This window comes from Artibeus jamaicensis, unplaced genomic scaffold (assembly GCF_021234435.1).
Source record: "Artibeus jamaicensis isolate MK-2021 breed Jamaican fruit bat unplaced genomic scaffold, CSHL_Jam_final contig_1803, whole genome shotgun sequence".
Lineage (NCBI taxonomy): Eukaryota > Metazoa > Chordata > Mammalia > Chiroptera > Phyllostomidae > Artibeus > Artibeus jamaicensis.
Genome location: NW_026521356.1, coordinates 5292771 through 5364544, shown reverse-complemented (window position 1 = coordinate 5364544; position 71774 = coordinate 5292771). Strand labels below are relative to the sequence as shown.

The 71774-nt window shown below is 43.3% G+C and overlaps 1 protein-coding gene across 3 annotated transcripts; it reads left to right on the top strand.

Annotated features, from left to right (window-relative positions):
• The first annotated feature begins 37336 nt into the window (after positions 1 to 37336).
• Positions 37337 to 71295, top strand: BRPF3 (bromodomain and PHD finger containing 3). 3 transcript variants are annotated; one of them, XM_037146236.2, is made up of 13 exons: positions 37339 to 37617; positions 40601 to 42056; positions 44873 to 45029; positions 47371 to 47502; positions 49842 to 49970; positions 50265 to 50577; positions 51308 to 51595; positions 53216 to 53722; positions 56603 to 56696; positions 60175 to 60272; positions 63249 to 63346; positions 67428 to 67582; positions 68970 to 71295. In XM_037146236.2, the coding sequence occupies exons 2-13, from the start codon at positions 40606 to 40608 to the stop codon at positions 69151 to 69153; spliced, it is 3606 nt and encodes a 1201-aa protein (XP_037002131.2). In that variant the 5' UTR covers positions 37339 to 37617; positions 40601 to 40605; the 3' UTR covers positions 69154 to 71295. The 3 variants fall into 3 exon arrangements, with proteins under 3 accessions (XP_037002132.2, XP_037002131.2, XP_037002130.2); XM_037146235.2 differs by having other exon boundaries at positions 40580 to 42056; XM_037146237.2 differs by lacking the exon at positions 63249 to 63346 and having other exon boundaries at positions 37337 to 37617; positions 40580 to 42056; positions 68970 to 69060.
• Positions 71296 to 71774: the final 479 nt, after the last annotated feature.

Genomic DNA, 71774 nt, shown 5'->3' with positions numbered 1-71774 from the left:
CACTTTATTTGCCCTTCCATTCTAAATGATAGCTTTGCTGGATAGAGTAATCTTGGATGTAGTCCTTGCTTTTCATCACATTGAATACTTCTTGCCAGTCTCTTCTTGCCTGCAAAGTTTCTTTTGAGAAATCAGCTGGTGGTCATATGGGAACTCTCCTGTAGGTAACTCTCTGCTTTTCTTTTGCTGCTTTTAAGATTCTCTTTTTATCTTTAACCTTTCCCATTTTAATTATGATGTGTCTTGGTATGGTCCTCTTTGGGTCCAACTTGTTTGGGATTCTCTGTGCTTCCCGGATTTGTATGTTTATTTCCTTTGCCATATTAGGGAAGTTTTCCTTCATTATTTTTTCAAATAAGTTTTCAATTTCTTGCTCTTCCACCTCTCCTTCTGGCCCTATGATTTGGATGGTAGTGCATTTGAAGATGTCCCAAAGTCTTCTTATATTCTCCTTATTTTGTTAAATTTTTGTTTCTTTATTCTGTTTTGGGTATTTATTTCTGCCTTATGTTACAAATTGTTGATTTGAATCCCAGTGTCCTTCCCTTCACTGTTGGTTGCCTGTGGATTTTCTTTATTTTGCTTAGTGTAGCATTCATTTCTTCCTTTATGCTTTTGCTGGACTCAGTGAGTTCTCTGAGCAGCTTTATCACCAGTATTTTGAAATCTGTACCTGGTAAGTTGTCTATCTCCTTTTCACTTAGGTCTTTTTCTGCGGTTTTGTTCTGTCCTTTCGTTTGGACCATATTTCTTTGTTTCCCCAGCTTGGTAAGCCTCCCTGTGTTTGCTTCTGTGTTTTAGGTAGAGCTGCTTTCACCCCTTATTTTAGCGCACCTGTTACATTATATGGGGGTGGAGCCTTAGGTATTTGCCAGGGTGGGGCAACCCACTTCACCACTTTGTGGCACTGTGTGCAGGGTGTCAGAGAGGGGACAGTGGCACTGCCTGGCTTGTCTGGCACTCACCCAGTTTCTAGCCACTTCACCTACTTTCCGTATGTGACTGGGGCCCTTCTATTGGCTTCCCTGGTGGCGATTCCCAGAGTGGGTGGGTTTGCTATGCCCTTTAAGCAGACTCCCCTGAGAAACCAGCGGTTTATTCTGCTGCCCCACCCCTCCTCCAGTTTTCACAGCCAGAAGTTGTGAGGCTTTATCTTTTGGGTGCTGGAACCCTGAGCTGCACAGTCTGGCCTGGGGCTGGGATCACTTGCTCCTAAGGTATCCTTCCCAATTTTTATTCACTACATGTGAATGTGGGACCACCTGTCCCACCACCATCACGGACACCACTGCCACCTCTGCCTCTCCATACCACACCTCATCCTCTCCACCCTGGCTCCCCATCTCCTACCCTCCTACCTATCTGGGTGAATGTGTCTTCTTTAAATCCTTGGTTGTTGGACGTCCGTACAGTTAGATTTTCTGGAAATTCTGGATGTTTTTTTGTTTTGAGGTTAGCTATGATTCTTTTTGTGATTGTGCAAGGAGAAATGTGTCTGACACCTACATCTCCATCTTGACCAGAAGTCTGTTTTAATGTCTTTTAGCTTGTTTAAAAATAATAGGTTACAGCTTTGTTGTACTGTTTGAGCTTGTCCTGGCATGTGTACATTAGCATAAGGATGTTATTCTATATATTGCTCTTTTTATTACAATAATTTCATATGGGATTAATCTTGATGTTTTTCTGTGGCTCTTCTCTCAGTTTTTCAAATTGTGTTAAAATACACAAAATTTACCATCTTAATCATTTTTAGGTGAACAGTTTAATGGTATTATTGTAAGTACATTACTAATGTTGTATACTATAACTGCTGTCTATCCCCAGAATTCTTTTCCTCTTATAAAACAAACTCTGTAGCCATTAAACACTAATTCCCCATTCCTCCCTGCTCCAGTCTTTGGCAACTTTCTGCATCAATATTTTGGCTACTGTAAGAATCTCATATAAGTGGAATCATATTTGTCTTTTTGTGAATGACTTATTTCACTAAGCATAATGTCCCCATCTGTGTTGTAGTATATTGCAATTTTTTTACAGTTTAGGACTGAATAATATGTATATACTACATTTTTCTTATCTATTCATCTATTGATAGATATTTGAGTTGCTTCCTGTTTCAGCTATTGTAGATAGCATTGCTATCAACATTGATGCACAAATAATTTTTTGAGACCCTGCTTTCAAATAATTTGGGTAAATACCCAGAACTGAAATTGCTGAATCATGGTACTTCTATTTTTAATTTTTTGAAGAACATCCATATAATTTTCTACAATTGCTGTACCATTTTACATTCCTACCAACAGTACACAAAAATGCCAATTTCTCCACATTTTCACCAACAATTGTTGCTTTCTGTTTTTTTAAATAGTAGTTACCTTAATGAGTGTGAAGTGGTTTTGTATTGTAGTTTTGATTTGCATTTTCCTGTTAATGATGTTGAGCATCTTTTCATGTATGTATTAGTGATTTATATATCTTTGAAGAAATGTCTATTCAAGTCATTTGTCCATTTTTAGTTGGGTTGTTTTTGTTATCATTGAGTTTTAGGAGTTTATATATATCCTGGATATTAATCTCACATAAGATATATGATCTGCAAATACTTTCTCCCATTCTGTGGGTTGCCATTTACTCTGTTGATACTGACTTTAAAAAATTTTTTTTACCATCACTCTAGGACATTTTTTTTTCATTTTTTTAGAGAGACAAGGGAGAGAGAGAAATGTTGATGTGAGAGAGAAACATGGACTGGTTGCTTCTTATATACAAGCAGACCAGGTATCAAACCTTCAACCTAGGTAGGTGCTCTGACTGGGAATTGAACCTGCAACCTTATGGTTACAGGACGATGCTACAACCAATTGAGCCACACCAGCCAGGACTATAGTGTCTTTTAATGCACAAATTTTTTAATTTTCATGAAGAGCAATTTGTTTATTTTTTTCGTTACCTGTGCCTGTGGTGTGAAATCCAAGAAATCACTGTCAAATCTAACATTGTGAAATATTTTTTCCCTATGTTTTCACCTAGGAGTTTTATTGTTTCAGGTCTTGTGTTTAGGTCTTTGACCTATGCTGAATTAATTTTTGCATGTGGTAAGGCTCCAACTTCATCCTTTTGCATGTGAATATCTATTTTTCCCAAGCATTGTGTGTTGAACAAGTTGTTCTTTCCCTCATTGAATGCATCCTTGTCAAAAATCATTTGACTATACTTGTCAGGGTTTGTTTATTCCTGGGCTCTCCATTCTATTTGATTGGTTTATATGACCGCCTTTTGGCCTGAGCAATACTGTTTTGATTACTGCAGCTTTGTAGCAAATTTGGAAAAGTGAGTTCTCTAGTTTTGTTCTTTTTAAAAATTGTTTTGGGTAATTGTGGTCCTGTGATATTTCATTTGATTTTTAGAGCAAATTTTTTAATTTCTGCAGAAAAAAGTCATTAGGATTTTCATAGGAATTGCACTGAATTTTTAGATCACTTTGGGTAATATTGACATTTTAACAATATTAAGTTTTCCAATCCTTGAACATAAGATATATTTCTACCTATTTACATCTTCTGTAATTTCTTTCAACAATATATTGTAGTTTTCATTGTCTTTCACTTCCTTGGTTAATTCTAAGCACTTTATTCTTTTTGATGTTATTTTAAATGAATAGTGGGTCTCCCCCCCCTCTTTCTTTTTTGAAGAAGGGCTGGAAGTGAGAATGAGAGGGAGAGAAATAGTGATGCAAGGGAAAAACATGGATCAGTTATCTCTCATACGTGACCAGTCCTGGGACCAAACCTGGAACCTAGGCATGTGTCATGACTGGAAACTAAACCAGCGACTTTTCACTTTGCAGGATGATGCCCAACTGAGTCACATGAGTCAGGGCTGTTTTTAAATTTTTTATAACTGTTTATTTGTGCCAAAGTGATGACATATACTGGGGCGAGTTTTTCAAATGCTCCCATGAAATAGTTTTTATACTTTTCTTTTCAGATTGTTTATTGTTATTGTATAGAAAAGCAACTGGGACTTGCGCCAAGATGGAGGCATAGGTGGAGACGCCGTGCCTTCTCACACAACCAAGTTTAAAGACAACTAAATATTAGCAACAGAAAACATAGCCAGAACACAGAAAATTGAACTTTTCGGAAGTCTGTTAACAACAAATTCTTCAGCCTGACCGGGAGGGGGGGAAACCAGCAGCTGGCAGAGCGGGGTAGCATGGGAAAACTCGGTCAGACAGACTCAGGCACGTGGAGTCCAGGCACAGGGTTGGACCTAGTGAGAGATCCATCGACCTCGGGGAAACAGCCAGGGAGCAGGGCTGCGGGTTGACTGTGGTCGCGCACTCGTGCAGGGATAGACACGCGAGGGAGTGAGTGATTGGACCGGGACAGAGTGGCCCCAATGGCAAGTGGTGGGAGGGCTCCCCCTGCCCACAGCGTCCCCAGCGTTGGGGCCTGGTGAACATCTAAGGCTGCTGTAGGCGAGAAACAGCAAAGGGGGCTGCCATTTCCCCGCTCCGACCACGCCCCCACATACAGCATCACAACCCAGCGACCTGGGAGTCCAAGGCTCCGCTCCTCACACTTAAAGGGCACGAACAGACCAAAAATGGCTCAAGAAGAACTCAAAGCCCCAGAGCCTATAAATCTAAGTGATGAAGAAATAGCAAAACTCTCAGACACACAGTTTAAAACACTGGTGATCAGGATCCTCACAGAACTGGTTGATTATAGCCACAAATTAGACAAACATATGAAGGCAAAACTAATTGAAATGAATGGAATTGCACAGGACACCAATAGCAATGAAAAGGAAACTGGGACTCAAATCAATGGAGTGGACCAGAAGAAAGCAAATAATGGCCAAACAGAAGAGAGTGAAGAAGCAAGAATTCAAAAAAATGAGGAGAGTCTTAGGAACCTCCAGGACATCTTTAAATGCTCCAACATCCGAATTATAGGGGTACCAGAAGGGGGAAAGGAACAGCTACCAGTGGAAAACTTATTTGAACAAATAATAAAGGAGAATTTCCCCAATCTGGCAAAGGAAATAGACTTCCAGGAAATCCAGGAAGCTCAGAGAGTCCCAAAGAATTTGGACCCAAGAAGAAACACACCAAGGCACATCATAATTATATTAGCCAAGATTAAAATGAAGGAGAGAATCCTAGAAGCAGCAAGAGCTAAGGGGACAGTCACCTACAAAGGAGTCCCCATCAGACTGTCAGCTGGTTTCTCAAAAGAGACCTTACAGGCAAGAAGGGGCTGGAAAGAGGTATTCCAAGTCATGAAATCTAAAGACCTACAACCAAGATTGCTCTATCCAGCAAAACTTGCATTTAGAATGGAAGGACAGATAAAGTGCTTCTCAGAAGATAATTCAAGGAGTTCATTATCACCAAGCCCTTATTATATGAAATGTTAAAGGGACTTACCTAAGAAAAAGAAGTTTAAAAAAAAACATGAACAGTGAAAGGACAGCAAACTCACAGTTATTAACAACCACACCTAAAATAAAAGCAAACTAAACGGACAGGTAGATCAGGAGCGGAAGCATAGAAATGAAGATCTCAAGGAGGGTTAGCAACAGGGGAGTGGGAGGAGGAGAAGTGGGGAGAAGGTACAGAAAATAAGTAGCATAGACAGTAGATAGAAAATAGATGGGGGGCAAGAGTTGTATGGGAAATATAGAATCTAAAGAACTTGAGACACGTGGTCATAAACTAAAGGGGGGATAATGGTGGGGACGGGGGGTAGGGTGGAGGGGAATGAAGGGGGAATAGAACAACTGTAATGGCACAATCAATAAAAAAATAAATTAAAAATTAAAAAAAAAAGAAAAGCAACTGATTTTCATCTGTTGACTTTGCATCCCATTACTCTGCTGAATTTATTAGTCTAGTGGAAATTTTGTGGGATCTTTAAAGTTTTCTACATATAAGGCCATATCCTCTGTAAACAGATAATTTTACTTCTTCTTTTCCATTTTGGATGTCTTTTATTTCTTTTTATTGCTTAATTCCTCTGGCTAGAAATTCCAACACTATGTTGAATAAAAGTATTAGAGGTGGACTTCTTTGCTTTGTTCTTTCTGTTCCTCATTTTAAAGTATATTTTATTGATTATTCTATTACATTTGTCCCATTTTTTTCTCCCTTTTATTCACCTCCACCCTGCATGACCTCCACCAGCATTCCCCTGCTTAGTTCATGTCCATGGGTTGTACATATATATTCTTTGACTGCTCCATTTCCTATACTATTTTTAACTTCCCTCTATTTTGTACCTACCATTTATGCTTTTATTCCCTGTACCTTTTCCCCCATTCTCCCCCTCCCTGCTGCTAATCCTCCATGTGATCTTCATTTTTGTGATTCTCTTTCTGTTCTAGTTGTTTGCTTAGTTTGTTTTTGTTTGTTTTAGGTTCAGTTGTTGATAGTTGTGAATGTATTGTCATTTTACTGTTTATGAACAGTTTTATTCTTTCTCTTTTTCTTAGATAAGTCTCTCTAACATTCCTATAATAAGGGTTTGATGATGATAAACTCCTTTAGCTTTACCTTATCTGGGAAGCACTTTATATACCCTTCCATTCTAAAGGATAGCTTTGATGGATAAAGTAATCTTGGATATAGGTCCTTGCCTTTCATGACTTTGAATACTTCTTTACAGCTCCTTCTTGTCTGCAAGCTTTCTTTTGAGAAATCAGCTGATAGTCTTATGAGAACTCCTCTGTAGGTAACTCTATTTCTCTTGCTGCTTTTAAGATTCCCTCCTTCTCTTTAATGCTGGGTAATGTAATTATGATGTGCCTTGGTGTGTGCTTCCTTCGATCCAACTTCTTTGGGACTCTCTTCCTAGACTTCTTGGAAGTCAATATATTTCTTGTGCAGATTGGGGAAGTTCTCCTTCATCATGTTTTCAAATAAGTTTTCAATTTCTCTTTCTCTTCTTCTCGCACCCCTATGATTCAGATGTTGGAATATTTGAAGTTGTTCTGGATGTTCCTAAACCTCTCCTCATTTTTTTGAATTCTTGTTTCTTCATTCTGTTCCACTTGGGTGTTTATTTCTTTCTTCTGGTCCAAATTGTTGATCTGAGTCCCAGTTTCTTTCCCTTCATTGTGAGTTCCCTGTATAATTTTATTTATTGCACTTTGCATAGCCTTCACTTTTTTATTTTGTGACCATATTCAGCCATTTATGTGAGCATCCTGATTACCAGGGTTTTGAACTCTGCATCTGTTAGGTTGGCTATCTCTTCATCCCTTAGTTCTCTTACTGGAATTTTGAGTTGTTTTTTCATTTGAGCCATATTGCTTTGTCTTGGTGCACCTGTTATGCATTAAGGGACAGAGCCTTAGGTATTCACCAGGGTGGGGCAACCCATGTTGCTGCACTATGGTGCTGTATGTGGGGGAGGGGTCAGAGAGGGAACAATGTGGCTTTCTCGGTTCTACGCAAGCTTTCATTCACTTCCCCAGCTACTCACAAGCAAGCTGGGCCCTTCTGGTGCTGATTCCCAGGTGGGTGGGTTTGTATGTTCTAGGACCCTGTGTGTCCCTCCAACAAACTCTCTTGTGACACTTGAGTTTCTACCACTGCTGCAACCCCCACAGGTTTCTACAGCCAAAGGTTTTGAGGCTTTCCTTTTCTGCTCTGGAACCCTGGGTTATATAGTCTGTCTTATTCCCCAGCTGTTCCTCTTGGTTTATCTGCATGCAAATGTAGGACTGCCAGCCACTGCCTTGCTGCACATCCTTTCCACCCAGGCTGCCCATCTCCACCCCTCTTACCAGTTTGGGTGAATGTTTCTGCTTTAACTCCTTGCTTGTTAGACTTCCGTACATTTCAATATTCTGGAAGTTCTGGTTATAAATTTGTTTTTGTCTTTCTATTGATTGTGCATGGAGGCAAAATGTATCTACCTGTGCCTCCATCTTTTTTAAAATATATTTTATTGATTATGCCATTACAGTTGTCCCATTTCCCTCCATTCTCGTCTACCCTGCACACCCCCTCCCCCACCAACCCCCTCCTCTAGTTTATGTCCATGTATCACAAGTTCTTTAGATTCTATATCTCCCATACTATTCTTGCCCTCCCCCCTATTTTCTACTTACCATCTATGCTACTTATTCTCTGTACCTTCTCCCCACTTCTCCTCCTCCCACTCCCCTGTTGCTAACCCTCCATGTGATCTCCATTTCTATGGTTCTGCTCCTGATCTAGCTGACCTCTTAGTTTGCTTTTGTTTTAGGTGTGGTTGTTAATAACTGTGAGTTTGCTGTTCTTTCACTGTTCCTATTTTTCAACTCCTTTTTCTTAGATAAGTCTTTTTAGCATTTCATGTAATAAGAGCTTGGTGATGATGAACTCCTTGAATTTGACCTTATCTGAGAAGCACTTTATCTGCCCTTCCATTCTAAATGAAAGCTTGGCTGGATAGAGCAATCTTGGTTGTAGGTTTTTGGATTTCATGACTTGGAATAGTTATTTCCAGCCCTTTCCTGCCTGTAAGGTCTCTTTTGAGAAATCAGCTGACAGTCTGATGGGAACTCCTTTGTAGGTGACTGTCCCCTTATCCCTTGCTGCTTCTAGGATTCTCTCCTTCAATTTAATCTTGGCTAATATAATTATGATGTTCCTTGGTGTGTTCCTTCTTGGGTCCACCTTCTTGGGGGCTCTCTGAGCTTCCTGGATTTCCTTTAAATCTATTTCCTTTGCCAGAATGGGGAAGTTCTCCTTTATTATTTGTTCAAATAAGTTTTCCACTTGTTGCTGTTCCTCTTCCCCTTCTGGTACCCCTATAATTTAGATGTTGGAATGTTTAAAGATGTCCTGGAGGTTCCTAAGCCTCTCCTCAATTTTTTGAATTCTTGTTTCTTCGTTTTTTTTTTTTTTGTTTGCTATTTTTTTCTTCCTTCTGGTCCACTCCCTTGATTTGAGCCCCAGTCTCCTTCCCATCACTATTGGTTTCCTGTGCATTTCCCTTTATTTCACTTAATTTAGCCTTCATATGTTCCTCTAATTTGTGACTAAAATCAACCAGTTCTGTGAGCATTCTGATCACCAGTGTTTTGAACTGTGCATCTGATAGGTTGTCTATCTCTTGGTTGCTTAGAAGTATTGGCTCTGGAGCTTTGAGCTGTTCTTCTTCTTGAGCCATAGCTTTGGTCTATTCACGCCGGTTATGTATGAGGGGCAGAGCCTTAGGTGTTCCCAGGGTGGGGCAACCCAAGTTGCTGAGTTGTAACGCTGTATGTGGGGGCGGGGTCAGAGAGGGGCAACGGCGTTTGTTACACTCTGTCTCAGATTTCAGTCCCCTCCGCTGCTTCCTGCAAGCAAATTGGGTCCTCCTGGTGTTGGATCCTAGGTGTGTGGGTTTGTGCACCCTCCAGGACCCTGTGGGTCTCTCCAGTGAACTCTCTGTGAGCCTGGCAGCTTCTCCCAGCACCTTGACCCCTAAAAGTTTTTCCAATTGGTGATTTTAGGCTTTAATTCCCATCGCTGGGGCCCTGGTTTGTGAGGTCTGTCTCATTGCTCACTCCTCTGCACGTGAATGTGTGACCACGGTCAGCCAGCCACCCTGCACCCTCACTGTGTCCGTCCATTGCCACCCCACACCTGGGATCCACCAACTGCCACCTGCATGCCTGGGTCAGTCTGGCCACCTTTTCCTGAGTGACCCCACTTGCCAGCCGCTGACTCCGCCCCTCTGACCAGTCTGGATGAATGGTTCATTGTTGTAGGACTTTCGTACGGTTCAATTTCCTGTGTTTTGGTTGCATTTCTGTTACTAAAACTTTGTTGTCTTTAAACTTGGTTGTGCGAGGAGGCACAGTGTTTCCATTTATGCCTCCATCTTGGCTGGAAGTCTCCTTGTTGCTCATTTTTAACATGAAACTATTTTCTCTGAACTTTAGAAGGAAGTGTGGCCAGAAGAGCTTTTCCAATGTCACATAGTTCTCCTTTCCATTTTCTGTAGTGTACATATAATTGGCATTATACTTTCTGGGATTTCTTTTGGTTCTATCTCCCACCTCTCAATTTTACGTTGACTTTATGTTTTATTTGCTCCTGGTATGGTACCTGTTTTGCTCAATTTAGATTCTACTCTCCGGCTTCTCCTCAGTGTGGAGATCCTAGGATGTCAGTCTAAGGAATGAGTAGAACCTGGCCTTCCTGGGGATGGCCTTGACTGGCTGGCTACTGGAGTAAGCAAAGTCCCTCCTGTTTCCTCTCTTCTCAGAATCCCCCACTGCACTTTCCCACAATAATCTGGGGGACTATTTTGGAGTCCTCCTTTCTGTAGGTCTCCCAGACATACCATCCTTTTCTCTGCTTCCTCTTATATGTATGCTGATACTGTGGGGCTGTTTTTTAGTCCTACTTTGTTATTTTGGGATTTGTCACCTAGTTTTGTTACAAGTATCATCCATGAGATATATAACCTACTTGAAATGACATAATTATAGAAATGGAGTGGTTGCCACTGCTTAGGGATGATGGAAGGAGGGACAAGAGAGATCTTTGCGGTGATGGAACAGTTCCATGTCTTGAGTTTAGTGGCAGTTATATAAATCTACATATGTGATCAAATGATGCACACATTGTGTACCAATGTCAGATTCTTGGTTTTGATATAGAACCATAGTTAGGGAAGGTGTTACCATTGGGAGAAACTGGGTGAAGAATGCACAGAGTCTTTCTCTTTGTACTGTCTATGCAACTTCCTATGAATTTATAATTATTTCAGAATAACAATGTTTTTGAAGATTTTATTTATTTATTTTTAGAGAGAGGAGAAGGGAGGGAGAGAGGGAAACATCACGTGTGGTTGCCTCTCAAGCACCCCTTACTTGGGATTTGGCTGCAACTCAGGCATGTGCCCTGACTGGGAATTGAACCAGTGACTCTTTGGTTCACAGGCCAGCACTCAATCCACTGAGCCACACCAGCGAGGGCATAATCAAAAAAAATTTTAAGGGAGCAATGAAGTATTGATACATGCTACAACATGGGTAAACCTTAAAAACATGATAAATAAAAGAAGCCAGCCATGAAACATCACACATTTTACGATTCAATTGAAACAAAATGTCCAGAATAGGCAGGCCTAGAGACAGAAAGTAGATCAGTAGTTGCCTAGAATGGAGAGAAGAGGGATCTTGCTTTATAGTGAATTCCTCAAATTCCAGGTGACTGCTGATGAATACCAGGCTTTTTTCAGGGGAAGGGCTAATGAAAATCCTCTACTATTAGATGGTTGCACAACTTTGTGAATATTCTACAAATAATTGAATTGTGTACCTTAAATGGGTGACTTTTATGATATGAAAGTCACATCTCAATAAAGCTACTTTAAAAATTAAAAAGACTGGCTATAGCAAGTATTGGTGAGGGTGCAGAGTCACTGGAACTCTTAATACACTACAGGTGAAAATGTAGTATAATCACTTTGGAAAACGAGTTGACAGCTTCTTAAAAATTTAAATATCAACCTGCCATATAATCCAGCCATTCCACTCCTAGGAATTTACCCTGGAGAAAGAAAATACAGGCCCACAAAAACTTGTTCATGAATGTTCATAGCAGCTTTATTTGTAATAATCAAAAATGAAAATAATAGCTCTGGCTGGTGTAGCTCAGTGGATTGAGCACGGGCCTGCGAACCACATGATCATGGTTCGATTCCCAGTCAGGGCACACGCCTGGGTTGCAGGCCAATTCCCAGCAGGGGACTCATGAGAGGCAACCATACATTGATATTTCTCTCCTTCTCTCCTTCCCTTCCCCTCTAAAGATAAATAAATAAAATCTTTTAAAAAAAGAAAATAATATAAATATTCATCCACAGGTGAATGGTAAACTGGAATAACCATATATTGGAATTACTACTTAGCAATCAAAAGGAATTATTGATACATGCCACAACATGGATAAATCTTAAAATAATTATGCTAAATGAAAGAAGCCAGACAAATAGGAGTGTATACTGTGTTATCCCATTTACATACCTCAGAGTGCCTTGGAGGGGAGGCAGGAGAATAAGAGAAAGGAATCACAGAGGCCTGACCTAACTTTTGGAGGTGATGGATGTGTTCATTATCTTGAATGTAGTGATGGTTTCACGGATATGCACAGAGGTCAAAACTTATAAATTTACAGTTTGCATATGTGTACTTTATTTTATCTCAATTATACCACAATCTTCAATTTTAAAAACTATGTTGCTATCATTATCTTCCACAAATCAGCCTAGTTATAATTGTCAGGATTTTTCCTGTACTTTGTTTTTTTCTTCATAGTATTATGATTTATTTTCTGTAAAAATCTAGATATTTGAAAATATTAATTATTTGTTGTTATTGTTTCTATTATATTTCTTCAATTGTCTCTGTTGTTAGATTTTTTTCAACTTGGTCTTCCACTTTCATGCTCTAGAGGTCTTTCTCAGTGTCAGGTGATCTTTGATTTTCTGTTCATATTATAAAAATAGACAAGAGGACGTCTCAGTGAGAGCTGTGTGCACAGTGGGCCTGTATTGCTTTGGGTAAGATGCAGGGCTCCTGCTTTACAGGGAAGTCCTCAAATTCCACAGTGAGGACGGCTTTACTTGGGGGGCCCAAATCCAGCCACCCCAGATCCTGCTGGACTTGTGTTCGGTTCCTATTAGAGAATAATTCTGTGCTCTGTGCTAGGACGTGGGTGGAAGGGAATGTCAATTACCCTCCTGTTTTTAACTTCATCATGCACTTCCGCTGTCATTAGCCATTAAAACAATCTCTCCTCCCTTATCTAATAAAGCTGTTTCTCCCTTGCCTGAAAACCCATCTACCCCTTCCCTTACAAGAGAAAGGCAATCCTCAGTAACTAGACTCAGATCTCAGCATGTTCTGGAAGGGAAAAGTTCAAATCAAATCAATTCTTAGACACACAAAAATAATTATAAGGATTTTGCTAATTTATAGCAGTACAGGATTCTGTGTCTATCCACCAAGTTAGGAGGCATATCATTTTAGATTAGAATTAAATTTACCGATGTGAGTGTCCATACTCAAGAATTTGGGCTCACTGTGCTAGCAGCTGAAATTAGTTCTAACAATTTGCTCAGCTGGTTAACCAAAACCAGATCCACTTGGGTCTTCACTTAACAATGGACCACAAGAAGCTGAAGTGACAGAAATGTTTTGAAATAATACAGAAAAAGAAACTTCAACACTTAGGAAGACTTAGAAAGGCTAGAACAATTTACCCTATGTAAACACCACCAGCAACACCATGTTCATACAATTATGGGCCCTCAGTGATCCCAGAAGACATTCCCTTCACCAAAGGCTTAAGATGTCATTAGTAAGGGGATCCCAGCATCTTGAAAAGCACTTTAATGTCTCTCCTGTGGAAACCGCTGATGTTGCTGGAACATGAAAATGAGATGGAATGCCTCAATTTAATGGGGTTGGGAGATTCCAGGGTGGCAAAAGTCATATATAAGAAGGCACTTAACCACCAGAAGCAAAGTACCAGTAAATATGATTACCAAAAAAGGCAGTAGAAATCTTAAAGGTGTTTAGTTTGAGTCCATATTCGCACTGGTTTTGATTCTCCAACATCTTTTCCACCTAAAGTGATTAGTCTCTAAGTCAGTCACAGCGGTATTATTCCGTTTGCCAGTGATTGGTTTAGGACTTGATATGTCATCAATTCTGGCCAAAGAGATATAAATTCTCCTGAAGGCTTCTAGAAAATGTCTCCTCAATTCTGAGACAAGATACCCACACCTACACAGAAGAGGAAGGGAGGGAACCTCTCTTTTTCCTTTGGAGTGTGTATCTGGATGTGACACAGAATTACTGTAGCCACTTTGAGATTTTGAGGGTCGCTAGCCTGAGCAAGCCCACCACCCAGAGGGATGGGAAGTAGAGCAAGGGAAAGAACCCCCGGAACGACAGTACTGAGCACTAATCATAACGAACTCTACTGAATTGCCACCCACAATGAATCACAGCTCACCCTACCACTAGACTCCAACTTATGCAAAAGGATAGCTTTTCTTATTTAAAATAGTTTTAGTGAGGGTTTCTCCTATAGTCAAAAGCATCCTGATAAGTCCCTGGGATGAAAGAAGTTGAGCAATATAGTCAAGACCTGCCTAATGTATATAACTGAAAATCCCCAGTGGAGAGGCAGTGGGTTCTCTCCCTTAGCCTTTATGCCCCGGTGGGCCCAGTGGCGTTCCATGAGTGGGTGGCAGACGAGAATGCCCTACGCAGGCTGTAGGCCCCAGTAGGAATCTGAGCAGAAGCCCCTAGAGTATGGAGCAAAGCTCTGGCCTCTCAAGCAAATGATTATTTTCATTTAGAGAAACTGTTCTAGCCTTGCTCTTATATCCATAGGGAGCCCCAATGCTGAAGTACATACTGAAGCTGCCTGCTATGAGTTATCCGTGCCACCTAGCTGTGAAGGGCATTCTAAGCAATGCTTTTATCACTAGCTGGAAGAGATATAACATGCAGGATTAGGTTCCAGACATTTCTAAAAATATAGTAAGTTTATGAGTGTGTTACTCATACTCCCTCTATGCCTAGACCAGCAGCTTGCTTCACAAAACAGCAGAGTGACCTACTGAAGATCCAGTTGATCCTCCAATGGGAACAACAGCTCATAAGGCTGGGATGCTGGCCTGAGGGATGGACTATATGTTGGGAATCATGAACCAGTGTATTGTATGCATTGCTTCTCTTACATAATTAGAATATGTCGGCATGGGAATTATGAGATAGAAGTGGGATAGTGTCTTTCATGATCAAGTTAAATAGCTTAGCAAATAAGTTATTTGCTCTGCTGACTTGGGATTTGGGAAAATAAGAGATAATTGCTTGCATAAGGGGGAAAAAACAATGTTTCCAATGCTAGTAATTTTGGGCTTTTCTATCACAAATATTAGGCAAAAAGGGGGTCATGGTGTTAACTGGGCAATTGATCCTTAATAATCTTGACTATCAAAGGGAAAAATATTGCCACTTCAAAGTGAGTTTAAGGAAATCTTAACAGATCTGTTGTTCTGGAGCAGGTCTTACACTACCACACCCACTGGAAAAGTTGGTGGAAGACTACAATACTCCTGTAAGGACAGAATTATCAAGGGCCCAGGTCCCTGGGAAGGTAAGTTTGGTAAGGAGCCCCAGGTCACTGAGTGCCTATGTGGAGACAGAGGAAACACGACACAAATTACAGAGGGGGAAAGTCATAAATACCAACTACATCATCATAAACAATTAGAGAATAAAGATTGTCAGCTTGCCCTGACTGGTGTGGTTCAGTTGGTTAGACATCATCCCACAAACCAAAAGGCAAATGGTTCAATTCCCAGTCAGGGCACATACCTTAGTTTCCAGGTTCAGTCCCTGGTTGGGCCATTTACAAGAGACAACCAATCAATCTTTCTCTCTCATATTGATGTTTCCTTCTTTCTCTTCCTCTCTCTCTCTCCAAAATCAATAAACATATCCTCAGTGGGGATAAATCAATCAATCAATCAATCAATCAATTTTTAAAAATGCAATCACACTGTGAATGAACAACAAGAAGCCTAAAAAGGAGCACAGAGAAAAAAGAAGTTGAAAAGCTCCGAAAGAGAGATTAAGCAGGATAGAAAGCAGAGATCTCATGTGATCTAATCAGTCATAGAAGAAGAGAAGAAAGAGACTGGAGAGAAGCAATGTTTGGAAAAGCGGCTACAGGAGAATTTTCCAGGCCAGATAAAAGGCATGAATCCTCAGATCCAAGATGCCTAATATATACAAAGCATGATTAATTTTAAAATAACTCATCTAAACACAATATAGTACAAGTCAGATCATGAAAGACAAAGAGAAGGCTCTAAAAGCAGCTGAGAAGCAGGAAGGCAGATCACTTACAAAGGAACACGAAGCTGGCTGGCAGCAGACTTTGGGATAGCAAGAACAAATTCTAGAATATTGGATCAATTCCCAACAAGAGACAGAAAATGAAATAAAATTATGTGTCATAAAGTTACTTTTCAAGGAAAATGATGAACTAAAGATATTTTTGAGAAAACAAAAAAACAACATGTTTCCTCTGAAGGAATTTCTAAAGGCTGGGAAAATGATCCCAGTAAGGGGGTCTGAGATGCGTGAGAGAAGAGTAGGCCGAAACAATTATGAACTTGTAAGCAAACGTGAACAAACATTTCATAAAAAGATAATAATGGAAATGTATAATATGTAGGTCAATAAAAGGCCAAGGTTTGTTATAGAAGGGAAGTACTAAGAGCAATTTTTCTCTTCTTAAAGACATCCTATAAAGGTGATAGATATACAGGGGATAGAAACAAGTAAACCCCATTTTGGACTGCATGACAGATATAACCTGTGTACTCAAAAATGCATAAGTGCTTCCAAGTGCATCACAGAAGCTGCACGGGCATCAGGTACAATAGATACCGCAGGGGATTAGGTAAACAGAAAGAGGACAGAGGCGGCAGATCTCAGAACATGTTAGCAAATCTACATTTCCTGTGGTTAAAGGGCTCACCCTGAAGTGAACAACCTATATCCTTTACACAACACATGAGCTGAGGGCTGGAGATCATCAGGCAAAAAGCAACTGGTCAGAGGCTGCGTGAGTGGATGTGCAGTAAAGATGAAGGGAGGGAAGAGAAAGAACCAGAGGTGACAGATCTCAGAAAATGCCCACCTAACACACTCACTCAAGGAACCTCCCACAAAAGGTCCAGCCAGAAAAATCCAACTCATTGCATAAAAAAGTAAGAAAAAAGGAACTGGTGTTACAAAGATACAGGATGGGGCAAAAGTAAGTTTATACTTGTTCATATGGAAAAGAATGCAATAGTTAATAAATAATAATACAAGAATAAACTCTGTTTTGCAAATTCACAACTGTAAACCTACTTTTACCACTTTGTACTGTAAGAAAAGAGGTGCAAAAGTTAAGAAATGAAGAACCAGACAAGGGAGAGATTAAAATTTTGACCAAAAGTTAACTATAAGTAAAGTAAAACAAAACAAGCAACTGTCTCAGTGAAGAAAGGCTTCATAGCCGGAGTGCAAGAAATCAGGGAAGAGATGGCAAGAAAACAGGTGGACTATGAGTTGGCCAAACTTAAGAAATAGGTAAAAGAGGAAAAGTAAACCATCTCTGAATGTCACAGTAAGAGACATAAAGGACAGGTATGACAAAACTGAAATGGAAATAAGAAATGATCCAATGAGTGGCCCTGTCCAATAGAGTTTTTACGGTGATGGAAATTACATATGGAAATGTGTATGTTTTCCAACGTGGTAGCCTCTAGCCATGTGCAGCTAGTGAGCACATAAAATGTGGCTAGCACAACTAAAAGACTGAATTCTTAATCTAAGTTTTAACTAATTAAAGGGCCACATACAGCCAGGGGCTACCACACCAGACAGCACAGGATCAGAGGGAGCTGGCAGGGGCAGGGACGGGCAGAGGGACACTGGCCCGCACAAAACTGCAACCCCCAAAGAAGCAAACCAAACCAATGGAACATTTAAGTATTTATGAATTAGTTCAAGATATGGTACAGATATAAATGTTAAAATCTTTCCAGAAATAAAGGAAGACTTGAATCCTCTTTTCAAGTCAAAGGACATAGCATGAGCCAGGGAAAACTGATTCAAACATATCGTAGTAAAATTATTGGACCATAGAAATAAAGAATTGGTTAGGCAACCAGATATCTCACCCCCCAGATAAAGTTATTCATGAAAGAAAAACAACCACACTGCCTTCAAACTTCTTAACAGCAATAATCAGTGCCAGGAGAATATAGGGCACTACCTGAAAGGCACTTAGGAAAGGACAGTGTAAGCCACGTGTTTATCCTCCAGCCAAGCTGGCTTCCAGGTATAAAGACTACAGACACACACAAACCCAGAGAATATGGTTCCCAGGAGCTCTCCCTGAGAAAACGTCTGAGGAAAGAATAAATTGATTGAACTAATAAAAAATGGGAAGAGAAAGAAAAATACATTAAATTGGATAATTCCCTCATTTGTAACATCTGGGGATCAAATATTACCATTCAAAGTTGACAAATCAAGTAATAAAAATAGAACCATATTTAACACTTTAAAGGTGAACACAAAGAAAGATCATTTTATTTATTAATATTGGATTGTAGGAAAAGGAGGGCAATGGGAAGGAAGACAAAACACATTGATTTTAACATTAGTCACAGCAAGAAATTCATGCTGTCTAAAGAAATAGAGAATGAAGGGTGTTATATAAGATTAAAACCATAAAAGGCAGCATTGGAACAAAAATAAAAGCCTTCCTAAATATTAAAAGAGCTACACAACAGAAAGCAAAGCATGGTGAACACACTAAAAGACTTAAACAGCCCTGGACAGTGTTGCTCAGTGGGTTACGGCATCGTCCCGTAAACTGCAAGGTCACGGGTCTCAATTCCTAGTCAGGGCACATTCCTAGTTTGTGGGTTTAGTCCTGGTCAGGGACTGAATCACTAAAAATGCATGCAAGAGGCAACTGATCGGTGTTTCAGAAGGTTAAAAAAAAAGACGAAGAGAAAAATATAATATGAAATATGTGACAACTCAAACCAAATATACCTGTTATATCAGCTAATATAGATGAGCTTAAATCATCCATTAAAAGAAAATGATTTACCCAAACAATAATTTAGAAAGGTAAGATATAAAAGAATATTAAAAGGTAGATGTAAAAAAATAATATAGGTAAACACACATTTTTAGAAAGTGGGGGCCTTGCTCTTAATGTCAAGAAGGTGGAATCCAGGCACCAAAAAATTAAATAAAGCAAAGAAGATTGCTCATAATTTTAAAAGGCATAATTCACAACAAAGATACAATTTTGAATGTCTGTATAAATGAAGTGATACAGTGAAGTGATACTATGTAATACAGTGAAATTAATGAAGCTATGTCAGGAGATATAAGAAGAAATAGAAAGAAATGTACCAGCAGGGTGATACTTGAGTTTACTCTTCAGCACTTGTAAGATCACCGGGATGGAAACAAGACTAAGACACTCACGCACCCAGTACATGCACACACACATATATTTTATATTCTGATTTTGAGAATATACTTTCTCTTCAAGGGGCTATGAATCCTTAACACACCCACACTCACACTCACGGCACCTGACTAAATTCTCAAAAATAAGGAGAACATAGACTACATTCTTTGAATTCAAATATAAGAATTAACAAGAAAATAAGAAACAAAAGCTCTTTCTTCCTGCCAACTTAGAAATGCTCTGACAACCTTTCAAAGAGGAACTCAAAACTGATATTGTAGAATTCCTAAAAAACAATAATATAAAACTCTATGTTAGAACTTGTGGGATATATCTAAAGTACTGCTGAATGCAAAAGTCATAGCTTTAAATACTTCTGTCAGTGAAAAAGAATGAAAATAAACAAATTATGAATCCCATTCAGAGATAGAAAATGAACAAAGTAATAAATTAAGAAATAGAGAAGGGAAAATAAAAGTAAAAACAGGAATTAATAAGTTAGAAAACAAAAACAAAAGAGCCAATAAATAAATTTAAAAGTTGTAGGGAGAGACTTCCACCAAGATGGAGGCATAAGTGGAAGCACTGTGCCTTCTCTCACAACCAAGTTTAAAAACAACAAAGTTTTAGCAACAAAAATGCAGCCAAACCACAGAAAATTGAACTACATGGAAGTCTGATAATAATGAACCCTTCAGCCAAAACGGTAAGAGGGGCAGAGCCAGCAGCAGAGCGAGGTCAGGCAGGAAAGATCCACTGGACCGACCTGGGCGCGCGACCCAGGTGCGCTGGCAGCCATGGGCAGATCCCAGGTGTGGAGTAGCGGGCGAACCCACTTAGGGGACGCAAGATGGTGGACCCACTGAGGGCTGGCCGTGGTCACACATTCACGTGCAGATAAACCGGTGAAGGTGAAGGAATGAGCGGTGAGACAGACTGCGCAGGCCCCAGTGGCGGGAAGCAGCACAGGGGACCACTATTGTCCCTCTCTGACCCCCCCCCGCCACATACAGCGTCACAAAACAGCGGATAGGGTGGCCCCGGCCTGGTGAACACCTCAGGCTCCGCTCCTCATACATAAGAGGCATGAACACATTGAAACATGGCTCAAGAACAACTCAGAGCCCCAGAGCCAATAAATCTAAGCGATGAAGAAATAGCCAAACTTTCAGATGCACAGTTCAAAACACTGGTGATCAGGATGTGCATAGAACTGGTTGATTTTAGTCAAAAATTAGAGGAACATATGAAGGCTAAACTAATGGAAATTAATGGAAATGCACAGGAAACCAATAGTAATGGAAAGGAAACTGGGACTCAAATCAAAGGAGTGGACCAGAAAGAGGAAAAAAATGACCAAACAGAAAAGGATGAAGAAACAAGAATTCAAAAAAACGAGGAGAGGCTCAGGAACCTTCAAGACATCTTTAAACGCTCCAACATCCTAATTATAGGGGTACCAGAAGGGGGAAAGGAACAGCTACCAGTGGAAAACTTATTTGAACAAATAATAAAGGAGAACTTCCCCAATCTGGCAAAGGAAATAGACTTCCAGGAAATCCAGGAAGCTCAGAGAGTCCCAAAGAAGTTGGACCCAAGAAGGAACATACCAAGGCACATCATCATTACATTAGCCAAAATTAAAATGAAGGAGAGAATCCTAGAAGCAGCAAGAGCTAAGGGGACAGTCACCTACAAAGGAGTTCCCATCAGACTGTCAGCAGATTTCTCAAAAGAGACCTTCCAGGCAAGAAGGGGCTGGAAAGAGGTATTCCAAGTCATGAAATCCAAAGACCTACAACCAAGATTGCTCTATCCAGCAAAACTTTCATTTAGAATGGAAGGACAGATAAAGTGCTTCTCAGATAAGGTCAAATTCAAGGAGTTCATCATCACCAAGCCCTTATTATATGAAATGTTAAAGGGACTTATCTAAGAAAAAGAAGGTAAAAAAGATGAACAGTGAAAGGACAGCAAACTTGCAGTTATTAAGAACCACACCTAAAACAAAAGCAAACTAAGAGGACAGCTAGATCAGGAGCAGAACCACAGAAATGAAGATCACATGGAGGGTTAGCAACAGGGGAGTGGGAGAGGGGGAAGGGGGAAGAAGGTACAGAAAATAAGTAGCATAGACAGTAGATAGAAAATAGATAGGGGGAGGACAAGAATAGTAGGGGAAATATAGAATCTAAAGAACTTGAGACATGTGGTCATAAACTAAAGGGGGGGTAATGGTGGGGACAGGGGGGAAGGGTGGAGGGGAATGAAAGGGGGAATAGAACAACTGTAACAGCATAATCAATAAAAAAAAGAAAAAAAAAGAAAATATGGAAGAAAGAACACATACACAATATTTGAAATAACCATGGGGGGGGAGAGGAATCCCTTAAGAATAATTTTAAAAATTACTTTAACTCTGTGTAAGCCATTTTGAAAACCTAAATAAAATACATTACTTTTCAAGAAAACATAATTTATTAAAACAAACTCTCAAATAGTAAGAAAATCAAAACATGACAGTTTTTAAAGAACACTGCTCCCCAGAAAAGCCAGCCCCAGATTTTGCAAGGCAATCCTGCCACACCTTCGAAAAGCAGACAGGTGCCTGGTGCTCCTTTCCCAAATGCTTTTTGAACTATTTCAAGGCACTGAAACATGAAGAAAATGTCCGGGTTATTTCTATAAATCAAGTATAACATTAATACCAAAAGCTGACAAGGAAGGAAGAATATTATAGACCAGTCTCACTTCTCAGAATTGATGCAAAAATGGTATTATTGTCTGTTGCTGTGTGATAAATTACCGTAAACTGCGCCAACTGGCGTGACTCGGTTGGTCATCGTCCCTCAAACCGAAAGGTTGTGGGTTCTGTCCCCTGACATGGCCTGGGGGCGCATATAAGAGACAACCAATGTTTCTCTCCCTTTCTCCCTCTCTTCCCCTCTCTCTGAAAAGAAATAAAATCCTTTTAAAATTTACCATAAACATAGCAGCTTAAAACAATATTCCTTTATTATCTCACAGTTTCTGTCGATCAGGGGCCTTGGGCACAGTTCGGCTGGGCCCTTTTCCCAGAGTCTCACAGGACTACAGTCAAGGTCTCAGCCAGATTACAGTCTCGGCTGAAGCTCATGTCCTCTTTCAGGTTCACATGGTTGTTGGCAAAATTCACTTCTCTGCAGTTGTAAAACTCAGGGCAGTGGGCATCTTCAGAACCAGCAGGTAAACTTCTTTTGAGTTCAGGGATGGTCCTAAACCCTGTTTTAAAGGGCTTGCCTGATGAAATCAGGCTTATCCAAGGTATCTCCCTTTCATTAAATCAAAGTCAACAGATTAGGAATTTTAATTATATCAGCAAAATTCCCTCTCCTTTGCCAGCTAACAGGACTTGCCCATGTGCAATTACCATATGACTCAGAAATTGTGCTCCTGGGCATATATCCCAGAGAAATGAAGACTTGTGTTTACAAAGACCTGTACGTGAATGTTCGAAGCAGCTTAATCCATAAAAGCCCCAAACTACAAAGCAACTCAGGAGCTAGATGTCCTTCAGTAGGTGAATGGTTAACAAACTGTGGTATATCCACAGCATGGATTATTGCTTAGCAATAATAAGGAACAAATTATTGAGGCAAAAATCTGGATGAATCTCCAAAGAATTATGCTTAGTGAAAAAAGCTAACCCCAAAAGGTTATATACTATATGATTCCATTTACATAACTTCCTAGAGATAACGAAACAGCAGACCAGTGGTCGCCAGGACTGAAGAGGACTCCTAGGAAAGGAACTAGGTGTGACTCCAATAGGACCACAGGAGGGGTCCTCACGTGACGGGATTGTTCTTTATCTCCACTGTATCAATGTCAACATGATAGGGGCCACTTCTAAAATGTTGGAGTAAGGACCTTCAAGAATTTGCTCCTCCATAAAAACAATGAGATAACTGGTAAAAGTTGGCAAAATCAGTATCTCCTGAACTCTGGAAATTAACCAAAGGCTCCGAACAGTTAGAGGAGTATTTATCTATAAAGAAAAAAGGCTGATCTCAGTAAATAGCAAACTTTGTGGCATTTTAACCTCTCCTGTTCTCACCCCTCTCTCCTCACCTCCATGGTGCCTGGAGCCAGCACAGTGCAATCATGGCGCCATGGAAACCAGCAGCCTCGCTGTCATTACAGGCAGAGTGGGTTTGCAGCTTCTCAAAGGCCCCATTCTTAAAGATTTGTCATTATCTGAATTGTCTGGCAGTTCCTGGTAAACAACCACTCTCAGGACTTGCGTTTATTTGAACTACCTCCGAGCTCACTCACTGTGCATGCCCTTTCCTGGGAGTGTATATTGAAAACAACCAGTAGCAAATGCTTAACATCACAGGTACCTTAGGTGATAACAACTGCGTGGGGCAAAGAAAAGGGACAAAAAACTGAAAAGGAAAAACTTGGAAATAAGATATCCATAGTCTTTGAAAAATTCTAACATATTCCTTAAAATCTAGAAGGTCATATGCATGTGCAGGCCTGTGGACACATAAGGCCTGAAAAGACTCTGATCTCTCTCACCAGAGACAGAGCTTAAAGATCTGCACAAGCAGGAAGTAAAAACTAAAGCAGAGCTGTGCATAGTGTGCTAGAGTCCCAAAAACATACCCAACACACACACACACCCTTGGCAAAGGCTGGGAGAGTTCATTTAAGGCATGTAAGAGAATATCTGCCCATTCGTTATCTGGGCATTAAGCCAATGAAGCAGAGACTATGGCAGTGACGCATGTCAGTGCAGGCTGCAGAGTGAGTTCAGGAAAGTCACTTAACAAACAGCTGCAGCAGCAATAGCAACAAAGAGCGACATCAACAAACCCTGGAGAAACAATGGAAAAAATAAACAAATAAGACAACATCAGACTAAAAAGGTTTTATACAGCAAAGGAAGCCAACAAAATGATAAAACAACCTATGGATTGGGAGAAGATAAAGAGTTAATATCCAAAATTTATAAAGAACTCTTACAACTTAACACCAAAAGACAAACAACCCAATTTTAAAGAATGACAAAAGGACCTGAATGGACATTTCTCCAAATAGGGCATACATATAGCCAATATTTTGGCATATAAAAAGATGCTTAATGTCATTAACCATCAGAGAGATGCAAATGAAAATCTTGGTGAGATACATCTTACACCTGTCAGGATGGCTACCATTAATAAATCAACAAAGAACGAGTTTTGGTGAGAATGTGGAGAAAAAAAAACCTCGTGCACTTTTGGTGGGAATGCAAAGTGGCGCAGCCACTGTGGAAAGCAGTATGAAATTCCCTCAGAAAATTAAAAATGTAACTGCCTTATGACTAAGCAATTCCACCTCTGGGATTCATCTGAAGAAACCCAAAACACTAATTTGAAAAGATATATTCATGCCTATGTTCACTGCAGCATTATTAACAATAGCCAAGATATGGAAACAACCAAGCGCCAATTGATAGATGATTGGATAAAGAATATGTGATATATCTATATCTATATATATATATATATATATATATATATATGACTGAATATTGCTCTGCCATAAAAGAATGAAGTCACAGATGACATGATAACTGTGTATAGAGAACCCTAAAGATTCCACCAAAAAAACCTATTAGAACTGATGAGTGAATTCAGTTAAGTAGCAGAATACAAAATAAATATCCAGAACTCAGTTGTATTTTTATACACCAATAATGAACTATCAGAAAGGGAAACTAAGAAAACAATCCCATTAAAAATCACATCAAAAGAAAAAACACTTAGGAATAAATTTAACCAATGGTGTAAAAGACCTGTACTCAGAAAATTATAAGACACCAAAAAAAGAATTTGAAGAGGACACAAATAAGTGGAAGCACATGCCGTGTTCATGGACAGGAAGAACCACCGTCATTAAAACGTCCACACAACCCAAAGTAGTCTATAGAGTCAACACGATTCCTGCTGAGATGTCAACAAGGCATTTCACAGAGCTAGACTTAATATTCCAAAAGTTTATATGGAACCACACAAGACCACGCAAACAGCAATCCTAAGAAAGAAGAATAAAGTTGGAGAAAATATGGAACCTGATATCCAACTATACTACAAGGCCATAGCAATCAAAACACCATGGTAGTGACATAAAAACAGACGTACAGAGCAATTGAACTGAATACAGAGCCCAGAAAATCCACATCTTATGGTCAATTAATATTTGACAACAGAGGGTGTTGGGGGAAATTGATAGCCATTTTAAGACACAACACAGTGACTAGAGAGTGATTTGTTTTTGCAGCCTGGTGGCTTGTTGTGGCCGAAAGAGGCCAAAAGCCTCTCTTGGCTTCTCTGGACTGTTTATCATACCAGAGATAATGCTCTGCTCCTTCTGCTTCTGTAAACTGCCTCCTGCTTTTGTGCCAGAAGTAAGGGTCCGAAGGATGGGCCCTCCCTTGCTCTATAAAAATAACCGCTTCCTCGCTGCTGAGTGGCCAGAATTTGGAAATTGACTCCTCTGGGCCCACGTGGGTAAAATAAACTTCCACTCTGTACTCTGGAAAGCAGCTAGTTGTTTTCTGTAGCAAGAGAATAACATACCTTGGGGTAAAGATAGTCTATTCAATAAATGATATTGGGAAAATTGGACAGATACATGCAAAAAAGAAAAACTAGACCACCTTTTTACACCATACACAAGAATTAAAAAATGGATTAAAGACTTAAATGTTAGATTTGAAACCATAAAACCCCTAGAAGATGTCATAGGCAGTAAAATTCCATACATTTCTCACAGCAATATTTTTTCTCATATTTCACCTCAGGGGAGGGGACTAAAAGAAAAAGTAAGCAAATGGGACTACATCAGACTAAAAAGTTTTTGCACAGCAAAGGAAACCATCAAAAAATAAATAAATAAAAAGACAATCTACTGAATGGGGGACCATATTTACCAAGGAAATGTGATAAAGGGTTAATATCCAAAATTTATAAATAACTTATAAAACTCAACACCAAAAAATCCCCCCAAACAAACAGTCCCATTAAAAAATGGGCAAAGAATCTGAACAGACATTTCTCCAAAGAGGATACACAGATGGCCAATGACATATGAAAAGATGCTCAAAGGGACTAATATTCAGGGAAATGCAAATTAAAATCACGATGAGATATCACCTCATACCTGTCAGAATAGCCATCATCAAAAAATCAACAAACAAGCCCTGCCTGGTGTAGCTCAGTGGATTGAGCGTGGATCTGTGAACCAAAGGATTATGGTTTGATTCCCAGTCAGGGCACATGCCTGGGTTGCAGGCCAGTTCCCAGCAGGGGACACATCAGAGGCAACCATACATTGATGTTTCTCTCCCTCTCTCCTTCCCTTCCCCTCTAAAGATAAATAAATAAATAATATTTTAAAAATTCATTGTTAAAAAAAATCAACAAACAAGTATGGTGAGAATGCAGGAAAAAAGAGAACCCTAGTGCACTGTTGGTGAGAATGAATATTAGTGCAGTTGCTGTGGAAAGCAGTATGGAGTTACCTTAAAAAATTAAAAATAGAACTGCCTAATGACCCAGCAATTCCACTTCTGGGAATATATCTGAAGAAATTTAAAAACTAATTTGAAAGACTATCTACACCCCTATGTTCACTGCAGCCTTATTTACAATAGCCAAGATTTAGAACCAGCTCAAGCACCCATCAGTAGATGAGTAGATCTAAAAGCTGTGGTACATTAACACAATGGAATATTAATCTGCTGTAAAAAAGTAGGATGCCTTACCTTTTGCAACCAAATGTACAGCCCTTAAGAATATTGTGCTAAGTGAAATAAGCCAATCAGAGAAAGATAAGTACCGTATGATTTCACTTAGATGCGGAATCTAATGAACAAAATAAACTAACGAACAAAACAGAAACAGATTCATAGATACAGATGACAAACTGATGGTTGCCAAACTAGGGGAAGGGAGCTGGAAGGCTAGGTGAGAAAGCTAAAGGGGTTACGAAGCTCAAATTTCCAGTTACAAAACAGTCACAGAGATGTAAAGCACGGTTTAGGGAATATAGGCAGTAATATTGTATGTAATAACCATGTACTGTATAGAGCCAGGTGGGTATTAGACTTATTGGGGGGATCACTTCATAAGTTATATAAATATTTAACTAACCACTTGCTCTGCACCTAAAACTAATATAAAATAACATCGAATGTCAACTGTTACTGAAAAAAAACAAACCCCTGGGAAAACTTATGAGACATGAAAAAAATAAGAAAATGTGAAGGAAGCAGTTAATAGAAACTGTCTCTCAGGAGCCCAGATGAACAGAGTTTATTAGACAAAGACTTTAAATCAGCTAATACAAATATGTTCAAAGAAATGTTAAAAAGTAACAACTAGCCCAAAATGGAGTCTATGTCCCACACCAGCATTGAAGACTTAATACTTAACCTAATTGCAGTTTCAGCCTCTCCACGAAATGTAACCTTTAACCAGTCAACCTGGAATTACCTGGTCAGCATTGGAGTCTTAATCCCTGATAAGACCCACCTGTTCCCCCAGAGGTAGGTTACCTAAGCCTGAAACAATCTACTTTCTGCTAGTAAACTTCCTTTTCATTCTTCTTCCCTGACTTTAAAAATCTTTCCTTTGCTGCACCCCTTAGGAGCACCTTTCTATTTGCTAGATGAGATGCTGCCTGCTTTATGAATCACTGAATAAAGCCAATTTAATCTTTACTATACTTAGTTGGAGTTTTGTTATTTAAGAGAACTAAAGGGGAATCATGTCTAAATAACTAAAAGATTATTATTATTTCTTTTGTCTCACCAAATAGAGAATATGGTGAGCATGGGAATGTCTCACCAAATAGAGAATAACAGTAGAGAGATAAAATTATTTTTTGAGAGATAAAATTATTAAAGAGAACCCAATAGAAATTCTGTAGTTCAAAGGTATAGTAACTGAAATTTAAAAAATTATATGAGAGAGGCACAACTGTAGATTGAAACTGGCAGAGAGAAGAATTACCAAACTTGACAGGTCACTTGAGGTTCTTCAGTTTGAGGAACAGAGAGAGAGAGAAAAAGAGTAAAGAAAAATGAACAGAGCCTCAGAGACTGTGAGAGTGTACAACATATATACACACAATCAAGGCTCCAGAAGGAGAGGAGAGAAAGGAACAGAAAGAATGTTTGAAGAAATAATCACCAAAAACTTCCCAAACTGGGTGAAAACCATTAATCAACACACTCAAAAAGTTCAACACACTCCAAATAAGATAAACTCAAGAAATCCATAGCTAGACACATCATAATCAAACTGTCAAAAGCCAAGTACAAACAGAGAATTTTGAAAGCAACAAGAGAGAAATGACTCATCATATATAAGGGATCCTCAGTCAGGTGAATAGTTGAATTCTCATCAACCTCAATATCCTGGTTGTAATACTTTCTATCATTTTGCAAGATGTTGCTACTGGGGGAACTGGATAGAGTGCATATGGAATATCTTTGTATTATTTATTACAACTGCATGTGAATCTATAATTATCTTAAAATAGAAGGATTAATGAAACACATACTTCAAAAGCAGCACTTGGGTCCAAGATGAAATCATAATAGAAGTGCAAAAGTATTTAGAACTGAGCAATAACAAAAATACTATGTATCAAGACTTGAGAAACAAACAATAGTGGTAATTCAATGTCAACTTATAGACTTAAATGCTTATATTAGAAATGAAGAAAGTCTGAAAATTAAAGAACTAAACACCCAAGTTAGAAAAATAACAGAATACATTGAAAAACAGTGGAAGGAAGCAGATAAAGAACTATTAGAACACCAATCAAGAAAATAGAATAGAGAGGATCAACAAAGCCAAAAGCTAGTTATCTGGGGTGGGAGAGAGAACTAGTAAAATGGACAGGGGAGAGAAAAGAGAAGAAGATATATTAGTCGTGCAAAGGAGGATCTAGCTACAGATACAACAGGGATTTGAAAGATAATATTTTACAAAACTTAGATGAACAGGTCCTAGAAAAATATAAATTAATAAATAAAGATCTCATATAATCCTATGCCCATTAAAGAAACTGAAGATAGTTAAAATTTCTTACAAAGAAACCATCAGGATTAAATAGTTTATTAGGTGAATGCTATCAACTTTTCAAGAAACAGTTTATTTCAATCTTATACAAACTCTTCCAGAAAACCAAAAAAAGGGAAATGTTCTTAATTTATTGTATGAGACTAAACCATAATTCCCAAAGCAAATCAATTACAGTCCATCTCACTTGTGAACCTTGACGCAAATATATTACAGTATTAGCAAAGCAAATCAGTGATGTATAGAAGAGGTAATAAGTCATGATAAAGTCAGGCTAATTCCAGGGATACAAAACTGCTTTAATATTAGAGAACCAATTCTCTAACAGTAAAGGAGAAAATCAATTATCTTAATAGATGCAGAAAAAGCATTTGATGCAATTCAACACTTATCATGATGAAACTTTTAAGAATAAAACAATCTTTTTTAATCTGTTAAAGGGTGTCTAAATATTCCTAAAACAAACATTGTTCTTAATAGGTAAATGTCAGAGACATTCCCTTTAAACTGACTAACAAGGTAAGGATGGCTACTGTAACTACTTCTACCCAAAATTGTGCTGAGGTAAGAAAGAAAGGAAGGGAGGGAGGAAGGGAAGAAGAGGTCTAATGTTTGAAAGGGGAAGAGCAAAACTATTATTCACACCCTAACTGGTATGGCTCAGTTAGTTGAGCATCAACCTGCAAAGCAAAAAGATTGCCAATTTGATTCCTGGTCAGGGCGTATGCTTTAGGTTGCAGGTTTGGTCCCCAGTCGGGGTGCTTACGAGAGGAAACAGATCAATGTTTCTCTCTCACATCCATGTTTCTCTCCTTCTTTCTCTCTCCTTTCCTCTCGCTCTCTAAAAATAAATAAATAAAGTATTTTTTAAAACTATCATTCACAAATAATATAATTATCTACAGAGAAAACCCTTAAGAACCTATAAAGTTGCCCTGGCTGGTGTGGCTCGGTGGATTGAGCACCACCCTGTGAAACAAAGGGTCACTGGTTCAATTCCTAGTCAGGGAACATGCCGGGGTTGCAGGTCAGGTCCCTAGTAGGGGGGACATGAGAAGCAACCACACATTGATGTTTCCCTCCCTCTCTTTTTCCTTCCCTTCCCTTCTGTATAAAAATAAATTAGTAAAATCTTTATAAAAAAAGAACCTATAAAATTGTTAGAAATAGTTAGAAAGTTTAGCAAGTTGGTTAAATTTAAGATGAATATGAAACAATAAATAATATTTCCAATATTAGCAACTAATAGAAAAAAATTAAATACTATTAACAGTATAGAACTGAGTGGCAATGACCTGGCTACATTATATTTGATTTTTAGCTTGCTCCTCTTCTGTCAATCTGTGAGAACCTACTTAAACTCTTCCAATAAACTCTCATATTTCCTGAGGCAGCTAGAATTGGGTTTTATTGCTTGCAAGCACACATCCTGTAATTACACTACTATTTTAATGTAAAATGTGTGTCGGGGTCCTCAAGATCATCCCCAATTCAATGATTCTCTAGCAGAAATCAAGAACTCAGCATGCAGCCATCTTTATGGCTATGATTTATTACAGGGAAAAAATACAGAGCAAAATTAGCAAAGAGAAAAGTCAGAGAGTGAAGTCTGGAGGAAATCAGGCCCTACCTTCCATGAATCCTCTCCCAGTGGAGTCATAGAACACACTTAATCCCCTCAGCAATCAGATGTAACAACACATGCCACATGTTGGCTACCAGAGGAGCTCATTAGAAACTATGCTTAGGGTTTTTATTGGGGGCTGGTTACATAGGCTCCATCTGTCTAGCGTGTACCCAAATTCCACCCTTCTAGAAGGAAAGTAGAGTGTTTGACATAAACCATGTTGTTTGCACAAGGCCCCAGGAGCCACTCTTATCAGTTAGTGCAGTGAGAGCTTCCTGAAATTCAAGTTCCCAGATACCAGCCACAGGCCAACCTTGTAAGCAGGCACTTCAAAGGTTAGCAGTCAGGTCCACTGTGTTAACTCTTCTCTGCGTAATGTGCATTCTTTCTGCCATATTGAAATGGAAAGCGAATTTATCATAGTCAATTTTCATTCACTTAGTTCTGGAATAATACCATTTAATTTTAGAAATTTTTTGCATTAACTTTTATGAAATTACCTAGTTTTAAAAAGTCAATAAAATCATGAGGCTTAGAAATAAAACAAGAGATCCCCTGCTTCATCCTAATTCAGCTCTCCCAATCCAAAAGCAACTATTACCGACTTTTCAGTAGTTTCTTTTGGCATTTATCTTTCAGGTCTAAATAACATGCATTTACTGCTAGTTTTTGATTTTTCAATTTTACCTCTTATCTTTCAACTATAATGGGGATTTAATTCAAATTGCTCACCACTTCATATTCCCAATATTGTTTTATCACAATTACTAGTTAAATATTGTTTTTAATTTTTTTAAAGATTTTATTTATTTATCTTTAGAGGGGAAGGGAAGGAGAGAGGGAGAGAAATATCAATGTATGGTTGCCTCTCATGGGTCCCCTGCTGGGAGACTAGCTTGCAACCCAGGCACGTTCCCTGACTGGGAATTAAACCGAGATCCTCTGGTTTGCAGACCCACGCTCAATCCCCTGAGCTACACCAGCCAGGGCTGTTTTCATTTTTATGATTATATATTATAAATGTTTGCAAATGAGCCACATAGATTCAACCAAAATTATACTTCTTTTTCATCCTTTTCAAGATGAATATGAAATAATAAATTATATTTCCAATATTAGCAACTAACAGAAAAAAACTGTTTAAATACTGTTTACAGTATAGAACCTAGTGGCAATGACCTGGCTACATTATATCTGAGTTTTAGCTTGCTCCTCTTCTATCAATCTGTGAGCCCTTCTTAAACCCTTCCAATAAATTCTCTTTTTGTCTGAGACAGCTAGAATTGGGCAATCGCCTTTCCTGGAATTAATAACTGCCTGTTTTAATATTTTCATTTTCTTTGTATATATTATTAAATTCATCTGTAAACTCTCCATCGGTACTGAAAAACCTACTCTCATACAGTCAAATTATCTGGTAATCTATCTAATCCAATTGTTTTAATATAAACTTGGCTCTCAGTATTCTGAAATGTGGGGGAAGGAGAGGGGGAGGGGCAGGGCCACTGAAGATTTTGATCTCATAGAAACATTTTTTCCAATTCCCCACTGAAAGGATGGATGGGCTAAAAATGTTTTCATTGGATTTTTCTCCCATCCTACTCTGGACCACCCGTTTCCAGCAATTTGTCCCAGCTTCCCCCTTCCTCTGCTTCCATCCTGAGAAGGGAAATGGTGTGTCTCCATTTAGTATGTGGAGTTACATTTTAATTCCTATTTTCAGCTTGGTCTCTGCTCTCATGGGTGCCTGACATTCCCAAGTCCAAGATCTCCTTATTTCAATTTCTTGAGATGGTAAACTTCCAAGGAGTATTGAGATCTGACAAGATCCAACAGCTCTTTTACAGATTTTTCAGCCAATCCAACTTTCAGGGGTACCTGCAGGCTCCTACCTCTAAGCCTTTTTAGCTGTCTAATGTGAATCAGTTGGTTTTTATGGATCTTTCTGCAGACTTGTTTTAGCTCTCTCTGATTTGTTAATCCATCTACTTTCATTCTCCAAAACTTTGCTGACAATTCTTTGTTCTTGTGGACTTTACCTTTAAAAAAATTCTTTACTAATATATTAGTGAAGTTTGTGCGATAAATGCACACTTAATTCATACGTTTTAACCATCATCAAACTTTCCCCCAAATGTCCCTCTCATTATAGACCACTACAGTGTAGAATGTGGATTGACTTTAACTCTGCCATCATTTCATTGCCTATTTGTTCCAGCTTTACTATGTTCTTTTATCTTTCCTTGTCTTCTGAATTATTATTCCTTTTTTCTCTCTGTGAGTTATAGCTTTTTTTTCAATCTCTTAATGATTAGTATAAAAATTACAATAGATATTCTCTTTTCATCAGCTTAATTGTGGTATAATTTATGCAAAACAAATTAAAGCTATCCAGTAGTAGGTCAATGGCTTTTGACAAATATCTTTACACCTTTGTTTCTCCATACCAAAATCAACTGACAGAACATTTCCACCATTCCAAAAAGTTCCCTCATGCTCCTTAAGTCAGTTTTCTCCTCCAGCTCCAGGCAACAACCAATCTATTCTCTGTCACTACGTATTGATTTGCATTTTTGAGAATAAAAATGGAATCACAGATTATGTTACAGCAGGTTTTCTTGACTAATCAAAACCCAAGGTAATCCCTACAACTTTACTCTTTTTCCAGACAATGCAAGGACCTTATTAATTCAAGAATTCTCTAATCCACCACTTCTTAACTTTAATATGGATATTGTATTTGTCAGGGTTCTCTGAAGAAACATCTGTTATAGTTAAAATGTGTGGATTGAGGATGTACATTTATTCCCCAAACTTCATTTTATATATATATATATCCCATGATCATCTGCAATCTGGAGGATGGGGAAGGCAGGTACAAGTCTAATTCAGTCCAAGTCTAAAGGCCTGGGAACCAGAAACACCAATGTCCAAGAGCAGAAGATGGATGTCCCTGCTCAGAGAGAAAATTTGACCTTTCTCTACTTTTTTGTCCTATTCAGGCTCTCAGTTGACTGAATGGTGCCCATCCACATTGGTGAGGGACATCTTCTTTACTCAGTCTACCCATGCCAATGCTAATCTCTTCCTGAAACACCCTTATAGACACATTCAAAAATGTTTTACCAGCTATCTGGGTATGTCCTAGTCTGTTCAAGTTGAAACATAAAATTGACCATCATACATATGAATCACATAGGGGGATCTTGTTAAAAATGCAGTTCTTTTCTGGGAGGTGCTATTATTTTTGTGTATTTTATCTTTCTTTAGTAAAATTATATCAAATAGATGGCTACTTACAGGGTCATTCTTTTGCTAAAACATGGAAATAACATTTTTTATGGTGCTCTAACTTTATTCATGACTTAGAGTTTAGAATTTAATAGAAGTGCTATTTGAAAGTAGAAATAAAAAGACATCAACTCAGTTTGAACAATTTACACTGGCTGCACACTACCATATTTTGCCACGTATAATGCACTTTTTGCCCAGATTTTTTAGGGTAAAATAAAGGATGTGCAATATGCATGGGTAGTACTAATTCTGTCTCTATATAAATGTTTTTAATTCTTTTATTTATACTTCTGTGTTAAAAGTGTAACTCTAGAAAGCAATAATGATATCTGTATACAAAATAATAGCTTTTATAATATAAAAAAACCAAGTATCTAAATATTAATAAATAAACAATTGAATTAGAAGAGTTTTTCCCTTGAAAGTCTGGGCCAAAAACGTGGGTGCCCATTATACCCAGCAAAATATTGTATTTACTTTCAAGCATGTGGTATTTTCTAACTACAATTTAAGTCCAAAAGGGTTAATGAAAGTCATACTACACAGATAATTTAAACCATATTGACTCACATTCTCTTGCCTGACTAGATCCTAGAGCAAGGAACTATGCAAGCCATTTACCTATTCCAAAAAATCATCAGGGACTACTGCTCCTCTCCCATTTTTTTACCCACTATTTCCGGAACATATCTACAATGTTCTTTCTCTGTTTGTGCTGGGCCATCTAGATCGGGGGGGGGGGGGGTGTTTGTTTGTTTGTATTTTTGCCCCAAACAGTAGCCAACTCCTCCACATTTGCATCTGACCCCTCGGATGTTTCTTGCCTTGGTAAACTAATAATAGTAAAGGGTTGATAAAGATATCCTGAGATGCTGGGGGAGAACATGGAAGGTGGAGGCTCTTTGTACTCATACTTCCACTTTTAGATCTAAATGGTAAGAACATTCCCTTACTCCAATTAAGTTAGGTTCTACTTAGAAATGCAGGATTTTAAAACAAATGCAGGATTTGGAAACAAAGGTCACTGCCTCTTTTTGTTGAACTTAATTACTGTATGGTTCAAGGCCAGGGGTTGGTGAATTTAAACTCTTTAAAGAAGCTAAAGATTAAAGTGAATTAAATTTAGTGCCTCTGGGATTTTTGATACATGTCCCAAATTTGTTTTTAAGGACATAATTGACCCATGTTACACTTAAGATTACATCAGAGTGAACCGGTTATTTGTGCTGTTAGAACAAATAGAACACAATCCCAAATGTCAAAAATAAGTGAGATCAATTATAACATTACCATTAAGAAACTAGAAGTTGTGAATGGAAGAGAAACACTTAGGTTGAATGTCTATGAAACCTTTAAATAGAAAAACCTATTAAATGTATTAGGTTAACTTAATGCATTTTCAATAGCATTAAAATCATTGTTTTACTTACTGTTAAAAGTAGAAACCAATGCATTTTCTCAAGATAATTATTCATTAACTTAGTGGAAAAATATAGCTCCCAATCACACAAATGGAATTGTGCTAAACAAAATTTAAGAACATCCATCAAGAAATGTTACAAATCATAAGTATAAATGGTTTTATTTTACATTTTCAAAGAACAAGAAATGAAATTCAGTATATTTCTTTCCATTAGTCTACAGTGTTTTGTTTTTCTTAACTAAAAGTAATTGTAATATTATTTTGCCTCTGGGGACTTTTCCTTCCACAATAAATCATCTTTTCTTCCCCACCTTCCCTCCAAATGATTATTCCCCTTAGTCTTAGAACATGACATTAACTCATACTATTTCATCTTCAGTTTTAAAAACATTACCCTGCCCTTGCTTAGCTCCACAAGTCACTCTTAAAAAAAAAAAAAAAAAGTGGTTAACAGAAGTATTTTTGCTATCACTTTGCCAGAAGGTGCTACCATGTAAAACAGGAAAACATCGTTGTAATACAAATTAGTTTCCTTTTATCTAATTTTCAAATTCAAACACAATGTATTTAAATTCCTTGGGATAATGAGCATCTATACTTCAAAAGTAGCAGCACGTTTCAATTTAAAGATGTGAAAGACTTGGGTCCTAACACTTGATCCTCCTTCACCCTGATTCTAGAATCTGTATCCTTGATCTTCAGAATCAACCAAGAAGTTGTGCAAGTGTCACTAAGCTACACCACCAGCGTGGGCAAAGGAAACTCTTTCAAAATACGTCACTCATCTTCATACTTAAAGGCAGTTTATCCATACGTCCTCTAGAAACATCATTAAACATCGGTGCTTGGGACTTCAGTCATGCGAGGTAAGCTTTCTAATTAAAAAGTGTGAGGCAAAGGAGCCGTCTTCTTAAATTCAGCAAAACAGAAGCCAGTCTGATTACACCCGAAAGCCCAAAGTTGTCATTTGACAAGCATCTTTTAGAAAGCCAATGATTGCCTTAAATTATCCGACTCCTAGCCCAATCGGGTTTAAGGAGAGAATGTCTCTCGTGTCTACAGTGATAAGTAGGGACCAGACGTCCCTAAGTAGACCGACAAACTTTGACGTTTACTCTTTAACATCACCCAGAGGGCAGAGGTGGCACAGTGAAGTCAGGTCCGTTTCCTCAGGATGTCTCGTGAGCAACAAGATGCTCACCTGTAGACAACAGAGGCAGGTCTTCCCCGGCTGTCCTCACTGGGGGAGGGGATGGACGTCACTGAGACCTTTGTCCTCCGACCGAGCGGGAGGGGAGGGGGTGGGGATGACTTTCTGGGGAAAGTGCAGGTACCCGCACCTCAGGAAACTACAGACCGGTTTTGCCTTTGAAGGGGCCCTGGAAATGCAGGAGCGGGGGTTGTTGCCCCAAACCTCAGCCAACACCCCGCGGGCATATGGGGAGGTGAAGACCCTGGTTAGGGACCCTGGTCTTTCCCAACGAGACCCTAGTGTCCCAGAGTCTGGTCTGGCTCGCCGACGCCGGGCTGGGCCTGAGTGACCCGGGGCTGCAGCGGGCGTAGACCCCGTTTCTGCTCCGCGCCCCTGCCGCGTCCGCATCGCCACCGTGAGGCCGAGCAGGGGACGGTGCCCGTGGCGGCGGCGGCTCCGCGCTCCTCAGCGCCGCTGCGCCCGACACGGGCGGGGGGATATTTTCCCGTTTCCCCCTCTTTCGCGCTCTCGCTCCCGTTCCGCCGGAGAGCCCGCGGAGCCAGGGAGGGAGCGAGAGAAGGGGTGGAGGTGGCGGGGGGAGGCCGGAGGGGCGGATCCTGCCTGGGGGCTGATCCCTCCCTCCCTTCGGCCGGGCTCCGTGGCGGTAGCGGCGGCGGCGGCGGCGGCGGCTCCATTCCCCCTCCTCCCCCGGGAACGGTGGTGGCGGCCGGGCTGGGGCCCAGCGCGGGCCGGGAGGGGGCACGACTGTGGCCGCGGAGGCCAGCGCGGGAGGCCGTGCTCCGCTCCCCGGGCCGCGCCGACCAGCTTGACGGCCGGCCTGTCCGCGCCCAGGGTCCCCCGAACGTTGGGGCCGGGCGGGCGGCTGAGGTAATGGGGGCGTCTGCGGGGCTGGACAGAGCGGGGGCGGGGGTAGCGGGGCCTACGGGACCAGTGACTGCGCGGGCTGGGGAGGGAAGCGGGGGGCTTTCCGAGCGGGGCGAGGGCAGTGCGAAAGCCCTATCCCGGAGCGCGGGCGGCGGCGGGGAAGAGGAAGGCGGGTGAGGGGGGGGAAGCAGAAAAGCGAGGACCCCCTCCTGCAGCCGCCATCTTGTTTTCCCCCCTGGCTCTGGAAGCTCCGTCGCCGAGCCCCGCCCCCGCCACGCTCTCCAATTGGTCATGCCTGAGGAGAGTTCCACCCCCTGAGTGTCCCTTAGCCCTCCGGGTTTTTTTAACGGGCAGGTGAGGCGACCAATGGGCGCGCGCTCCTATGCCCCGCTGGTTCGCTGGTGCTAGATTTCTGTCCGAGGGTCGGGCTTCGAGTCAGTCGGTCTGGCGCGCTCGCCCCTTCCCCGGTGAGGTGGAGGTATTTGCCTCCTTGCCCCTCTGAAGGGTCAAGATTCTTCTGGAAATGGTGCCCCTTTAAAGGGGCGAGAGGCTTGGCTGCGGTCCTCGTCTCATGAGTATCTCTTGTGGGACGCAGGGGTACAGATTAATTGCAGAAACGCTTCGTTCTTTGGGGTCCTGGGTGGTATGGTCAGCGAGGTCTCAGGGGATGTGGCGTACACCTCTGGGTGTGTTAGGGTTATTGGGAGGTGCGTATGCGGGAAGGGTTGTGTGGGATGAGAAACTCCCGCCAAAAAATAGACTGTAAGCTGCTTGTGGGTGAACTCATTTCATCTTCCTCAGCCGCCCTTTTCCCTCTGGAGTTGGACCACTAGTGAGTGTCTAGAGGCTTGGGTGGGACCGAAGAGGTCTCCCTCGCTACTTGCTGTTTGGTGGAGAGATACCTGAGCTGCCAGGGAGGGTCTCAGGGAGGGACGAAGGATAGAGTTGCATTAACAAAGGGGCCACAGCCTCTCTAAACTATTTCATGCTAGTATTGAGGTAAATTTTCACGCCTGTGTAAAGGTCGCCATACGCTTGAGGGGGAGAAGATAATAAAGCAATTTTTGGCACAGGCCACCTTCAAGGAGTTGGCCTTTATAAGGGCCTGCGGAACCTGGACAGAATTGCTGTGATGATTGTTTCCTTTGGCTCCAAATAGGATGTGTTCCTGTCTGGCACGGTTTCTTGGCCACTTTGTTTTTTGATTGTTTCAGTCACACTTCTGGATTGGAAGACCTTTTAAATGATCTTAATCATACTTTACTGACAAATAGCGATCTTTAAGAGGTAGATTTTATTGAGTTCATTTTACTGATGGGAGTATAGAGGCACAGAGAGATTAAGTGACTCTTCAGGTCATTTAGGGCCAAGAATAAAACCTAGATTGCCTCAGAGTCTCTTTTTTGTTAGACCAGGGCATCTCTGTGGTGTTCTTTCCTCTTAATAAGATGAGCTGAGTAGGTCAAAGGTCTAGGTTTGAATTGGAGCTTTATCACTTGGGTTTAGTGACACCTTTCTGAACTTTACAGATGAACTTTATTCATCTGTAAAATGGAGGTGATAATATCTAGTCTGCCTCCCAAACTATTTGTGAGAAATATTAAAAGTGAAGGGCTTTATAGCTTGTAAAAGTGTGCTAATCATCATTGCCATCATCTCCATTTTATAGATAGAGGTGGTAGGTTTTTCAGCCAAGGTGTCAAACTTTTTCTCCTTGAAATCCTCTTCTTGTTCATACTCTTTCAAATCTCTACCCACACCTCAGGGCAACATATCCCCAGAGATCTTTCCTGGTAGTGATGGCCTAAGTGACTGCTTACCACAGGTCCTTTGAGCTTGTCATAGTTCCATCCATCTAGAGAATGAGGTAGAAAACTTCAGGGCTTACTCTTTGCTGCACAAGACTAGACGAGATATAAGTATTTTGAGAGAGGCTTTTTGAAATAGAATGCATTGAGAGTTTACCACAGGTATTGCCCCAATCACCTTGGCCTTAATAATGAGGTCCTCAGATAGGTCAGCTTACATCTTCAGTTCCACTTGGGGCCACTTCCAGAGCTTTTGCTTTGAGATATACTAGACAGTGCATCCTGAATGCTGCTTTTTGCAGATAAAACCCTGAATACTATAGTTTGAAATCCTTAGACTGCATGAGATAGGTGTTTTGTGTGCCTTCACCCCTTCAGCCCTGGGCATGTTCAGCGGGATAGGGTTTCTGATCATGGTGAGATGGTTTGGAAGAAGACTCCAGACCTGTGAATTTATGATCCTTTGATGGGACCACTGTGCATGTCCAGAGCTTAAAAATGGATACTGTTCTTGTTTTCTTTTCTGAAGTCTTAACCACCCCTCCTTTTCCATAGTTAGCTGTCCCACAGCCTTATGTTTGCATCATTCTGATCTGTTTACTTGTCTGTCCCTTTAATCAGATATAACTAGAGGGCAGGGATCATGCATGTTTTATTTCTCCTTTCATTTAACTAATACACTCAATAAGTATTAGTTGAATGAGAGGAGAAATACTTATACAATAAATATTATAGTACTTATGGGAGCCAGGCTCCATTCCAGGTGCTGGGGATATGTGAACAAGACAGGTACAAATCTTTCCCCTCATGGAGCTTACATTCTAGTAGAAGGAAGCAGACATACATGATAAAGAGATGAATTCCATAGCACAGTAAAAGGTGGTAAGTGTTATAGTGAAAAATAAAGCAGGATAATAGATTGCTGGTAGGGAAAAGGGATTTTCAGTTTTAGATAAAGTGGTCAGGGAAGGTCTCACTGAGAAGTGGTGTTTGTGAAAAGACTTGAAGGAGGCAAAGGAGCAAGCCATGGGGACATCTTGGGGGCAGAATGTTTGGGGAGAGGGAACATCCAGTCCTATTTGTTGGTTGGCCACTTGATCAGATGGAAGGGTGAATAAGTGTATCCACTTCAATGTCTCTTGGCCTTCTCTCCTTAGGCCTGTTCCCTTGTTTCCCAGGTGCCATGAGGAAGCCTCACCAGAAGTCACGGCAGAATGCCGAGGGCCGGCGTTCCCCATCCCCCTACAGTCTCAAGTGCTCACCTACCCGGGAGACCCTGACATATGCCCAGGCCCAGCGGATTGTTGAGGTGGACATTGATGGACGGCTGCATCGTATCAGCATCTATGATCCACTCAAGATCATCACTGAGGATGAACTGACTGCCCAGGATATCACTGAATGTAATAGTAACAAGGAAAATAGCGAGCAGCCTCAGTTCCCTGGCAAGTCCAAAAAACCCTCATCCAAGGGCAAGAAGAAGGAGTCCTGTTCCAAGCATGCACCCGGCACTTCCTTCCACCTCCCACAGCCCAGCTTCCGCTTGGTGGACTCAGGCAGTCAGCCAGAAGCACCTCCATTGCCTGCTGCCTACTACCGCTACATTGAGAAACCACCTGAAGACCTGGATGCAGAGGTAGAGTATGACATGGATGAGGAGGACTTTGCCTGGTTGGACATGGTGAATGAGAAGCGGCGAGTAGATGGCCACAGTTTAGTGTCAGCAGATACCTTTGAGCTGCTGGTAGACCGGCTTGAGAAAGAGTCATACTTGGAGAGTCGTAGCAGTGGGGCCCAACAGTCACTCATTGATGAAGATGCCTTCTGTTGTGTGTGCCTGGATGATGAATGCCACAACAGCAATGTCATTCTTTTCTGTGACATCTGCAACCTGGCTGTACACCAGGAGTGCTATGGCGTCCCCTACATCCCTGAGGGTCAGTGGCTATGCCGTTGCTGCTTGCAGTCTCCCTCCCGGCCTGTGGATTGCGTCCTCTGCCCCAATAAAGGTGGCGCCTTCAAACAGACCAGCGATGGGCACTGGGCCCATGTGGTGTGTGCCATCTGGATCCCTGAAGTCTGTTTCGCTAATACCGTGTTCCTGGAGCCCATTGAGGGCATTGACAACATTCCACCTGCCCGCTGGAAACTGACCTGCTATATCTGCAAGCAGAAGGGGCTGGGTGCAGCCATCCAGTGCCATAAGATGAACTGCTACACAGCCTTCCATGTGACATGTGCACAGCGGGCTGGGCTTTTCATGAAGATTGAGCCCATGCGCGAGACTAGCCTCAATGGCACCATCTTCACAGTGCGCAAGACTGCCTACTGTGAGGCCCACTCACCACCAGGTGCTGCTACTGCTAGAAGGAAGGGTGACTCCCCTGAAAGCCTCAGTGAGGCTGGAGATGAGGAAGGGCCGAAGGAAGGCTGTGGGGAGGAGGAAGAGAAGGAAGAGGTGGAAGAAGAGGAGGAAGATGAAGGCCAGGGGGGAATAGGTGGCCCTGTTAAGGGAGTGCCCAAGAAGAACAAGATGACTTTGAAGCAAAAGATCAAGAAAGAGCCAGAAGAAGTGGGTCGAGACACGCCCTCCACTGTCCCATTGGTCACCGTCCCACAGATACCCTCTTATAGGTGAGCCTGCCCAGGAGGGCACCCTAGAGACTCATGGTTTCTTCTTGGGCTGGTGTTGGCCCTGAGCCAGGCCTCCTTTCCCCAAGCACTGTTGGTGAACGTCTGTTCTCTTCTATGCCCTCAAATTTCTCCTTTGGACTCTGGGATTGCCTAGTCTGGTTGGTAGTTTTGATTATGTCCTCAAAACAGTGTATATCCTTTGGTTGAGGATGAGACAAACACTCAAGTTGCTAAGGATCTCAGGTGACGGGATATCTAAGGCAGTATTTTTCAACAAGGAGGGGCACAGGTGGCACTTTGGACAGGATAATTCATTATTAGGACTGTCCCAGGTGTTTCTAGATGCTTAGCATCTGTGGTCTTTGTAAATGTCAGTTGAATTCCCTCCTTCATTGCCTGTTTTTTGGGACACTTAAAACCCTCCCCACGTTTCCACAACTGGAAGTGATACAACTACTTCCAGTTGACTGGGTCAATGTGGATTTCTGCTGTGCAGAAAGCTCGGTCCTGGGAATGATGGGGATTTTATGGGAGGGGTGGGGGTAATATGGGGAGCTCCTCTTGAGAAGCTTTTGGATTTAGGATCTCTCAGTTCAGCTGTGTACCTAAGCCCACTGAGTGTGGAGAGACCAATGTCCTTGTTAAACTATCAGAGAGGTAGCTGGAGCTGTTGGAGGGATGGGAGATTTTCTAGCAGAGGCTCATCTCAAGGGTGATATTCATGAAAAAGTATACAGTGTTAGAGCAGGAAGGAACCTTGGAGATAATTTATCTAATGTAGTCCTTGCACCTTCTCCCACACCCCCAGATGAAGAAACCGTGGGCCACAGGAGGTAAAGTTGTTCACTCCTTTATTTATTCAATGAGATATTTATTGAGCACTTACTATATGCCAAGTCCTGTTCTAAGGGCTGGAACCAGGTGGACAGTGGCAGACTCTAGACCATAAGCTGGAATGGAGCTCGTGATGCTGTAGGTTCTGTAGTTGCTGTCTGTCTCATTTGATGAGAAGAATTGGGAGAAAGGAGTACTAGAGAGTAGTGAGAATGAGTTCTGTGAGTAAAATACGCAACCAAACTTGTCAATTCGGAAGAAGACACAAGAGTGCGAAAGGTTAGGGGAAAGAGGCTCTTGTTGCAAGCCATGGCTTGAGTTATAATTCCATCGACTAGAAATATATCTTCTAGTCACAGAACTGTTCCAGGCTACCCTCTTCCTTCACATGAGTGGGTGAATGCTTAGTCCCCTTCCATAGGGTGGTTATGTCCTGGGACCAGACTTTGTTGTGTCTGCTCTCATAGATATTTCTTGCAGGCTGGCTAAGAACCAGAAAGACCTACATTTGAATGCTGTTTCTATCACTACCTACCTGTGTGACCTTTGGCAAGTTACTTCTTTAAGCCCTAGGATATTTATTTGTAAATGAACCTACTTCATAGAGTTGTTGTGAGAAATAAATAATACAAGTAAAGCACTTAGCACAGTGCCTGGCAAATAGTAAGCACTCAATAAATGGTGGCTGCTGCTGCTGCTATTTTATTATTGTTATTCTTTTTCCTGTCTGCACAAATGCTGTTGGGACCCTCCAGAGCCAAGAGGTTGTAGAGGGAGGGGGCTGCCTGCATCTGGGCAGGTGTGCTTGGCATGGGTGTTGGTGGGGGATCTGTTCTTTGGGGGAAAACCTAGGCCCTGATTTTGTAAGCTTGGCTTTGGGGCAGGAATGTCTGACCCTGGAAAGGTGCAAGGCCCAGGTGAATGATACCAAGTCCAATATGCCCATCCTTCTTAGGTCTTGCCTTCTTGTTTAGCCATGCTTATCTTCCTTTCAGTGGAGTAGGTTGAAGACAAAGCAGTGGAAACACCACAGGAGCTCTGAGACCTTACTTACCTGGTGGATAACCAATTATGGAACACAGCATGGTATAGCAAAGAGATTGTGGATTCAGATCCCACCCTAGCTCCAGTCATCTTATTAGCTGCATTAGAAACTTTGACATTTATTCAGTCTCTGTTCCTAAGCTGCCTTTCCATCTTTTGTAACATGGGAATAATGTTACCCGTCTTTCAGTATGAGCATTAGAATAGAGATTGTAGGCTTTTGTGAAGTCTCTTTCTGCCCCTTTCCCTTCCCTCCACTTGTTGCTGGCTTAAACTCTGAACTTAAGACTTCTCTTTTAGGGTAGTTTAAGTTTTCAGATTTTCCATCCTCTTATATCTTTAGATCCATATAAATATACAGTTTGGTTAAAAATTAGACATTTTTAGGCTGCTGAGGTTTTTAATGAAAAAACAGGTCAGACAACTCCAAGGGGTTGCATTTGGGCTCAGGAAGGAGTAGCCTACTTCTCCTTCTAGTTTTCCTTCTCCTTCTAGTAGGAAAATTCCTACTGGTTTTCCTTCTAGCTTGGCCATGGACAAACTCCTTCATCTGGCGGGATCCACAGCCACAGGAAATAGTGATCACATTGCCCATAGCTTACTCAAGTTCCTGTTCTCTTTGCTACCTTTATCAAGAGAAGGCTAGGGTTATTGGGCTACAGGCCTGTTTCTCAGGAGTTCAGGACTACAGGAAACAGGGTTTCTGGTAAAGGGTGCTTTTGGAGGTTTAGGACTGCAGTGCAGGAGGTGGAAAATCAGGTGAATCTGAGCTACTTAACTTGGCTGTCTTTTTCAAGCCTTTCTCTGAGGTGAGGCATTTGGCCACTTTATTCTGTCTTTCTTTATAAGCTTCAGAACTGAAGTAGGGTCTGGAGAGGAGGCTATAATCTGCGCTACCAACTGATCCTGAATTTCACTTCCCTGTGCCTCTACTCAAGGTTGAACAAGATCTGTAGTGGTCTCTCCTTTCAGAGGAAAACCCAGTTTATGCAGCGGCTTCACAACTATTGGCTGTTGAAGCGGCAGGCACGGAATGGTGTCCCCCTCATCCGGCGCTTGCACTCCCACCTGCAGTCCCAAAGAAACGCTGAACAGGTAGGTGACATGGTGATTTGGAGGTGGAGGGGTAAAGAAGGTGGAGAGTGGAGAAGAAGTAATGATGGCTGGGGATCCCCCTACCCCCACCCTCTGTGTATCCTTTGCCTTTATGTGATCACCCCTCTAGGTGGTCTCTCCCTAAAACAAACTCCAGCACTATAGAGCTCTTCAGACCAGACAGCACCTCCTTCTGGATGGGAGAGGTTTGACTTTGGAGCAAATTCTAGGGGATAGTGGAGAGCAAGCCCAACTTTCTGCATATGTGGAGAAAACCCTTTAGATGTGGCAGAAAGGAAGAATTAGGATAAACGAGAGCCAGGCAGTCACATGGCGTGAATTAGGAAAAGGTGCACTTTCCTCAAGACACTATACTGCCATCTGCCCAAAAAACGTTTCATAGAAAATACACAAATTTACCATCTAAACTGTAGTGCATAGCCTGCCCAATGGTCATGGCCTTTTAGCCACTAGCAACTGGAGTTGTTATATATTTAGTGTTTTCTGCAAGCATAGAGGTCTCCTGAGAAACTTTTTTAACACTTAGTTCTCTCTCCCTCTTCACTTGCTCCATTACTTCTGCCTTTAAATATTCCCACACTGCTACTCCAGAGTTGAAGCAGTCCTTCACTTGACTGTGGTGCCCTCTGCAGTCTGTCTGATTTCACTTTTGCCTTTTGTAACTAGAGTCCTGAGGTGCACGTTTATATCCGATCCCTCCTCAAAATGATCCACATACTCCCCTGAAACATCAGTGACCTCCTCCCAGCCCAGCAAGTCTTTTCTCAGATTCTCACTTTAGTGACTGTTAGGCCACATTTGAAACCTGCCTTAGTTGTTCTCTGTGACACCATTTCCCCCCTCCTCTATGCCACAGACTGCATCCATCCCTGTGCCCATCCCACTTCTTACTCCTTAATGGTAACATTTCCAGGGGCTCAGCTTGGAGAACTTGTCTGTGCACATAGTTGTAAATGACTGTGGCAGTCGCTCCAGGTTTCTCGTCTTGTCCTCACCCTTGTTTTCTGCCCTCAGCCTTGTTTTCTGCCCTCAGCCCCTCTAGGGCACAGGAACCATAGATGTCCATGTAGATGTTATTTCCTGTAACTCAGGTATTGGAAACTGATTTCATTATCTTCCTGTTAGTAAATGTATTTCCTCATTGTTGTCATGAAACCATCCTCCTGACCTCAGATGTTCCTTACCTTATAGTCACTCCTGACCTTTCCCTCTATAACGACCCACATTTAATCATCCCCTCAACTATTTGGGAAATTTATCTGTATATGGCCCTTTGTCTCCATTCTCCTGCTACACTGCTCATCCATGTACCTTGTGTATCAGTTTCGGCAATAGCTTTCTAGGTGGTCACCAGTCTCTAATTCTTTGCTCTACAACTGGTAGTGACTTACACGTCATTTTCCATCCTGTCACTTCCTCTTCCAGAATATATTTTTTCTCTCCAGGCGGCCATGTCCAGGCTTCAGGCCATCTTTCCTGGCGTTTGACACTTCTTGTTAACTGGATCCTGGGTCTTCCTTGGCTTGTGTCCTTTTGCCAGTTCTTCTGCTCTGGCCAGCCCATTTTTTTCTCATCAAGTAAAGAATCACTGATTCTCCCTACATACTTTTGCCCTGTGTTTCCTTCAGTTCCAAAAGAGGCCTTTCTTACTGCTTTACTCATCCATGTCCATCACTAGGTGAAAACCTAGAAAGATCGCCTCCCCCGGGGAGCCTTCCCTGACCTAGTCTCAACCCACTCAGACCCTCTTGATTTTATATTCTCTCAGCATTTTATATTTACTCTATCTGATCAATTTTTGTAGTCTTGTTGTTACTGTGCCTCTGTGTGTAAATCCTGAGCCTCTTCCTTCCCCCTATTATACTATAACTTCTTCTAGGTCTGGAATCATGTATTTGGTGGTGGTGGTAGAGTTCTAAAGTCAGTTAGTATAAGTTTATAGTGAGAACACTTTGTTTTCTAGCCCAAAGTCAAAGCTCTAGGCCCTAGAGTTTAGGGTGAAATTCTTTCCACCCTGAGATTCTTTCTAGTCTTGAGGGGCACAGCTGCTCTCTGGTGTCCCCAAAAATAGGTGAAACAGTCCCAGATCTCACCCCAATAATTACTGTGCTTCAGTGAAGAAACATTGTTATAAGGTCAGGGAAGGACACAGGAGGAAGGCATGGGGTGGAGAGGGGGTGGGGGGGCTTTTGAGGCCCACGGTTCAAGGAAGGGGTTGGGGCTCTTACTCGCGAAGGCCCCATGAGGTTTGAATTGGGAGAGGACTTTGAGTAAGAAAGAAGGCCTCTAGCTCCTCCTTCCTTTCTCCTCCCTCCTGCAGCGAGAGCAGGATGAGAAAACGAGTGCAGTGAAGGAAGAGCTGAAATACTGGCAGAAGCTCCGGCATGACTTGGAGCGGGCCCGGCTGCTGATTGAGCTGATTCGGAAGAGAGAGAAGCTCAAGCGGGAGCAGGTGAGGAGGAGTGCTGAGCCCCTTGACTCTTGTTCAATAACTTTTTCTCCCGCTGTCAGTGCGTTACCAGGACACCTGGGGCCCCTGCATGGTGTAAACTTTCTGCCCTTCTTGCTTTGAGACCTGCCTGCTCTGTTGTGCTGCTGATAGCTTCTCATTGGGGGTTCAGCTTCTGGTGACCTTAAGCACAAGTTTAATATATACCTGGGCCAATCCCTAGAGTTTCTTACCCGGACTCTCAAGGGGAGCCTGGCCTTAAGTATTTTGAAAAGCTTCTGAGTCCTTTCTGACAGACATCATTTCTAACCTGGGAGCTTCTGAGGGTACTCACTAGGCCCTTAAACACTTATGGTCTTGATCATTTAAATTTTCCAACCTCTGTTCAAGGGTATTCTAAGCCTCTAGGTATGGGGGATGTTGAGGTAGGTAGTTAAGAACATGATCTATGGTACCAGACTGCCTGGGTTTAAATCCTGACTCTGCCACTTACTACTTGGGTGACATTGAGTAAGTTACTAAATCTTACACCTCAGTTCCCTCAATTGTGAAATGAAAGTAATGATAGAACCTACCTCATAAGGTTGTTGTGAGGATTAGATGACTTACATATTTAAAAAGCATAGAAAAGTGCCTAGCATACATTAGGGGCCGTAGTGTCAGCTGCCATCATCATCATTATTGATACTCTTTGCATCCCTGAAGTATCTCCTGCAGTGCTCTGCGCATGGCAGAGAGTGAATACTATTGAATGAATGATAAGTCCAAGCTCTTTTCTCTGGTCCAGGACTAGTAGCTATTACTTGCATGCTTCATAGGCCTGGGTTAACGATGTTCTTTCTCTCTTTCTCCAAACTCCCACTACACTGTTCAGCCCCAGCACAAGGCCTGAGTTTCCACCTCTGAGACTGGGCAGCTCTTGCCATACCTAGGGTCGATGGCCACAGAGGACATCTCAGGACCTTCTTCTGAGGCAGGCAATCAAACTGTCTGCCATTCCAGACCTGGTTCTGCAGCTGGGCTTTTCTTCCTGCCTCTGGTTCACAGAAATGAAAGGGAAAAGGAAGCAAGCAGGCCTCTTTTGATACAGCCAAGAGGCAGGACTTTTCATAGTCTGATCTATGGCTTCCCAACCTTTGCACGATAGGCACACATAGAAAATAACATTTCCCAGCATACTACTGTAAATACGTGAGGCTGCTTGCTGCTTGAGGGGTAAGTTTGGAGGCCCTGGTCACTCCAGGCCAACCCAGACCTTTCAAAGGCCAGTGGGATCAATATCTTAGCACGGTAGGTGGGAGTTTGGGCCCGAGGCACATTTTATGTCATCACTGTGCTCCTTGGGAGAGTTCAAACTCCTGCAGATGTGGATTCAAATCTTGTCTCTGTTCTTTTCTAGCCAGGTGACCTTGGGTTAGTGGGGACTCATCATATTCTTCCCAAACCTTTGTTTTCAGATTTATAAAATGGGGATAATCAGGTTCTCTTTCGGGGTTATTCTGATAATGAATATAAATAGAGGGGCAGTGTGGCATAGCCATCAGAGGCACCCACTGTGGAACCAGGCTGCCTGGGATGAACCCCAGCTCTGTTCCTTATTAGCTTTGTGACCTTGGGCCAGTCAGTTTCTCTGTGCCTCAGTTTCCTCTTTGTAAAATATCTCATCTGTACCTAACTCATATACTCACTTATGTTACTTAAAACTTGGCACTTAGAAAGGACTATAAAAGTATTCATTATTCTTATAGTTGACTCTTGAAAATTGTGGGAGTTAGTGGCTCTGGCCCCCTACTTAATTTAAAATCCACAAACAATTTTTGACTCCTGAAAGATTTAACTACTAATTTCTTAACTGTTGACCAGAAGCTTACTGCTAATATAAATAGTTGATTGACAGATTTTGTATATTATATGTATTATGTGCTGTATTCTTATGATTAAGTAAGCTGGAGAAAAGGAAATGTTAAAATCATAAGGAAGATAAAAGACATTTACAGTATTTATTGAAAAAAATCAATGTATGGATGGACTTGCTCAGTTCAAACCTGTGCTATTCAACTGTCAACTGTATAATTATTGTTACTCTAAGTTTTGGTGTGGCGCTTGATAAATAGGAAACATCCACATAGTGGTAGTTGTTAGTTTCTTTATTTCTAGGCTGTAAGTTAAGTGCTAATTCCTTATAAACTGGTCAGCTTAATAATAGCATGTGAAAGTTTATTATAAAAATTTTTAGTAAAATTTGTTACACAGAAAGTGAAGTTGTCAAGAAAGAGTTCAGTGCGTCTTTGTGGCAGCATGCGGGGAGGGGTTGTGTCTGATTTCTCCCCGCCTCCCCACAGATTAAGGTCCAGCAGGCTGCCATGGAGCTAGAGCTGATGCCATTCAATGTCCTGCTGAGGACAACACTGGACTTGCTACAGGAGAAGGACCCCGCACACATCTTTGCTGAACCTGTCAACCTGAGTGAGGCAAGTTCCCCCTACCCTACTTCCTGAGTAGTGAGCCACTTGTGAACTGGCAACAGGGTCTGAGTAGGCCAGGAAGGCATTGGGGGACAGAGCATACAAAACCTGGGGGGGTCTGGTAAGGCTAGTAGATTGCCCATGGCAGGGGTCAGAAGGCCAGGGTGGGTTAGGGCTCTGGGGCTCTGAGTCAGCCCAGAACGGCCAAACCACAAAACGGGGAGACACAAGTGCCTGTGAAGGGTGCATCTGTTTGGCTAGTAAATGGTTGTTGTAAATGTACAGGTTTTATATGTTTAGGTTCCAGATTACCTGGAATTCATATCCAAGCCAATGGATTTTTCTACTATGAGGCGGAAGCTGGAGTCCCATCTGTACTGCACCTTGGAGGAGTTTGAGGAGGACTTTAACCTTATAGTTACCAACTGCATGAAGTATAATGCTAAAGACACAATTTTCCACCGAGCAGCTGTCCGCCTGCGGGACCTGGGAGGGGCCATCCTGCGGCATGCCCGGCGGCAGGCAGAGAACATCGGCTATGACCCCGAGAGGGGCACCCACCTGCCCGAGTCACCCAAATTGGAGGACTTTTACCGCTTCTCCTGGGAAGATGGTGAGAAGCCTGGATGGGTGGAGAGGAGAGGGGCTAAGAAGAGGCACAAGGACAGAGCCCAGAGAGCCAGGAATCAGGGTGGGTCTTGGGGCCATAGGGTAGATTCTAGGAGCAAAGCTTGGGGTAGGCACAGACTGGAATACAACTGCTTGTGGCTGGGACAGTTCCAAGGATTTAAAGTTTAACTAATTCACTGAGTACTTCTTGAATGGTAGAGAAGGGAGATCAGGTACTAGCTGTCTGCTTGAAAAGGTAGAGTTTCAACTGGGGTCTTCCTCTCCTGGCCCCTTCTGTATGGCATTGGAGCCATGGGGGAGGGAAGTGCAATGCCGCTGTGTGCCTTAGTCATCTGGAAGAGTGCAGGTAGAGGACTAGAAAATGGAATTGCCTCTGAGCCCCACTCTCTGCCTGCCCTTGCGCTCTCCTTGATAGCAGCAGCCAAACAGTCACTGAGGCCAGGGGATTGCCAGACTGCCTTGTGCATTCTCCATGGAGCCCATAATTGTGACTGTGGACTGCTTCCTGCACATGTTTTCCAGATTCTGATTTTGTCCCTGTGGCTGCCCTGCAGGCAGTGGTGGTGCCAAGGCCAAGGCCCTGGAGTGATGTTGGTGGAAGCCACTGGCTCAGGCATTCCAGAATATTTTTCATCTGAAGGGTTCAGCCCTTTCCCCTTACCCTGGGCTGAGCAGGTCCTTCAGTCCCTTCTGTCCTTCCTTCTCCCTGGCAGTGGACAACATCCTCATCCCAGAGAACCGGGCCCATTTGTCTCCAGAGGTGCAGCTGAAGGAGCTGCTGGAGAAACTGGACCTGGTGAGTGCCATGAGGTCCAGTGGGGCACGGACCCGCCGCGTCCGCATGCTGCGCCGGGAGATCAATGCTCTTCGGCAAAAGCTCGCACAGCCACCTTCAGTGAACAAGACTGTGTCCAATGGAGAGCTGCCAGCAGGGCTTCAGGGAGATGCGGCTGTGCTGGAGCAGGCCCTGCAGGAGGAGCCAGAAGATGATGGGGACAGAGGTGAGAGACAGGCATGGGCAGGCAGGGTGCTAGAGGGCAGTGTAAGGGAGCAAGAATTAAGCTGAAATCCCGTAATAGAAGCATCTTTCCTTGAGTTTAGGTCTAACCTTTGTGGGCAAGCAGAAGCCCTCAGAGGGGTCACACACACTTCTATGTATACCCAGGGATGATATTCAAAACATTTAACAATCAGTAGAGACCAGTTTATCAGTCAGAGTAGGTGTTGACTGTTGTATTGGAGTGTACTCCTGGTGGCCACTGATGTGGATATTTTGTTGCTGGGTTGTGGGCAGGCAGGTCAGGGAGTTTCAGATGCTGGGGCCCAGCAGCTGTTATTAAACAGTAAAGAAGTATTTCTGTATTTTGCACCTGATATGGTCATATTGCACATACCAGTTAGAAATCAACTCACCTTATACCATTATATAGAGAAGCTTTTAGAGCAGCTCTGGTTGTGGTGCGAGGGGATAGAAAAGAGAGACTCTAAAGATAGTCTGGGCTCTCAAACTACTTCATGGCTTTGACCTTAGCTAGCCAAGTCTATAGGCTCATTCCAAGCAGAAAGTCCAAATTAAAAAACACATCTGATGAAGTAATTCTCAGAGACTCGAGCTTGAAATCTGAGCTATTTCCCCTTCTTTCCACTTCACTGGGGACAGAATTGTCCCTTCTACTTGTCCTTGGATCTTAGCCTATGGCTGGGGAGGGCCTGTCCTCCATACGTTCAAAAGGTTGGGAATTATTTCCAGAGGGAGGGGGGGCCAAAGTGCAGCAAATGGCCCAGTTTATTTTAGGTTGGAAGAGAATGGGGACATGGGTGAGAGGTCATATTTGGCTCTAGAGGGCTTTGTGTTCATTGTGATTCTTCCTGACTCCCCATGTGGGAGTCAGTGTGCCCTTGTATCCCCTCTCCCAGGCTGTGGCAGCACAGTCATGCCCAGCCAGTGGCCCAGCTGCAGCAGCTTCTGGAGGGTTTCAAACGAAGTTCTCAGGATTCAGATTAGGGAAGTCTCGGCTGTGGTTTAGAAGTCTCAGTTTTAAAAGTTTCAAAGTGGTAGGTAAATAGACATGTCTGGGATGCACCAATTTAACTTGGCCTCATTTTTCTGTATCTGTAAACTCATTCTTTCTGCTTATCCCATTTGCTTCATTTGGGTGACATAAAACTAAATACATTCAAAGATGGAAAACACTGGAGCCTAATGAGAATTGTAGACCCCTAATCTGTGTAGCTGAGACTTACCTAATTATTGATTAAACAGGGGACTTCCGACTCTCGGGCAGGGAGGAATGGTCTGTATCCCTTCATCATACTCACCTAGTCAGCTTAAAGAAAATACCCCATCTTTAGAGGTTTGGTTTCACTTGGTCTGGAATGGGACATTGGCATTGAAGTTTTTAAGAAACTTACTAGGTGATCTTAATTCACATTCAGGATTGAGGACTACTAGAGTCAATAAAACTGAGACCTACATTCTCTTTACCTCAGAACGACCTGGGATGCTTCTCAGACCTTGTAATAGCCAGTCTTTTTGGTTCTTGGCTGTAAGTGTCAGTATCTGGCATGTAGGGACAGACTTTTTCTAAAATGTTCAAGCAGGTTCTTTTTTTCTCTAACAGATGACTCCAAACTGCCTCCCCCACCAACCCTGGAGCCCACTGGGCCTGCACCTTCCTTGTCTGAGCAAGAATCCCCTCCAGATCCCCCCACTCTAAAACCAATCAATGATAGCAAAACTCCAAGCCGATTCCTAAAACCCAGAAAGGTGGAAGAAGATGAGCTTTTGGAAAAATCACATCTGCAGCTAGGGAACGAGCCATTGCAACACCTGTTCAGTGACAGTGGCATCAACAGATTGTCCCTCATGGCCTCCGATACCCCGGCCGGTGCCCCACTCAGTAGTGTGGGCCGCCGCACCTCAGTCCTCTTCAAGAAGGCCAAGAACGGGGTTAAGCTGCAGAGGAGCCCAGATGGGGCTCTGGAGAATGGTGAGGACCATGGTGCAGTGGGCTCTCCCGCCTCTCCTGCCAGCATCGAGGATGAGCGGCACTCCCGGAAGCGGCCAAGGAGCAGGAGCTGTAGTGAGAGTGAAGGGGAAAGGTCCCCCCAGCAGGAGGAAGAAACAGGTGACCCCGCCTGTGACTTCTCTCGCTACATCTCATCTGCTTCTCTGCTTTGCCTTACCAGCCAGAACCTTCCCCCATTGGCCACCTCCCTAATGGTCTCTGTGGATGCCAAGAGTAGCATTGAGTACTCCATAGCTCACAGTCGGGTCTGGCACATGACGGGTAGTGGCCTAGGAAGATAGGCTGTGAGCAAGTATTTTGAGAATGCTAATTTGTGTCTGCAGCTCTATTTCCCTGAGGAGGATGCAAAGCTGTATACGGTATAATGGGTCCTATGTTCATTTTAGTTCATTTATTCATCAGATATTTATATCTGACATTATTGTAGGTATTGGGCAAAAATCTCTCTTGGAGGGGAGATAGACTAAAAGCAAGTGAGTGAATTGTATCTTATATTAGAAGTTATGGAGGAAAGTCTAGCAGGGAAGAAGAGGGGATGCTAGGGTCGATTAGAGAGGGTGGCCAGGGGAGGCCTTCTGAGGAGGTGACATTGGACTAAAGATCTAAAGGGGTTGAAGGTGTGAGCTATTTGGGTATCTGGGAGAGGAATGTTCCAAAGAGATAAACAAAGACAGACTAGCAGATGCCCAGGCCCTTGTGGTGGGACATGTCTGCCTGTCTGAGGAACAGTGAGGGAACCATGGTGGCTTCAGGAGTGTGAGCCAGGGGGTCATAGGAGATGAGGTCTCAGAGTAGGTAATAGGGTCTCAATCGTTAAAAAACCCTTACTACATGTTTAGCACCAGCCGATCACTGGTGAGGGGTGTTAATAAGTCAGGATCAGTTCCAGCTCCAGAACGGTTCAAGGCTAGTGGGAAGGCTGGTGGTCTCCTGAGGTGCAGAGGTGTCACAGTGCTGGACAGTATGTGGCTGTATGTCAAGTAGCACTGCTGAAGATGTTCAGGGAATATGAGCTGGAGGAGTTGGGAAGGCTTCATGAAGAGGTGATACCTAAGCTGGTCCCAAGGGATGAAGGCAGAATAAAAAGGAGTGAACAGTATAAAGGGATCAGCGCCAGGTGCATGGAAAGAAGGACAGAGTTCCTGTAAGGGACACTTTGGTGAAGGGCTTTTGGAGCATCAGAAGCCAAGTCTGGGTGGTGAGATGGGCCTGAATAGGCAGGGCCTTCACTGCCAGACAAAGTAGTTGAGTGTTGGTGGGATACAGAAGGCTAGCTTACTTGGTGGAGAAGGCCTACTCTGGGCTGTTGCTCCTTATGTACCTATCGTGTCCTTTTATGTGGTAGTTGTGGGCCATGTGGTCAGCACATGCTTTTTTTTTTTGCTTTTCTCTCTTCTTAACATTTGTCCAGCAATATCTTCCCTTCCTGTCTGGCCCAGCTCCCCTGTATTAGGGCATTATGTTGCTATACAGTCAAGAGCTTGAGACCTGCAGTTAGGCAGATCTTAGTTCAAATTCCATCTTCTTACCAGCTATGTAGCAAATTAATTAGCTGGTGCAAATTAAACAGACTCTTTGACCCTGTTTCCTGATTTCTAATATGGGGCTAGTGATACCTATTTTGTAGGGCTCTAAGGATTGGAAATAGTTTGTATAAGGTATTTGGCATGTGGCAGTAGATGGTAAGAGTTATTGCCATTCTCTAAGCCATATCAGGCACAGCCAAACAACACTGAGAACATTGCACTAAAAATGAAAGGCCCTACTACTAGGAAACTGGACATTAGGCTCATCCAACCTGAGAGGGCTCACTGCTTGGGGATGCAGCTAGAATCTAGTCCTCTGTAGTCCAGCTACCTGGCACTCAGGAATACTTCTGCACAGCCTTTGTTAAAGCTCACATAAACAGGTGTTGGTTCTCTGCAGATGAGGCACCTAAGGCACAGCTGGCTTGGTGATTTAAACAGATCAAAATGTTAGAGGCAGAGCCAGGTCAAAGTCTGGATATCCTGGCTCAGACACCTGCTCTTGCAGGTGTGACTTGCCTCACAGTTTTCTGGCCAGGGTGAGTTAGAGCTCTTGACTCAGCTCTCAGACTTGTAGGACTGTGGGTTGTGGTTAAGAGCTGGGTAGATAGATAGAAGAGTTGAAGCCTTCACAGCAGATGAATGTCACGTCCCTGAGATGAGCAGGGAGTCTTAATTTGCCTCCAAAGGGCTCCCTTCTATAAACAGACCCCCTCTCGTTCACACTTACTGTAATAGCATCCTCCATGAGTAAGAACATGTTATCTTCACAAAAAGAGAGGTCAAAACTTAAAGAGGAAAAGGGACCTGTATTTTAGATCTCTGTCTAGAACCCAGGAAATTCTCACTCCCCTTCCCAGAAAGGTCTTGTCTGCTTCTCTGCTGAAAAGTACCCCCTCCCCAAGTCTGATGAGCCCTGCTCCATATCTCAGGGTGTAGTTGACATAGCCCTTATCCTGCTTCAACCTCCCCTGACACCATCCCAAAAGAATGAAGCTTGCTATTGCCAGCTGTGTGGTGGAGAGGGTGTGTGAGTGTTTATCTGAAGAGGCCAGGCGGGTGGGCTCCCCAAGAGGCAGAGGAGACTCCCTGATAATTGAGGCTTTAAATGAGAAGCAGATCCAAGGACTTATGAGCCAGCCAGAGTGGGGAAGTCTTGGTATTTCCCTTTGTAGCCAGATGACAATAACTGTAGTGAGCTGTGTGCTATGTTTTTCTTACAGTAAAACCAGAGGAAGGGAAGGAAAATGCAGTGTCTGTTCAGTGCCTCAGCCAACATTTCCCCCAAACCTTTATCAGATTCTACCACCCAAGATCCATTTTCTGTGGGGAAGGCACAGCCATTCTCTCCACCTGTCCTCTCTGCGCCCTCCCAAGGTGGCTCACACACTGCAGTGTGGGTCAGGGGAAGGGGGGTTCCTGTACTCAGGCTCACTCTGTGTGTCCTTGGCAGGCGTAACCAACGGCTTTGGAAAACACACCGAAAGCGGGTCTGACTCAGAATGTAGTTTGAGTCTCAGTGGCGGACTGGCATTCGAAGCTTGCAGGTAAGAGCACTTGTCCCCAGGGCTTTGTTGGCAGCTTTACCACCTCTCTCTTTATTCTTCACTCAACTACAGATTGAACCTCCTTCAGCTTATCTCAGATTTGTTTTCTTCCCCCAGCCCTGCTATTTCCTGAGGACTCTGGTCTCTGTAACTCCAGTAGCTCTTAGGAAAAAGCATGACCCTTGACTCAGGCCTGCTCTGACCAGGAAGGGAGGAGTGATGCTGATGCTTTACAGGGATTGTGAAGCTGAACTTGGCTGTAGAGGGCTCTATTGCCAAGAAAGGTTAACATTTGAACCAGTGCCCTACCCACCCCTTGACCCACTCAGATAACAGCTCGTTGCAGACATCAATTCACTCTGCCTTTGGAGGCATCATAGCAGTGGCTCCTTCAGAGGTGTGGTGTGAGAATAAGAACTGAGCTGACAGAAAATTTGGAATTCCTTTTTATTAGACAAGGGCCCCAGCTCCTTTACAATCATTGAGCTAGGAAGGGATGGGTTTCTTTCCCTGTCCTTTTACCTGAAGGGAGGATTTCTGATACCAGAACCTTAAATTGTCTTTCAAGTCCAAGGGTTTATTGAATTTCTGTCTTGTGAGCTCTGCAAGAACCAGAGAGTGTGGCACTCTTGGAAATGAGAGACATTTGGTGCCACAAAGAAAAAAGAATTTTCCTGAAGACTGACCTCATGGTCCCTCCACGTGAGTGCTGAGTGGATTCTGGGTTAGAGTAGCAGAAATGGTCCCAGGGCAATGAGCAGCAAAAGGCTCTGTTGTCTGTGTTTGAACCACCTCCAGAGCAGAGTGGGTATGTGTTCTGTTAGGTGCTTGTTCTGTCCTGGCTGCTGGGCTCCTGGTAGGGTCCTGGGAGGCGACCAGCTACCCCTTGGATCTAGACTGGTCCCTGCTGTGGCAGGTCCTGGCTCTCAGTGGTTCCTTTGAGATTTCTCTCCCCAGTAGGCCTCCGAATTGCCCCATCTTACTTACTTTGTCCTATGTTGCACCCTCTGAAGATATAGGGGAATTAGGTGATAAAACAGTTACCAGGCATAGAGAAGAGACAAAGCTTTCAGAACCTTACAAGATGCTTCTAGCCTGCTGCTGGGTTGGAGTTCCTGACTCCCTTCAAAGATAATGGTGTCTGCAAACCCAGTTCACTGAAGGTAGGGTAGGAGTAGGTACCACACTGTTCCCTCCTACACTTTGACTAAAGGTGAGAGGTGTGTTGGGTACCCCCTCTGTGAAGGGCACTCTTCCCAGCTCTGAGCCACAAGAAGCAAGCCAGGCCAGCTGTAGTTAGCCTGCCATTTCAGGCAGTGTTTTTGTCTTTGTGCAGCACTCCAGTGCAGTGCCACTGATTTGGGGGCCCTAACTCAATATGGAAGCAGTGCCCTTGGAGGGCACTTCCTCTTTAACTCAGTGGTTCTCAGTGGAATTTCAAGGTTTAAAACAGGAGATTCAGGGGCTCTGAATGCCAGGATTTTTTTTCTTTCTTTTTCTTTTTTGTTTTCTATTCTGCAGTGATAAATACATAAAGGATCATCTTATTAATTCCATTGGAATCATATAATCTCAGAGTTAGAAAGAACCTTGAAAGAATTTCTGGTCACTAATCCCACGGCCTTCTCCACATACATGCCCCTAGGTTTGTCTGTTCTGATGATTTTCTGAGCAGGTTGGGTTACACCATCTTTCTATGGGTCATTCCTTCAATTATTAATTGAGCATCTATTAGTCAGGCACTGTTCTAAGCACTGAGAAGGTGTCTCTTCTCATGGAGCTTATCTTCTAGAGGGCGCTGAAGAGAGAGAGGGTGCAGTAGAGAGAATAATGACAGGTTGGCTCGTCTGCATAGGCCTGGACAGCTTGGAGAGAGGCTGAGATGCAGGCCGTGATCGAGTCACTTGTGCTTTTTTCTATGAAACCGGAAAACACAGACCTGGTTTCGGTGTTGCATCCCATTTTATTGAGCTTGTCCTTCTCAGAGCTCATCATTTGATAGTACAACATTAGTAGTTTATTAATTTACAGTGAGACATTAAAATTTACTGCCCTTCATATAATATTTATTATAGAACTGACATTTATTGAGTGTTTGGTATGTGCAATAATACTGAGTGCTTCCTGTGTACTAATCCATCAGATCCTCACAGCAACACCTGGGGGACACAGTCTCAAACAGGCTGATCTAACTTACTCACGGTCACAGAACTACTGAATAAAGAGCCAGGCTCTGAACCCAGGTAGTCTGGCTCCACATTTTAATCTGTCAACCACTTCGCTGGACCCTCTTTTGTTGTATTTGAAGATGTCTTCCCATATCCGTGACGTGAGCTAATAGAGGCTTTCCTAACAAAACTGTTAGCACCTTATATTTTGATGAGGCCCAGAGTCTCTAAGTGACAAATTTTTGCAGGGTCAGTGGGAACTGAACCTAAATGTGAACTGAATGTTCTTTGTGTTTTTCCAGGCAGGCCCTAATTTTGACTCGCAGGAAAAAAGCTCTCAACCTACTAGTTACTAAAGGGTTGTGATTCATTGAGTTCTGGTTGTGCTAGTTTTCTGTGTAAGACCATGATGAAGTCAGTTATGATCTGTGAAACCAGAGCACCCTGCTCTCCAACCATCAGATCCCTAAACCTGGGCCTCCTGTTACACCACCAGGGGCTTCTTAAGCATTTCTTTTCTGAAAGTTATTGCCTATCTTTAATCATTTTTTAGTTGAAAAATTATATAGTGGAAAATTTGAATGAAAAGAAAGCCTTAGCCACATCATTATTGCCTAGAGACTCCCAACTATGTTTGTACATTAGAATTGCTTTGGGAGCTATTTAAATATACCGATGCCTGGGTGGGTTCAGATGATACCACTACTCTGGTATTGCTGTTCGCATTTTTCCTTATTCCCTTCTAGTCTTGTCTAATATATTGTTTTACTTTCTCACAGTAGCTGTGTTAAAAAGAAACCCATCTCTGTCTAAGAGAAACTCACACACAGAAAGTGCAAGTGAGAAGTGGATTTTTTTAAAGACATGTCTTTTATACAAAATTTAGAAACAGATTTCTGTACTTCTAAAAAACAAATTGGTTTCCAAAGAACAAGCAGTGTGAGCCACAGAGCAAAGCATTCTGGGCAGGTGTGAGATGGGTCCTCCTCATGGCCCCACTGTTTAAACTCTGAAAGGATTGGCAAGTGACCTTTCCTCTGAATGAAGTCCAAGGTTCCCAAGCAGGAGAGCAGGCATCTCTTCCCAGTTTCAGTCCTTCCACATGGATGAAATGGTTCCTCAAAGCCTCCTGGGAACTTTCTGAAGTATATCACAGCTTAGCGTGAGTTTTCAGGGGAAGGTGAGAAACGATTCGCCTTGAAGGGTTTGTGCAGCTCTACTTCTGTCAGTCACAGGGGAGCAGGAGGAGGGGTATTAGTCACTGAAATTGCTCATTTTGCCCCCCCTCTCCCTCCTTACTCTGTATGTAGTGATCTGATGCCCCCCAAACGCAGCCGTGGGAAGCCAGCCCTGTCTCGAGTGCCCTTCCTGGAAGGGGTGAACGGAGACTCTGACTACAGTGGCTCAGGTGAGGAGTGATATACAGGTGGATTTGCGGGGAGGGAGGGCAGGGCGGCAGGCCCTCTAAAGGACCAGTTCTGTGGTCTGGCTAGACCTGGAGCTCCTTGGGCACTGGGCAGGGGGATGGTCTTCCTTTCCAGGTCATTCATACTTTTTTATCACTAATTTGTCTTAAATTTAAATTGGTAATATACACACATGGTAACAAAAATTAGAAAGGTACAAAAAGCTTGCATGATGCAAAACCAGTCCTCCTCTCCCTAGGACAGCCACCGTTGGCAGTTTCTTTTGTGTCTTTCCAGACATAACCCTTAGCATAGACAAGCCTCATGTGTACGTGTAGGAGAGTGACTAGGGAAGCCTAATATACACATGTTCCCCCATCTTTGTTTCTTTCCCATTAATAATATATCTTAGAGAGTCTTCTGTGCTTTTCATCATCTGCCTAATTTAGGAGTGCCATCATTTACTCAGCCAGCCCTCGATAGATGGACATTTCAGTTGTTTTCACCAATTGGTTATAATCAATATTGCAGTAAGCAACCTTGTACACAGACCGCTTTGTATCCACTGGGGTTGTATCTGTAGAAGTGGATTTGCAGGACTGAAGGAAGTGTGCATTTGTAACCTCTATAGATACAGTTGCTTTTCCCTCACTGGGGTCATCAGCGATAGCCCGTATCACTGAATCTCACCCATGACCCTGCCGTTTCATGTGATCTGAGGCTTTTAGCCCTCTCATCATGACACATACTCCAGCTGGACCAAGCAGTGAAATACATGGGTCTTTTCTCCTTGGACCAAGCGGGGAAAGGGCAGGGCGGGACCGAAGGAGAGGCCTGGGTGGTGCTCAGGACCAGCAGGTGCAGAGCGGGCTATTCTCCGAACGACTGTGCAGCCCACTGTGGCAGGTGTGCACTGGGTGCCCACCTTTGAAGTTTTCATCTGACACACAGGCTTCAGGGCTTTTCTTCTCTTTCCTTTCCCACCTGTGTTGTCTTCTCTTAGAGCCACTTTTTTTCCTGTATGTGTGTTGAATGCAAGCCTGTGTGTTTCACTATTGTCTGTCAGCGTCCAGGAGGCAAGGCTCGTGTCTACATACAAAATTGGGAGTGGATTGGCATGTGCTTTGTGCTTCAGTTGGTGACATTTTGACATTTTATTCTTATTTTTAAAAGTACATACTTATTAAAATGATGCTGAAGGACATTGACCTCCCACTGTTCCATCACCTTAACACAGTTGTCTTCATTTCTGTGTTGCCTTCTGTTGATTTCAGACACGCTTTTAAGAAAATGCTAATCTAAAGCACATGTTCTTTTGTATTTTTTCAATATTATCTCATACTTTCTTCTTATTGATATAATCCTTGTATATCTCTATCATTAGAACAGTGCAATTAACCTTTCTATTATTAGACACATTTCTAACTTTAACATTATCTGTAGTGAATCCATATTTTTGACCAAAATCTTTTTTTTTTAAAGATTTTATTTATTTATCTTTAGAGGGGAAGGGAAGGAGAGAGGGAGAGAAACATCAATGTATGGTTGCCTTTTGTGCGTCCCCTGCTGGGAACCTGCCTGCAACCCTGGCATGTGCCCTGACTGGGAATCGAACCGCGACTGTCTGGTTCGCAGGCCCGTGCTCAATCCACTGAGCTACACCAGCCAGGGCTGACCAAAATCTTTTTATTTGTTTTTAAAGTTACTTTCTCCAGCCAAGTTCCCAGGGAAGGGATTTACTGGAGCAGATGGTCATACATTTTTTTATGGCCCTGGAGATTGACACCAGATTGCATTCTGGGAGGACCGGCCCGGTCCGCAGTCGCCTCAGCAGGGCACGACTGCGGGCTCCCTGCCGCCCGCCTCCCCGGCACTGGAGTTTACCTTTTTGTTGTTACTGCTATTGACTCAGTAGGTAGAAGCGGTGCCTCACAATTAATGGTACATCTTTAAAAATTATAAATGGGGGTGGTAATGTTTTTCTCAGAAACATAATTTCCATTCTGTGGGATTTAGGCCTTTTTCCTTGGTTGAGTGTGGTCACCTCCCGGTACCCAGTGTATAGGTGCAGGGAGGGGAACAGAGGTTCTGCTGTGTGGTCAGAAGCTTTGTGAAGTACCCAGCCGTGTGTGCTAGTGCACTGGGTGCAGAGCGAGGGGAACTGAAGAGACATGCCTGCCCCAGGCGGACACCCGCTGTGAGGCTTGACTAAGGTTGGCAGGGGGAAGGTCCTGCACACCTGCTTGGTTCTGCTGAGTGCTGTGCACCCAGGTGACCTGGATGGTCCGGTATGGCCATGTCAGAAAAGAATGAACATTTAGCAAGTGGTGTTACTGGAATGTCTGTCCAGGCACCTTGTTCCATGATGCCTCCATCATGAGGACTCCCACTCGAGGAAGCCTAGAGGGCAGTCCGTGGCTCTGCCCAAGCTGGACAGTGGTTCTTCTACCAAGGGCCCTGGTATTGAAGCAGTGACAGTTTCCAGGAACGCTACCCAGAGGTCAGCAAGGTATAGCCTGTTGCCTGTTTATGTAGGGCCCATGAGCTAAGAACGGTTTTTACATTTTCAGGTGACTGAAAAAAATTTTTTTAAAAGAATCATATTTTGTAAAAACTACAAGAAACTCAAATTTCATTGTTCAAAAATAAAATGTTATTGGGACACAGCCATACTCATTCATTTACAGATTACCTGTGGCTATTTTCCTGCTGTAAAGCAGAGCTGAGTAGTTGCAACAGCAACCATGTGGTCCACAGACCTAAAATACTTATTCTTTGGCCCTCTACAGAACAAGTTTGCCGACCTCTAATCTAGTCTAAGAACTTCTAAGGAAGGCACAGGGAAGAGGAAGGGTGGAGGGCATGTTCCTGACTTGTTCTTAGGCTGCCCCAGTGAAATGGAGGCCACAGGCAGAGGACTCCTGGGCACCATTCCAAGCCCCCTTCGGGCACTGTCTGCTCCCCTCCCCCACCCCCAGGCAGAAGCCTCCTGATGCCCTTTGAAGATCGTGGAGACCTGGAGCCCCTGGAGCTGGTGTGGGCCAAGTGCCGAGGCTATCCCTCCTACCCTGCCTTGGTGAGTCTGCCTCAGATGCCACCCTCCTCCCTCCCCTGGGCGGTTCTGGCCCTTGCCTTGCCCCAGGGGATTGAATCAAGCCATCAGAGTGTGATGGACGTCAGGGTGCCTTCAGCTGCAGAAGGGAGGGAGGTTTTAGCTCGACCTTGGGTGGTTTGAACCTGCAAGGCTCCCAGCTTGGGGAGGCAGAGACTAGGCTTTTAGGGGTTTCTTTGCTAATGCATAAAAGTGATACATGCTCATTATAGAGAACTTTAAAAGCTGCTAATCATGCTTAGATATTTTATTAAACATTTGTCATGCTAAGGTTTTGAAATACTCAAGAAGGTGTGATTATTTTCATTTCGTAGGGGAAAAAACTGATGATCCATTTGTTACCTGTGTCATCTAGCTATTAAGTAGCAGGGCTAAAATTTGAGCCAGGGCTTAAAATATGTGATGCCTGTCTCTTCCCAACCACTGAGTTCAAAATCATCCACAGTCCCATCTATTCAGAAATGACCTCAGTATATATCCACTCAGCCTTTTCTTTGTTTAATGCATAGGTATGCATATGCATGAGACTCTGTTTAACTTCCCTTTCACTTAACAGCATACCATATACATGCATGTCTTATGCCATTAAACATTCATCAACATAATTTTAATGACTGCATTATCTTCAGTTGTATGTATGTACCTACCTTATTTTAATCATTCCCTCCTTGCTCACTTAAATTGTTCTGAACTTTTCTCTATGATAAATAGCCAACAATAAACATCACTGTAGCTTTGCCTTTGTGCACACCCCTGATTATATCTTTACAGAGAATTCTGAGGAGTGTGTTCTTGAGGCAAAGTCTATACAAAATTCTGATACAAATTGCTGGGTTGCCCTTTAGAAAGTTCTGGTTTATCGTCCCACTAGCAGTAGCTAAAAGTTCATTTTTACCATGTTGATTGTTATTTCTTAGAGCACTTTCTGTATTGGGGAGGTAATGTCCATCTGACCCTGGTAGATGCTGATTCTAACCTTCGGGGCATGTCCGAATCACCCAGGGGAATTTTTTAAACAATGCAGATTCTGAGGCTCCACCTTAGAACTAACATATTAGACTCTCTGAGGCCGGACTAACACGTGAATACTTTATTAAAAGCTGATCTGTGGCCAGGTTTGAGAACCGCCCCACCAACTTCGTGCACGCACACAGAGCTCTGGGCTGCTCCCAGCTCATTTGTGTCTGTGGCCCTTTTAAGCAGCTTCTAAGGTAAAGGAGGGCAAGAACTCGGATCCTTTTTGGACAGGTGAGGAAACCACAGTTCCAAAGGGTATACAACGTGCTGGATCCATTTTGGAACCCAGGTTGCCCGCCTCACTTCTTCCTTAGTGGTGGCAGGCGGCAGAATCCACACTGTCATCCAGTTGCTGAGGAGGCTGGGCCCCCGGCTGTCTTCCCAGTGTTCTGAGCCCTGCTGTCCCTGAGACTCCCCGCTGAGTCTCGAAGAAATGACTAAGGCTCTGGAGGTTTTGGTTGTTGTTGGGTTTTTTAACTCACTGCAAGAAAAGCTTCTAAAACTAGTGTTGTCTTTTTTTCTTTCTGATTATCTTCTTAATGATACATTTTCCTTCATGATTAAAGAAATTCAACCACCACCTGAAAACCCAATTACTTGAATACAACCTGTGTTTTTATTTTGGTTTATGTTCTTCCTGTGCTTCCTTAAATATGTATAGTAGACCCTTGAATAACATGGGTTTGAGCTGCGTGGGTCCACTTGCCCTCAGATTTTTTCAGTAATCCATGGTTGGCCCTCCACGTCCCCCAGGATTTCCATCTGCAGATGCAGAGGGTCAACTGCATTAGGGATTTGAGCATCCACGGATCCTGGTAACTACAGGAGTTCTGGAACCAATACCCTGTCCCCCCCACCCCCCGTGGATACCAAGGGGTGACTCTAGTTAAGTTTTTGGAGAGTCAAAACTTTTTTACGGATTTTCAACTGCACGCAAGGTCAGCACCCCAACCGCCATGGTCAAGGGTCAACTGTACTCACATCCACAGTGAATATACAGTTTTTAAATTTGAGGGGGGTGATTCTTGGTTTGTTTTTTTTAATGGTGTTTGTTTTTCTATAAAAGTAATGTAGCTATAGTAGTTTTGGAAAAATAGAGAAAAGCAACATAAATCCCCATATTCTAACATGCTAACTGTAAGCATTTTGTATTGTTCCTTCTGTTTTTTGTTTACATATTACAGCTGTAATAGTGTTTGTACACGGTGTATGTTAAAGTTTATCACAACCTTTATTTCCATGTTGTTTTACATTTGCATAACATTTGAGTGAATGGACCATTACTATTTTGGGACATATTTGTCTCTGTCTTTTTTTCTTTTAGATTTTATTTATTTATTTTTAGAGAGAGGAATGAAGGGAGAAAGAGAAAGAGAAGCATCAATGTGTTGTTACCTCTCACGTACCCCTCACTGGGGACCTGGCCTGCAACCCAGGCACATGCCCTGATTGGGAATCAAACCTATGATCCTTTGGTGCTCAGCTCAGCACTCAGTCCACTGAGCTATACCAGCCAGGGCTCTGTCTTCCTTACTCAGGGAGGAGAGCTCTCCTTAAGTGGCAGGACCTTGCTTCTGCCCTGAGGGAGTTTTCACTATCCAACCACCTTCCATAAGCCAGCATGGCTTAGTCAAGAGGAAACATAAAGTAGTCCAAAGTCTGGTTTGGAAGTTAAGGAAGCTCAGTGGGGCTGGTATGTTGGTTTTCATTAGGACCTTTCGCTTCAGACCCAAGAGAGACAGACAGGCTAGGAGGTAGAGTTTTGATAAATCACACAGCTGGGGGCAGAGTAGATGTGGCTGTTCCTGGGAGTAAACTCTTAACCAGAGCACCTGCTTTCAGCTGCTTGTCTTGAGAGGGATGTAGAGAGGCTGGCAGACACCCAAAGGTAACTAAGAGTGGTTTATTGAAAGAAGAGGCCCCCTAGGACAGGGTCTGGAAATTAAATTGCTCCATCTCTAGAGAAAGCTGCTTCCTCAGGAGGTTTCCTCATCTCTCTGGCCTTAGCACACAGCAGTTATCAGCCAGCTGCTCTGGAAGAGGGGCTGTGGAGGAGGCAGTGGGCAGCAGAGGCCCACGCAGGTTCAGGTGCTTGGTTTTAGTCCCAGCCGTGGCCTCAGGCAGCTGCATCCTCTTTCTGTGTTTGGCGTTTTCCTCTGTCAGCTAATAACCTGTCAGAGACTTCTCAACATCAGCAAGAGCATGAAATAAGATGACGTGTGAATAATTAGGAGCTTCAGTAGCTTTGTCAGTGCTCCACAGAGCTGGGGAATTGCTGCTTATGCCGCTGGGCATTTTGCTGAGCCTCGCCCTGGTGGACCATGCAACCTCGAGGGTTCATGCCTTCAGTGGCCCCTGTTTCAGCCACATCTGTCTCCCTCTCCAGCAGCTCTCCAAGCTCAGTCTTCTATCTTCTCTCTTATCTTACTGTGGAGGTATCACAAATGCATCTGGCCCACACACCAGGAGAGTTACAGTAAGACAAGAAGGTGGTGGGTAACCAGAGGCTCTGTTAGGTTAGAACCGAAGGGGTGGGTCCTCTTGCTGTTGCAGAACCTCTCCATAGCCAATGCTCCCCCTGAACATTTGAAGTGAATTGCAAGAGTTCTGAAGGAAAAACATGGCCTCCACTGCTCTCCCCTAAGGGACATTGGGAGAAGGGAGTTTGCCCGTCTGACCTGGATATCAGAGGCACCCCACTCAGTTCTTGCTCCCCTGTGCTGGTTTCCCATTGCTTCTCTTCCTGCCCTGGGCCCTGGTGGTTTGTGGAGCAAGTTTTTCTCTCATCTGAAGGACTGGTTGGGCAGAGCCAAAGGATTAGAACAATGAGCTGGGGAAATGGCTAAAATTCCCACTTTAGGCTACCGAGGGTCGTGGAAGAAGTCCACCTCTTCATCACTTGGTTGTGGGCCCAGCCAAGACCCTGTGTAGCTTTGGTGTGTGGTGGTTTAGTGGTTAATCCTGGGGCGCGCGGCCCTGATTGCCCCATTCACCCCCAGCTGAGTGTTACCTCCTTTTCTACCTCCAGATCATCGATCCCAAGATGCCCCGGGAGGGCCTCCTGCACAATGGCGTCCCCATCCCTGTCCCCCCGCTGGATGTGCTGAAGCTGGGAGAACAGAAACAGGCCGAGGCTGGAGAGAAGCTCTTCCTTGTCCTCTTTTTTGACAACAAGCGCACCTGGTGAGTGGGTGCTGCTGCTGGGGAGGGTGTGCCAGGTTACAGGCTGAGGGGCCTGACCGGGAGGCTGCGTGAACTCTGACATGCTGGGGAGATGCACAGAGGGACTGTAGACTCAGTCACCCTGCCCCCACCCGGTGAAGGCGAGGTGTTACCTCACAGCAGCTGGCCAGCACTTGCCACATTAATGGTATCTGAGATCAGATTCCCTGGGGAACACTCTGACATGGAACTTTGATTCTGGAGGCTACCCAGGGAGAGCTGTGGGGATGAGGAATGTAGCACTGGGAGAAGAAAATGTTGAACTGCATTGCTCTAGTGACAGAGGCCTCAGCTGATCTTGTGGGGAGCTCTGGAGCTGGGTGGCTCGTTAGCCTTGTCAGAGGTTGGGGCTGTGCCTTTGTACCCCCATGTCAACTAGTCACTGAATGCTACCTGCCCCTGGGGTGCAGGCTGACCTTCAGCTAAGCAGCTCCCGTTGTGGAGGGTGATTCTTGGAGAGAACTTGGCTGAGAGCCTGTCAGCTGCCAGTATATCCAGTGGCTGTAGGGATGCATGTCTCAGTCCTGGGGCCAGGTTCTGGGCAGGGCAGGGGTCACTGTAAGGGTCTTGCTTGTTCATTGTGAGCACTGTGAGGCTTCTCTCAGCATCAGCAGGAGAGTTCTTTTACCTTTGTTTCTATAGAATAAGGAGGTAGGACTAGCCAGTAAAAATTATGATAATAGCTACCAATTTTTAAGTGTTCACTCTGCTTTTAGTGTAAATTACTTTACATTTATTGTCTCATTTAAATATTCATTGATCTCCCCTACCCCAATTCATTATTCAGATGAGGGAGCTGAGGCTCAGAAAGCCAAGACCCCATAGTCAGAACTGGCATACAAACTAAGACCTGAGTCAGACTGACATGTAGATTCACCTGAGCCTATTTTAAGAAAAACACCAGGTTCAGGCCCCCCAGGGACCAGTTTATTGATGCCTGGCATCAGCCGCACTTCGAGCCATAGCTGCCTCATTCTGCAAAGCAGGGGCAGGCTCAGAGCCCCCCGATGAGCTCGGCCAGTATCAGTAATTCACTTCAAATGCTCAGGGGCCTTCTCGGACACCATGGCTATGCAGAGGTTCTGGCTGCATAGGGATGATCTCAGCTCCCCCAGAGGGCTGCACAGGGACCTGTCTTGACTCCTGGGCCTTGACAACCCCCTAAGCAGAGTGAACAACCTGAGGCCCAGAGAAGGGCCTGATCACAGAAACAGGTCCCTTTGTGGCCCTCAATCTGGTGTGTCCCAGTCTGCCTCCCTCTGTATGTCCTCAGCAAGCAGGCCCAGAGGAACACCCTCATGGGACCAATGCACTGCTGCCCAGGCCTCTAACTACGCTTATATTTTAGGCAGTGGCTTCCGAGAGACAAAGTCCTGCCCCTGGGCGTGGAAGACACCGTGGACAAGCTCAAGATGCTGGAAGGTCGCAAGACTAGCATCCGCAAGTCAGTGCAGGTGGCCTATGACCGAGCAATGATCCACCTGAGCCGTGTCCGGGGGCCCCACTCCTTTGTCACCTCGAGCTACCTGTAAGGTGGGGCTGGCCTGTGTCTGCCTGCCCTGCCCCCATCCCCAGGGCACAGAGAACTTCTCTGTGCAGCAGCTTTCCCTTCCTTTTATAGCGGGCCAGGGGCTGACTGGGCTGAGTCCTTTCCAAGGGCAAGGCCCCAGTTTGGATGAACTGGATGGCTCCCCTGGCTGGCTGCTGTGTGCCAAAAACTCCCATCTGAGCTCCCTCAGGGGCCGGTCCACTGAAGAACCAGTGAGAAGTAGAAATAGCTGTGAGGCCCAGCAAGGAGATGGTCCTGGGCTCTTCCTCAAGGGTGTGCCTGGCCCCCTCCACCGCCTCCTGGTTAACTACACCTCAGGGCAAGCGAGGCTCTGTCGTTGACCCCAGAGGTGCTGGGATACACTAGGGTCCCACAGGGAATCTCACTGGGTTTACCTGTTCTCTCCCTCCATCACCCGCTCTCACACCTCCTCCCCCTCCCGTCTTCGGCAGCCCTGCCCAGTCTTTCCCATGTTCCTTTCCCTGCTTTTTCTTGTGCCAAACTGACAGAAACCATCACCAAATCAGTCTTTTTGTTTTTATGTTTCATTCCCCTGGAGGCCAGCTGCTATGCTAGGAGGGTGCCTCCCCCTGGCTCCTCAGGGCCCAGAACAGAGGCCAGCCTACCACTCGGGTGACCCTGCCACCAGCACACCCCTGTCTCCTTGCTGTTCCTTCTCCTGCCGAACTTCACAACCACAGATGCCCAGCGGAAGCCAAGCTGGGAGATTCTCCCTGTCTTGCCAAGAGGCAGGCCAAGGCTGGGCGGGCTCTGGCAGACCAGGCTGGATGAGTGTGTCTGCCCGCGTGGATGTTGAGGGTTGTTGGGGTGGAGCTGGGTCTGCCCCTTCATTCTTCTTCCCCGCCCCTCGTGGGCTCTTCCTTCCCTGCGGCTGCGGCCTGTGGTCTCCTGCCCACCACTGTGGACGGCACGGTGCCTGTAGTCCAGCCTCTCCCTGCCCCGCGCTCTGTTCCACGCAGCCTCTGCGGCTCTGTTTCCCAACTCCGGGGAAGCCCACGCTTTTACTTCTCACCCTCTGTCCCCTGCCCTCTCTTTCCTCAACCCCTCCACCTCCACCCCATCACCTTCTCAAAAATGGAAGGAAAAAAACTGTGAAACGGGGACTGCTGACTGACAAACCACGACTTTCAGAGGCTTCGGTGTCTGTTCTCTGGATGTTTCTTTTCACCTCTCAAGCACCAAAGTCGCAGGGCCAGGTTGCAGGCCACTGATTGCCATGTTGATTTTTAACCTGACGTTCTTAATTGTTTAAATTTTTCATAGAGGAGTTTTGGACAAAATGAAGTCACTGGGGAGATCACTGCCATTTTTACACACACAAGTTTTTAAAAATACAACCAACCAACCACCACAACTTCTTACACATTTGGGACACGAGCCAGAGTTTTACAGGGAACCAACGAAACTCTGTCACACAAAGGATGGGGTTTGGGATTTTGTACAGTACTGAAAACATACAGCATATGGCTAGGGAAGGACATGGTGTATATAATTGTAAAATACTGTTCTAAATTATTCAGGCCTATAGTTTCCATTACAGGAGTCCTCCATTGTGTGGCTGAGTATTTTAAGTGCACACAGTGTGATTTGTTTAAAGGAGCCAATGCACCCCTCTCCCCAGGTAGTCAGTGGGCTGTGGACTCTGTGACCTTTGTTTCAACCTGTGTTGTACGGTCTCGGGGCTCTGATTCCCTTCTTTCTGTGTCTGTCTCTCCACTCCGACACTTTCTCTCTTGGTCTTTCTCCTCTCCCTCTCTCTCTCTCTCTCTCTGCCTCTCTCTCTGAATCAGTCTTCTCTGAATCAGTCTCTCTCTGAGTCTCATTTTTAAAACTGCTCTTTTAGAACAGGAAATGGCTCAGATCCTGCTGTGGCATGGGGCCTACGTGCCTCAGTCGCGTCTGCTGTGAAGCACACGATGCTCTATTTATTGTAGAAAGTGACTTTATTTGCTTTCTAGAATTGTTTATAACAGATGGTATAAGAGAGGTAATAAACAGAGAAAAATCTATGCTTGTAAAGAATACAAAAGTTAATTTTACCTACTATAATATGACTGTCTGAAATTATTTTCTCTCTGAGAAATAAATGTTCTAATGGGCAGCAGTTGCTGTGTCGTATTTGGTGTCATCTGTGGTGGCCTGCCCCTCTCTTTGCAATTCCGACAGCCCCCTCCCTCCTCGGGAGGCCAAGGGCCATTAAGAATGGGGTTGTCTAGCCATTGCGGGCTCCCAGCTGGAGAGAGCGCTGTCGACCCCTGAAACGAGTGTGAGGATGGACTCTGATATTGTTTACCCCCTAAATGGCACCGCCTGCTGGGAGCTCTGGAAGGTCCAGCCTAGCTCCATGCCTCGGCTTCCCTGGGGCTCTGTTCCTTTAAAAGTATCTGCTCGTTTAGGGGGAGAAGTGGTCCTTCGGAAGTCTCCAGCACCTGTTCACCGTGCTTGTGGAATTTGGCTGTAGGGTGCCACTGTCTCTGTTTCCATTAGGGATCCTTGAGCCCGCTGGGTCTTCATTTTGCAGATGAGGAAACCTACCAAGATTAAAGGACGTGTCTAAGGTCAGCCAGCCAAGAAATGGTGGCA

Bases quoted from the DNA above. Each gene is read 5' to 3' on its own strand.
- BRPF3 (XM_037146236.2), top strand. From the start codon at position 40,606: ATGAGGAAGCCTCACCAGAAGTCACGGCAGAATGCCGAGGGCCGGCGT. The intron at 42,057-44,872 runs GTGAGCCTGCCC...CCTCTACTCAAG, and splicing joins CCACAGATACCCTCTTATAG to GTTGAACAAGATCTGTAGTG. The intron at 63,347-67,427 runs GTGAGTCTGCCT...TTCTACCTCCAG, and splicing joins ATCCCTCCTACCCTGCCTTG to ATCATCGATCCCAAGATGCC.